Consider the following 72089-nt stretch of genomic DNA (forward strand, 5'->3'; position numbering starts at 1 on the left):
TGTGTTGTGATGCTCTCTGTCGTGATGGCATACTGTTCACATCTATATGACGTGTTATGACGCATTTTTATCAGTTCCGTCTTGGCTCTCGGAGAGTTCACACTCCTCGTCCATACTTGATGCGGATCTGACGCGTCACAACACAACACTGGCGCGTGCACACTAGTCTGATGCGCTGTGTCGTGTCGCTGCACCGCCCCCCGTACCTCACCCCTCCTGACGCGGACCGGGATCGCGTGGGGATCGCTTATGATGCGACACAACACAAGCCGTCACAACACACGGCATCAGAGAAATGTGAACGCAACCATATTACTTAAATGTATGAAACCGATACCGTTCCGTACCGATGCATCACAACACAACACGACAGACAAATGTGAATCCGGCTCTAGACAGAGCGCTTGCATTAAATAAGACAGTTTTGACAAACAAGCATTGTGTTTTAATATGTATAATGTCGCGTAACTATGTTACTATATTGTTTTTTACTTATGCGTATGTATTTACGAGCATAAACTTGTATATAATATACTTGAACTAGAAATTCGTATCATAATCAATCAGGCCGATTCTATCTTTAAAATCCTTTAAGATTCGAATATTATGTCTAGATACGATATGAATTAGATATGTCAGTAACTATCAAAAGTGACGTTTTTGTTTGAAGAATAATATTTATAAATTTGACATATCTTATAGTTCGAATCGGGCTGTACCATGTGACAGAATATTGAGCTTGGCCTCCCAACAACTAGAGTAGACCAAGAAAAGTCTGCACCGATTTTGATAGCCCACGCAGTGCAAGTGTTATTTATACGTCATAATTTCATAAATAAATAAAATATTATATGACATTTTTATACAAATTGACTAAGCCACACGGTAAGCTTAAGAAGGCTTGTGTTGTGGGTACTCAGACAACGATATATATAATATATAAATACCTAAATACATAGAAAACAACCATGACTCAGGAACAAATATCTGTATCATAATACAAATAAATGCCCTTACCAGGATTCGAACCCGGGACCATCGGCTTCATAGGCAGGGTCACTACCGGTCCAGTCCGGACCGGTCGTCATAATAATTTCCTAGAAGTTTGACATTTAAAATCGCTGCAGACTTTTTTTGGTCTAACTCTATCCGACCTTTAAGTCTAACACTCGTAAATGTTTAGCGAATGTAGTTAAGCGTGTGTTAGCCCTCGTGGGGTCCTATTGACGCGTTTTGTTAATTAAAAGGCCATTCACGTGACGACGGCGGGTCGCACTGCAACTGCAGTTAGCGCTCATTTGTCTCTACAGCTCTATTTGTGGGAGCTATTCCTTTGACTGGATGCAACCGTTTTACCTTTTGTACTGGCCGACCCGACGCGACCATTTTGACAATTGTATTTTACTAGACTTATATAGACTGGGATATGACCCGTGATTAACTAGAACCATATTTTAGTATTAGTCAAGTAGTTATATTGTTTTCAAGGTTCCGTACCTCAAAAGGAGAAAACGTTACCCTTATAGGATCACTCATACGTATGTCTGTCTGTCCGACCATCCCCCCCCCCCCTGTATCTCCGAAACTACTGGGTCTACATTTAGAAAAAAATATACAAAACAGTTCTTTTACCTATGGATGTCAGGAAAACCTATTAGAAATATGCAGTCAAGCGTGAGTCGGACTTAATTACTTAGTTTTGTATCCCAACCCTACTGGTTTTTAAAGACATTTCATTCACGTTCCACATAAAAAAATACATTGTTAAAAATTGGGTACGGAACCCTTGGAACGCGAGTCCGACTCGCACTTGACCGGTTTTTTTATCTCGTTTGGTTGATCTTACTTTACCGGATTAATCTAGCTTGCGAAAAATCTATAGTTCAACTTATATCGGCTTGACTAAGGCAATAAGCGTTGCAAGCGTAGTGAATGTTTTGCATTTGACACTAACTGACTGCATGTGCGACAGATGTTACTCTGATCGATATGTATTGTGTATTTAAATGTCTGGGGATCAAACATGTTTGATATGATGACTTATGTACTAAGAGTGTTTCATTATAGGTTAAAATACTATGAAGAAAGGAATTCTAAATTTCAAAATGTATTCGTACTTATTGTGTTGAGTGTGCATACTTAAATAATTTTGGACCCTTACTCCCTGTTCAAATAGTCCGTAAACCAACTGAAATATCTTTTTTAATACAGTTGCTCAAAAAGTGCTCCTTTACGTAGCTGTTTAGCGTGCGGAAAGTTGGTTATCTCGAACTAGTGCTTTTTACTTTTCCAATTTTTTTAAATTTATACTTGTTCCAATTCACGACTACTTATTGATGAGTGTTAATATTAGTTTCCTTTAAACGTCGTAATCAGCATAAAAACCTACCGTTAATGTAAGAATACGAAAAATATTACATATTTCATATTTAATTACTTACCTCTTCATCATTATAACACGTTTAATTTTTAATATTCAATATTGAAAATTCCGTTCTTAATAAGTTGACTGAATGGAACGGAATAGCTGTCAAACGCCCATAGATATAATATACTTAAAGACGACGTCTAACCGAGCTGTCACTGTTACCACTTTTGTTTAGTGTACGATTAACAATGTTTTTCTAATTTTTTCGCAACTGTATTAAAAAACGTCGTTCGATACACGTGCGGAAATGTCATTCTTCACTCGTCCCGAGTCTTGCCACTCGCCTGCGGCTCGTGGCAAGATATCTCGGTACTCGTGAAGTAATGACATACCTTCCGCACTAGCATCGAAATGTACTATTAACTTCGCATGTTTTTCCTAAAGCCATTAAAATATATTTTTTTAATATTAAGTCAATGATACGATCGGTTTAATCAAATGTAAATCCTGTGTTTATGATAGGTACTTAGGTAATATAATAATCAAGAGTATATGCTACAAAGAAAAATCTTATGCATGGTAATTGTTAATAGGTGTGTAGGTATACACAAACAGACAAACACTTATGTCCTTATGAATTACAAATTTATTTATTTAAACCTTATTGCCGAAGGTACGGAAATAATATTTGACGTTCCACAGTAAAAGGTACCTTATGGCGGCTGGCGCTTACGTCGCATAGCGCCGCAATAATATTTGAGCGGCATTAATAATAGCGTGAGCGCCAACCGCCATAAGATACCTTTACCCGTGGCCCCCGTGGGACACATGGTGGTAATATACATAGGTATAAAAAACTCCAATAGAGCCTATTAATTACACCGACACATCACAAACGCTTATCGGTACTAACAATAACCGAATTTGTCCGATTAATACGCCTATCATCGGTCGGATTATCCTATACCTATCACCTATTAAAATGTAACTATAATTACCAACTGTTATAATCAGGGGCTTAACTCGGCTCGGAAATGAACAATAGCAATCCCCGCGTTGTTTAATCTCGTATTTGTCTGTATATAATAAATTATAAGGACACTGATCGAATTTTTAGTCATCTTTTGCATTTCTTCGAAAACTACTTTTAGGGTTCCGTACTCAAAAGGTAAAAACGGGACCCTATTACTAAGACTCCACTGTCCGTCTGTCTGTTGGTCCATCTGTCCGTCTGTCTGTCACCAGGCTGTATCTCATGAAGCGTGATAGATACTTGAAATTTTCACAGATGATGTATTTCTGTTGCCGCTATATTGATGCGAGAGGGACGCTCGGCTCTGAAGTGAAATAAATTTGAGTTACATTTTAAAAATATGAATTCGTCTCCAGTTCCAATTTATACAATGAATGTAACGAGACTTAAAATTGTATCGCAAAATATAATTTCCCATTACCCGGTCCGAACGATGCAATTTGGTTCCGAATTGTCGATTATGAAATCATTGGCCGAATGGAAATATCAATTAGCGATCTGTTTGCCCCGCGGCGCAACTAGTTATGGACCAGATTGAGCGCTTCGTCATCAAGAATTGAAGGATTTATGAAAATTCAAATGACCTGCGATATTTCTCTTTGTGGAAGAATTGCAATATATTATTAATGTCAAAATAGATGTTGCTGCTCGGATTTCTGATATTTACTGCAGCAAAAGCATATTACGCGAAACACTGCGTACACTCTAAAAAAAATTTGGTTGGCCCTATCAATATCTTGTTGGCCGTAATCAAGCATCTTGATTCCATACGAGCCTAACAAGAACTTAAACACATCAAACAAGGTAATTCTGATTGCTATTACTATTGTTAGGTAACTGAACCAATTAAGATCTTGTTCAATATTTACACGAAAAATAATTATGCTAACTAATTGATCCTAGTAAGATCAACTAAGGGCTTGATAATGAAAACAAACAAGTTAGTTTAACTAAGATGTAAATCAATGTTAACATGAAGAATTACTGTATTAACTATTTGACCCAAATAAGTTCAACTAAGAACATGATTACACCAACTTATGGCGTATTAGCCTGAACTAAGATATTGGTCAATTTGAATCTTAATTGTTTAATCATTTCAACTAAGATGTAAATCAATGTTAACATGAAGAATTACTGTATTAACTATTTTACCTAAATAAGTTCAACTAAGAACATGATTACATCGACTTATGCATCTTATTAGCCTGAACTAAGATATTGTTCAATTTGAATCTTAATTGTTTAATCATTTCAACTATGAAGCTTATTTAGTACAATACCATTCTTGTTCAATTGTACTATGACTTACTTTGTCGCATTTACTAAAACATTTCTTTCACATCTCTAGTTTTTATACGCGCCGTGCTGAATAATGCTCGTTATTATTCTCAAGGAATTAGTCTTAAATACTAAAATATACATTATACATTTATTTCAGATCTTTTTGGCGATCGGCTTAGACCGGTTTAGCTTTACAAACACGGGAGGAGGCGTGCTTGTGAAATGTGAAGCCATATCGGCCTAGGCCGATCCTCAAAAAGATCTGAAATAAATCTGTAATCTGTATTACCTACTTAGTATTTAAGACTAATGCCTTGAGTATAATACGAGTACGAGGACCAGCATTTATTCAGCACGGCGCGTATAAAAACTAGCACAAAGAAAATTTATAAAATTTAAACGAATAAGTAGTGAATAAAATATAACAACAAAGAAAGGGATAAAACATAATTAAACTAAATCAAGCCCGTAGAGTTTTATAAAAAGGGGGTAAATGAATAAAACAAAAAAATATTATAATAAGATGTTATTTATTCATTTAATCATTTTGAAAGTAAACGTTTTGCATTTAAATTCACGCGCACGGATCCGTGTCTAAGCATACGAGGGGTTAACACTCGTTGGTCTAATCACGTTCACACTTGTTGGTCTATCCAAGCACACTACACTCACAGTGTCACTACGCGAGTTTGATTCGGATGTCACTGGTTGTTTTTTAGTCAAACAAATCACAAGATTCCACACATTTGACAGTTTAAAAACCCATCTTCACGATCCAATCTTGGTATATAGTGGCGTGCTGTCGAAATGACCTTGGGACTATGCAGCTCGATCCAGTGACTTATACTCGACTCAAGGTGACACTGAGCAATAGCTGACTTATGAGCGTCGTTGTTCTTGACCGCAGCGATGTGGTCTTTAATTCTGCAGGCAATAGTGCGTTTGGTATGCCCACTGTACGAACTACCACAACTGCAATCAACTTTGTACACACCAGGTTTTTCCAGAGGAATAAGTAATTGAATGAGCTTAACGCAACTGCGTGCTACAGAGACTGACTGCTCGGTCGCACGCGCCACGAGAGGGGCGCGGGCGGGGCGGAGAGCGGAGAGGGTGTACAGCTCTTGATTGATCGGATTAACCGATTATTTAATTTAATTATTAAGAAAATCGATTTAACAAATAATTCTTAGTAGAATGGAATATTAGTTTCGTAATCAATACAATAACTTGATCATAATGGGATTGAGTGTTTTATCTTCGTTGTTCTAAATAAATTATATGTTTAGTTGATTCAACTAGCAAATCTTATGTAAATCAACAAAGACAAAATAATCAAATAAACTATTAAAATGTTCATAACTATTAACATATTTATCTGTTTTAATTAAATTGTTAAGGATTGAATTAACCTACGTTACATAATTATGCCAACAAGTTAATAATAGATGCAAAGTATACAATTGTTAGGATTAATAACATACCTACTTTATTAGTTCAATCACAGATACACTTATTGTTTTAAGTAATCAGCTTTCTTTGATTTATATAAGATAGTTATTGTTGTAATTAACTTAACGTCAACTAAGAGAAAACTGCTCTTAGTTGGTCTTCATTTTTTAGAGTGTAGGGGGCACCACTACCATAATCCATCACAATCTGGGAGTCTACCGCAAAACAAGACAATCGAAATTTTGATTTTCCGACGAAACCCTTGTTAACAAACCGCCTTGATGCGTCAATGTCATATTTTATTGTCTGTGGAAACTTGTCAAAAAACAGTTTAAGGCACAGAATGTATAAGTTACTCTATGGTTTACTAGAGGAGCTGCTGCTGCGCTCTGGCGGCAGAATATAGCAGAAATATCCCATATACTTACAGTCAGTAATGTCGCGCTGCTATACTGCTGCAGTAATGCGGTGCAGTCTGAATCTGAATGTCACCTTTAGACAATCGCGGGTTTTATTCTCGTGTTGTGATTCGGCAAATTGCAGACGTCAAAGGAAACATGCCGAGCGGAGAACTCGTAAAGAAGCGGATGTTACGACTGATATTAATAAAACTCGTCGCATAAAACGTTTCTTGTGTTCTTTATTTATTTATTACGAAACCTTATAATTATAACTACAGTGAAACCTGGTTAATTGGCACCTGGATAAATGGAAAACCTCAATAATTGCAACCAAAAGTCCGATCCCGGTCCCTTGAGACCAAAAGGCCTCTATAATTGAAATTTTGGAACCTCTATAATTGCAATTTAGATTTTAGTGCTTTTCGTAATTTTGCCTCTATAATTGACCACATCGCAACTTAAGACCTCTATAATTGACACTGTGCTAAAAAAATCCGTTATTTTTGCTCTTGTTTTTACCTCTATTATTGAAACGAGTCTTGCTTTTTTACCTTATTACCTCTGTAATTGAAATAATGTAGTTGTATACAGCAGAAACAATATTTTAATAGCAATGATCATTTTATTTATATCTCCATCCAGAATTTAATTTATTTATTGGGTATCTATCACAGCCTGTAGTAGGTGAAATAGTTTTGATCAATAAAAAACAAAGTATGCTTTTTACATTCTAATAAAACTTTCTTCTACAATTCAAGGGAATTTTTTAAACCCAAATCATAAGAAAATAAAGTGGTAATTAATGTAGTGTAAAAGTGCAAGTATAGATGGAAGCATATATACATAGAATGTAAGCGTGTAAATCTACTTAAAATGGTTATTTGCACCTCCATAAAAGAAATTTGTCAGAACGCAACCTCTATTAATGAAAACCTCTATAATTGACACAAGGATTTTTTGAACCTCGTTAATTGACACGACCTGCTTAAATGAAAAACCTGGTTAATTGACAAAAATTGGCCGGTCCCTTGAGATTGCAATTATCCAGGTTCCACTGTACAACAAAGTTAGTCTTGGGATATTAACTAAGTTGAACTAAAATATATAATCATATCTGACGTAAAACTTGGCAAGAAACTTTAGCATGGTCCGACATTTATCCTAAATAATTAAATTGATATTTTTCTTGAATGTAGCTAACATTACAGAAAAGCACAGTTAGTAAGAACAATAAGTTTTTGGCAAAAATTTCATTTTTGGTACAAGCTTTTATCGCTGACTGTACTTTTCTTTCCACAGGCAACTAATACTCATCGAGACAATTCTAAAAATCCCAAACACAATTAGGTTTCGTTGTTTTATCACAGAGTTCCTATGGCCACCTCCGGTCTCCATCATCAGATTAGCTCCATGACACCATAATATTGCATTGTCACCCGACTTAGTTATGTATGCAAAATTTCAGCTCAATCGGAAACCGGGAAGTGGATCAAATTTAACTTGCAAGATTTGTTTTCAGACAGACAGATAGACAACGGTCAGGTGAAACTAAATAAAAGCTTGTAATAAAAATACACAACGCTACGAGTAAAGTTCAGCTAACCAAAACAAACCACATTTAATATATAACAATATATATATTATACACTCTTTCACATTAAGTAAATTGGTTTAAAATTAAGTGAAACTAAAATGCCATTAAAGTCCTCATTTATTACACCTTTAAATGTAGAATCAGCAATAGCGTAGCGTGTAACGCGATTTTATTACGGTTTAATTTTAAAACTCCGACATGAAGGCAAAAGTCAAACATAATGAAAATGTGTTTCGCATTGAAAAGCGGAGTATTTTGTGAAATTCTGTAAACTCTGTCTCATGTAAGTTAAATACAAATACGCGAACTCAAAGGCGCTTAGCTCGGATTTTTTTATTAAAAATTATTAACTAGGTACTATTTGTCAGAGCAGATTCATCTCGATTACGTCGACATCACTTAAAAATAAAAATATTCATCAGAATGATAACATTGTATTGACCTGGGACTTTTTATGTACATAATCATTTCAACGCAAATATCTTTTTTGTATGAGATTTACATTTCAATATGTCCATTGTTCAATTAGGTACCTATATATGTACCTACCTACTTTCATTTCATAAATTGTTACGTCGCGTTGATCCTTTTAGACATGTAAGCTAGTCCTGCATACATGGGCAGGCGTGGGCCGCGTGGGTCACTCCGCGATTTCGCCGCGTCGCTACAAGTACATTGCGGTCATAACAATTTTGGTGTCTAGCAGTAGTACCTAGTTGCCGCGCACCGCTATGGAACGGACGCCTGCTCACGCTAGGTGACAGTCCATTTCCAACGACAGCTGCATTAGAGTGACATTCCATTTCCAACTGCAGCTGCAATACTGTTCATTTTACTATGGAAACGCGTCGCTGTCATTGTCAATTTTCATAGAAAATGAACAGTATTGCAGCTGCAGTTGGAAATGGAATGTCACTTTTACTGGTCATTTTACTATGGAAATTGACAATGACAGCGACACGTTCAGTACTGGTACTTATAGTTCGTTTTTTTTAGCATTAGAAATAAGGTAACCAATCTTGATGTGTCTTTTAATTGAAAAACACATTTAAAAAAAAAGTTTCGCCAAATATGTAACAATTATGAATGTAATACGATCATTTATATTCTTCTGCTTTCATAAGTAATAGTTTTTGATTTCTAAAAAGCGATTTTCAATTAAAAGACATGTCAAGATCGCTTACCTTCTTGCAAGTTCTTTCTAATGCTAAAAAAAACGAACTATAGTGCAGCTGCGGTTAGAAATGGAATGTTACCATTACGCCGCCTTGCGGTCATATCTGTCGTGATAGACTTTTTGTTTGAGAGTGAACTTTCTGTAGCTAGTACTAATATTTATTCTGTGACATGGGTGCTAGAGTTCCCAAGTAACTCTTTGAGCTATAACCAGCGAGCTTCGTCGTAAACGAATTTTTAAAACATCAGGTACAGTACAGCAGGTGCAATTTGTGCGGAAATTTCATCGGGAAGGGAATTTTTGAGATGTTTACGTTATGACTGAGCTGTTTGCTCGTCTTGGCTTGCCGTGAGGTGCTCGCAAAATACTAAGAAACACACGGCTAGGAATTACAAACGGTCTTATGGTTACATTAATCCTACTAGCACAAAACGACACAATTTTCAATTGTTTGTGTTTGTGAGTTTTATTCGTAAACACCATGTAGAGGTATACCACCATATAGGTATAAGAAGGCTTACTTTATGGTCTTTAAGCAAAGGTTCTATGTAAACGGATTAACTAACGGCTCGATTCAGGAAATGAATTAGAGATTAACCAGATACGATATAGTAAAGATATGTGACGTTCCACGGCAAAAGGTACTTATGGCGGCTAGCGCCGCGATTCGGGAAATGAATTAGAGATTCACTAGATCCAATAATATTGGAGCGGCGTTAACAATAGCGTAAGCGCCAACCGCCATAAGGTATCTTTACTCGTGGGACGTCACATATCTTTACTATATCGTATCCAGTTAATCTCTAATTCATTTCCCGAATCGCGCCGTATATCTAATGAATTTAAAATACATTTCAGTATTTTGAACATAGACACACATCCTTTAACGTTATATTTCATGAGAATCATGAGTACGTATATCGTCGTAACCGGAGAAAATATTAATTCAATTTGGTTAAAAATTACTCCTCAAGGTAAAATAAGACGTGGCAGGCGGTCTACACGTGGAGACCCGGAGACAGGAGACGGCTGTTAATTAAGTGAGCGAAGGCCGACACATGCGTCTCTGTCGCCGGCAGGTGGTGAAACAAATTGTCACTAGGGCGACATTCACACTGTTAGGGGAGTCAGTCGAAGCCTTAGGAAACCAGTGTAAATGTAAACGCAACCTTCTCTCTGTAATGGCTCCTCTACACCAGCGGTCGGCAACCAGCGGCCCGCGGGCCGCATGCGGCCCGCCAACCTCTAGCTTGCGGCCCGCGAGCTTCCCTGGCTGTTTTGTATGTAGTACTGACGATCGATAATGTCTGATAAAGTCACAAATATTACCAAAGTGCGGCCCGTATCATCTTCGTTAACTACTATGTGGCCCTTGGCTGCTAAAAGGTTGCCGACCGCTGCTCTACACGATGGGCCAGCGCCGGCCACTCCAAGGGACCCATTTATGCGTTAGAGGGAGCAAGTGATATTGCTATCTCATTCTACCGCATGGCTGCGTCCCTTGGAGTGGCCGGCGCTCGCCCATCGTGTAGAGGAGCCATAAAATGATACTACATACAATGCTTATAAATAAGGAAAACTGGTAAAATTCACTGTCTCGGGCATGACACGGACTCGCGACTCCAGGATACTCCGGGAGTATCGCGAGTTCGGGAGTTCGTGGAGGGTCGAGGTAGTGTATTTTTCAACTTTTCTTTTATTTCTAAACAAGTTAACATAATATATATGTTAATGAGTCGATTGCTATAAAATATAACCTAAAATCATTCAATGTCAGGCAATAAAAGCCCAAAGTTTTTGGTCGGCGAGCCGCTCACAAGACGATTATGCAAAAGTCGACATTAAAAATGTCTTCTCCGTTTTTCGCTAAATGACTTATTTTATAATATAAATTACCTACTAACTACCTATTATTACTAACTATTATATATTTATCTTTGGGTTTTTATTGCCTGACATTGAATGATTTTAGATTATATTTTATAGCAATCGACTCAATTTGATTTATCCAGATTAGACTCGCCCTTGCTCGCTCGACGGATGAGAATGAACGGATCAGGACACGGAGCAAACGAATGTGGACGTTAACGGGTTCATTACCGTCTGAAATGTCTGAATTGGCTGGTGATGAATGAAGTTAAACGTGACTTTAAATATTTCCAGCGCCCGACAGATTTCTGCTGCGAGATTAGAGCACATTTCTCAAACGGGTAGTCGCCATCAGATATATCGGAGCGGCCAAGGTGCTCACAAATATCTGAGCACGCCTCTTCTGATGGCGACTGTACCTATTAGACTAATATTCTTTTTTTTTGTATTGTCATGGAAACAAACTTTTATCCTAAAATATTAGGTGATCCTGTATGTGAAATGGGCTTTATAAGTCTACCGATTGTAAATCAGGTGAATCCATGTAACTCATTACCTATACTTCAATGAAGGAAAGACCCTGTATTCTGTCTTGGGAGATCTCGAAGGAGGTTAGATTTGTAAAATATCAATGAGTATCGCTGACTAAGCTGACTTCCACACTTTTCACGCAAAGTTATGATATATTTTTGACGCAAAGATAAATATCATTGTTTATTAGGCTATGCGGATTTTGAAATAGACATCTATTAGATATCTTTTAGACATCACCAAGATACGATAACGATATGTTTAAGATCTAACCTGTCAAATTTGACATTTGCGCGATTCTGGAGATACTCTTGAACCATTTGCACAGGATATGACTTAGAGATCCAATTCACATCTAATAGATATCTTACTCTATCTAACGTAAAAGTGACATTAGTTGCCCGAATTGCGCTGCAAAAGAAAACTAGGTAGTTGATATCTAAACTATAACGTTTCTAGAATGGATCTAGTACGTGTCGTCTCTTGTGAATATCTTGAAGTTCGAATACGGCAGTTATTCCTACATGTGCAATATGTACATGTCAGATTTACTTTAATATTATCGTTGATAAAATAGGAAATAAGGATGTAAGGCAGTATTTAATTAAGACTAGTTAATTATTGCTCAAAGTAATGTATTTATTATAGCGACAACTACAAGGTTTAGAATATGAAAAATGATAGACATTATTTAAGTAATATATTTATATAAGCATATTGTAAGTAAAAGTATATTGTAGATTTACGGAACAATTAATCGGCTTTATTATCACATCATTCACAAAAATATTATTTTATGCGTAATAAATATTGGTGGCTTAATAGTTAATACTGGCTACCTTAACGTACACACTTGGCATAGTTTAAAATAGTAATAAAGATCGAGCAATAAGCAACATGATGTATTACACCGTAATCAGTTGGAATATACGTTACATAGTAACTATTAAAAACTCATCAAAGGGTTATATTCACATTAAAGATTGTAACGTACATACCATCCGACTATAACACAAAGAAAACATACAGAAATTTATAACAAGTCATAAAATCACAATTAAATAAAATTGACACTTAACTTCGTTCGTCGTCGTAGCTCTCCAACTGAGAAGTGACCCACAACTTTACTGTCAGACACCCGCTTATATTCGATTAGACTTCACCCCTTCTACCACTTCTTGGTGGGAATAACAAGTAAGATGTTTCCTGCACATCCGGTTATTATAATAATTCAATTCAACAAATGTATTTGCTGCATTTAGTTTAATTTATTATAGAATAATTAACGCAAACTAATACAAATTTAATATCATGGCTTATTATTATAAAATACTTTATTTACCTTACTTATGTTCTGACAGTTATGGTCAAGAAATATACATGGAGGGTAGTTGTGTTATTGAACAGCAGTTCTAACTTATTATTTCGATATAAGTACGTATTAGCTTAGCAAAAGTGAACCATCTCGTAAAAATGTAAGTGAGATCTTTGTTTTTATACTACGTATCTCACACGGCCATACTGACAGGTGCTTCGTTCTCGAAGTACCTTATTTCTATATTTATTATTATTTATTTATTATATTAAACTTAGTATATGCAATTACTATTTTTTATTAGTCAGATACTATATCACATATCACATTAATCAAGTGAGAGCTCGAAGGCTCGGCAGCAATTATCCTACTTACAATCACCATACTACTGTTTCACTTATCACATCAAGTGAGCCTCAGTAGCATGTATCACCCTAGGTTGGCTGCTGGTCCACTTATAACATCAAGTGGGGCACACAGGCTCTGCAGCAGGTCCCTATATTGCTACTTTTTCACTTACATCAAGCGAGAGCTCGCAGGCTCGGCAGCAATTATCCTACTTACAATCACCATGCTACGGGCACTTATCACATCAAGTCAGCCTCGGTAGCATGTATCGCCCTGAATTGGCTACTGGTCCACCTATAACATCAAGTGGGGCACACAGGCTCTGCAGCAGGTCCCTATATTGCTACTTTTTCACTTACATCAAGCGAGAGCTCGCAGGCTCGGCAGCAATTATCCTACTTACAATCACCATGCTACGGGCACTTATCACATCAAGTCAGCCTCGGTAGCATGTATCGCCCTGAGTTGGCTACTGGTCCACCTATAACATCAAGTGGGGCACACAGGCTCTGCAGCAGGTCCCTATATTGCTACTTTTTCACTTACATCAAGCGAGAGCTCGCAGGCTCGGCAGCAATTATTAATCGGTTATTATTTTGTCAAATAAGCTTTTTAACTACACTGGAATGATGTACACTGGAAGTTCTCAATCGATCGATAATCAACTCATGTCTCATTCACATAAGTAAACTTTATAAACTTTTCTTTTTTTCTTTTTTTTTTATATATAAATTACCTTAAGTATATAAAACTTCTTAATCCTAATAATTTTATAAATTAACCTGAATCGTTTAACAGAAATAAACATTTTTCTTTTTTTTTTTTTCATTCCATTAGAACTTCCTACGTTGGGCACTCCCATGAATTATATAAACCTAATGTAACAGAATTTTAAACTCCGTTCGGCCATCCCACAAAACAACTATTTTAAAAGTCAGTGATCAGTATTATCTATAATGTGTTCAATATGTATAGATCTATCTTTTATTTAGCTGAAGCTTCGGTGGCAAAATAAAAATGTGGTTACAAATAATAGGCAACGTATTTCTTTTTATGAAATGGTATTTTGGAGCTTCCATCGTAACTGTCCTTAAACCGCAGGAGATAACGCGATATTCTTCTAGTTGAATCTTAACTTATCGTACAAAGGCGGATTCATCTTACAAAAGTTGTTCTCTAGGATGGGTCTAGGATGTTTTGGGCTTCTGGGTAGGACACAATTAATTCGAAGACATATTATTTATATCAGTCATGCTTCATTATGGCAATAGGTTAGGTATAAATAAAAATAAAAATTGATGTTTGCTAAATACTATAGAATCAGGATTATACGATTCGTTTTATTCCTGAACAGCTCACTCATAGCAACAAGTGGCACCAAAAGGTTAATTCACCTATCTACCTTCCACTTGGCTTTATCAGTATTCCGGTGGTCTTATGTTTTCTTGTATGTACCAAAATTAAAACAAACATTAAAATGAACCAGAAGATCATAGGTACAAAATTGCCATTGTTATAGGCATTTTATTACCGCAGCATATTTAATTACCGCCAGACCAGGTAAATGGTGGTACATATACCCAAGGGCTTATGCGAGTTTACTACGAGAACTGGTAAAGTATATAACAGTTTAAAATATCGTATATACATGGTGTTCACAAGGAATGCGAAAGACCTTAACCACGCATTTCTGAGGTCAAAAGAGAGAAAATAATGTAATATGTGTATATGTCAATTTCGCCCAAAAAAAAATAAATTTTTTTTTTAATGTACTTGTACATAAAAAGTATATGTTATTGCTAAACATGTCACTTAAAATACATTTTTTACAAATTTTTTTTTTTCGTAAATCATAGTTGTTGCAAAGTGTTACTTGTTACTTTTTGACATCTATCGATAAGGATATTTAGACTACGTCCCATAGTAGTAACATCGTCATCAAAAAGAAAACTAGTTTTTTTTTTAATTTATTTATTTTTGTATTTGTATTAAATGAACTCTGAAACTAGGCGAATTTCAAAAAGGTTTAAAGGACTTTGTCTCAGGAATACGCTGCTAAAACTATTCGGCCCCCTCATGTTACACCGTGTATATATTTTTTATATTCCTTACAGGTAGGGTTGCCAACCGTACTATATTATATCGTATTGTACTATATTTTGACTCTTTGTACTATATACTTTTGGAAAAATATATAGTACGCTAAAATACTATATTTCCGATTAAAAGTATATTACACTCATGTTTAGTATTTTATCTAAAAGTACTATTTTTTTTTTGAAATGTACTATATTTTTGATGCCTTATTCTGGAAAATACTATATTCCACTAAAAAAAAGTTGGCAACCCAGTTACAGGTCACCTAGATGAATTGTCCTAAAGGAATACGTTTACTTTGTACACATTTATTGTACTCTATGTTGTATATTTACCCCTTTTTTTTGTAAAGTATTTTTATTACCAAGAGAATATGTGCTTTTTATTTACTGACTAATTTGCATGTGCAAAAATCTTTCAACTTCACGGTTTCAAAACATAATTTACTAACACGGGACTTGAATTACCTCTGATTACCACAAGAACAATACTGACCAGTCTACTATTTTGTATGACGTAATTGTCTAAGGTTGTCACTGAGATATCCTTTTTTTTTTAGTCATTTAATATCCATCAATCAGTAAATTTATCAAATTAGAAGCATACTTTCAAAAACGCTTTTATGCCAAACGCGTATTACTATCTGTACACAGAACTCGCAATAAGCACTGTAGGTGCAAAATTGTAAATAGCCGTTATTACTATTTATGAAAGTATCACGACTACCACCGATTGTTTTAATATCGATAAGCTTACGAGGGGCTTGTAACTGAAAACCAAAAGCGTGTTGACTTTATCCTTTACAGTTTTAAAACGACCTGACAGTTTAATATTGTTTACTGTTTTATACTTATTGAAATAGTTCCTTGATAAGATCCTGATCGGTGAGATAGAATCTTTAAGATATGTGCCTTCGATATCAGACTATTGAACCTAAGTAACTGGTGTTATATAAATATTTATTCGTATCAATCGTAACAAAAATAAGAAATAATGTGACTAATAAAATTCAAAGGACGTATAAGGGTATTTCCACTTAACTGTATACCGTTAACGGCCGGTTAGGAAAAGTCACAAATCTGACGACAAATATCATAACCGCGACAATTAAATTAAGTATCAAATTCGTAACTAAACCGACAGCTGAACGTGACTTGATAAACGTACCTAACTTAAGACACGCGGTAAGTTACAATTAAAATGCCCATTGTTATTAACCGCCTAAAATTTCCAACGTAGTCTTTAATGCAGACCTCAAAATCTTATAATGAGATTCGAGTTGTAGCTAACTGATCACGATTAAAATATTTATCCAGGCCATAAATAACGTTATTCCAACGTTTGGAAACTTATTCAAACCAAACTGCTTTTCTAAAATCCAATTTCACAAATAGCTTCTTTTTTTTTATTATTATTCGATTCAGTCATTAACTAAGTCGTCATTTAGAATAGTATAGATTAGAAAATATTTATTTATGCGTCATTATGGTTACATAACAGGTTATGAAAAGGACAGACGTTTACGTTTATCTAACTCTGTAACTATTCGATGTGATTCGATATCTAAACATACCTATACAGTCCTATTTTTAAGTGTAACCAAATTTTAACATACCAGAAACAACATCATTCATCAGTCATCCTTCCAGACAGGCGCCACTCCGCAGCGTCTCACAGGTGCGGCAGTTTCTGTTTCGCGAAGTACTTTTGAGCTGCTTGCTGCGGTTCTCCATAAAAAGCATCATGCTTAGTATACCAAATATCTTGTTTCACCTGGGGTTTTCACTGAAAGTGAAACACCAGTGTCCTTGTGTCCAGGATAGCGCGGCTTACAGTGTCTGTTTGGAGTTGGATGGCGTCCCGCTGTTGACTAGCATAAGCAGTCCTTATACTCGTACTGCTCCTGAAACATTAGTTTTGTAGGCATAGAATGTGTGTAATATCATCCCACTTCTGATGTCAGATTTACTTTAATATTATCGTTGATAAAATAGGAAATAAGGATGTAAGGCAGTATTTAATTAAGACTAGTTAATTATTGCTCAAAGTAATGTATTTATTATAGCGACAACTACAAGGTTTAGAATATGAAAAATGATAGACATTATTTAAGTAATATATTTATATAAGCAGATTGTAAGTAAAAGTATATTGTAGATTTACGGAACAATTAATCGGCTTTATTATCACATCATTCACAAAAATATTATTTTATGCGTAATAAATATTGGTGGCTTAATAGTTAATACTGGCTACCTTAACGTACACACTTGGCATAGTTTAAAATAGTAATAAAGATCGAGCAATAAGCAACATGATGTATTACACCGTAATCAGTTGGAATATACGTTACATAGTAACTATTAAAAACTCATCAAAGGGTTATATTCACATTAAAGATTGTAACGTACATACCATCCGACTATAACACAAAGAAAACATACAGAAATTTATAACAAGTCATAAAATCACAATTAAATAAAATTGACACTTAACTTCGTTCGTCGTCGTAGCTCTCCAACTGAGAAGTGACCCACAACTGTCAAACACCCGCTTATATTCGATTAGACTTCACCCCTTCTACCACTTCTTGGTGGGAATAACAAGTAAGATGTTTCCTGCACATCCGGTTATTATAATACTTCAATTCAACAAATGTATTTGCTGCATTTAGTTTAATTTATTATAGAATAATTAACGCAAACTAATACAAATTTAATATCATGGCTTATTATTATAAAATACTTTATTTACCTTACTTATGTTCTGACAGTTATGGTCAAGAAATATACATGGAGGGTAGTTGTGTTATTGAACAGCAGTTCTAACTTATTATTTCGATATAAGTACGTATTAGCTTAGCAAAAGTGAACCATCTCGTAAAAATGTAAGTGTGATCTTTGTTTTTATACTACGTATCTCACATACACGATCCGCATATTCAGGCATATTTAAGGTACCGCAAAATACTCATCAAATTATGAAGAATATTTCAACGTCCTTATCACATAGCTATAAGGCCCACAATCGCTTGTCAGTGCTACTTGGTATCACCTCGTTAAAAGGATCAAGTTTCGGCAAGTTGCCAGCGGGATTGATTAGACTTTCCTAATTACTTGCGCAAAACCATTTTTGTTTTGCGGTTTGAGAGGGCGCCACTGCCCTCACTGGAGTACAAGTTAGTACGGAAATTGGTTTAGTTATACTTGTTTGCCACCGAGGCCAAACTCGCGTTTGCAACCCTTCCGAAAAGTTTTTAATTTCATGTTGGTAACTACCAATTAGTTTAAAATATCAACTTTGCTAGATGCGGTGTGCTGGGACTATAATTATAACGTGCATATTCTGTCGCGTTGTTTTCCATATCACTTGAGAGTTAAGCTTAAGGTACGAGTACAGGTTGGCAAAAAAGAGGAGAAATTAAAAAGTGGCAACACGTAGTGTCGTTCCGTTTTCTTATATAAATGGGTTTGAAAAGGACGACACTACAGTGCTGCCACTTTTTAATTTCTACTCTTTTTTACCAAAATTTATGGGGGCCGCATGTACGCCCACATCAATTTTGGTGTCTAGCTAAAGTAGCTGCCGCGCACCGCTACGAAACCGGCACCGCTACGCCTAGCGGTCATATCTGTCGTAATAGTAAGAAGCGTTTTGTTAGAGAGTGAACCTTCTATACCTAGTATTATTATTTATTATGTGCTTAAGGAGCCGTGACTTGCTGTGGTGTGTAGTCGCTGCTCGCTAAGCATCGGTTTTTCGATTAAGTACTCATTTCGGTCATGTCATGTCAATATCACGTTATCCCTTTAGAATTTGATGAATAGTCGATAGGCTTTTGTTTTGATTACAAAGATGTGCCTCTTTGTAATCAAAACAAAAGCCTATCGACTGGGGGCGTCTAAAACATTTTTTTTTGCCAAATATTAATGAGTTACACGATGCGAGAGAGACATTACGATGATTTTTTTTTTTCACCATAGATGACACACATTTGCCGAATTACTACATATAAGTTACATAACATTTATAAATTGAAGCCATTTTCATTAATCAATCATACATTTCTTATAGTACATACAAAAATAAAAGATTACATGTGTCGCAACACATTTTGTAAAGATGACCTACTTTCCCCCCTTCATGTTCTGAAGCTACGAACAGGGTGGATAACATTTCACTGTTAAGCTCGAGAAGTGTGAAAAGTGATCATATTCTCAACACGAACTGTCTTAAGAGCCAACAGGAGTGGTCATTTCTCCATACAAACGTACTCCTCGTTTTCCTCCGTGGTTTTTGAAGCTAGAGCAATGATTTTTTCAACACAGATTAATATTGTCAATATCTGTGTCGGACCGTTTTGCTTTTTTTGATATTTTTGCTTTTTAAGGCGCTAGAGCCCTTCAAAAATTGCCATAATGGCCTAATTGACTATGCCGCAATGAGAGGCGTGGCATTCAAAACTGATATCAATTAGCCAAAAAAGAAAAAGGTTCAGACACAGATAATTTCATAATCATTTAGATTTCCAAATTTGGTTACGATTGGTTAAGTTTTGGAGGAGGAAACAGAGGAGTACGAAACCTCGATTTTTGAGATTTTTACGCAGGATTTTTCGCCTTGTCCTTATCGCACTACTTTTAGGTGCCGCTTCCGTTAGCGAGACGGGTATATTTACCTAAAATATTTAAAACTCAGCTCCTGTTTCGTCTTAAGTGTTCCACTCATGTCCAACTGTTACAAACCAGTATGGCCTGGCCCCTGTTTCACAACGGTGACAATTGTCACCTGACTAACGGCCCGATTCCGGAAATTAATTAGAGATTCACTAGACATGAAACAGTAAAGATATGTGACGTTCTACGGCAAAAGGTACCTTACGGCGGCCGCAATAATATTGGAGCGTTTGCCGTGGAACGTCACATAAGTTTACTATTTCATATAGAGTGAATCTCTAATTCATTTCCCGAATCGCGCCGAGTGACAATTCGGCGTAGGTACTGCTTCAACAAGTAAAGTAAATATTTACCTTAGGTATTTGTTGAATCTGGCCACCTGGTTCATACTTTTTATATATAACTGCTGTATTTTCAAATGTATATTTGACAGACTTCATTAAAATTGTCCTAGTTTTATTAGAAGTATTGTACCAGAATCGACTTGGAAATGGACAGAAAAATGTTAATGTGTTTATATATAATTTCACCGTGGTAAAATAGGCCCCTGATTTCCGATAACGCATAGATGTTACGAAGACAGTGAGTTTCGTGAATTTACGTTTTAAGTAGTTAATTTTTAATTCTAGTTTTTCTTTAGGTGATTCACACTGACCGCGATTTGCCACAGTGGCTGAAGCCCGGTCAGTGGGGAGACACTCCTGACTTCGGGCAAACTCGGCTCCGTTCGGATCAGCATGACTCCGACCAATTATTAGGGTTGGCACCACTTGTCGTCCTTTTGCGTACACGACCACAGTTAAGATAATCACTTGAATTTTGGCAACCCTAAATAGCCGAAATAGTGCCAAACATTAGAAAGGGATAGAATGATTCGTCCCTGAATCGCTGTCTAACTTCGGTTTTGTAGGAAGTGTCCTTTCTCTGGCCCGGTGAGCAACAACAATCACCGTAGGCAGGCGTGGCTCACTCCGCGATTTCGTCGCTTTGCTACAGGTAGCTAAAAGTACATCCGTTCGACCCGAATTTTGGGGTTTGCCATAAGCCGCGCGTGGCGCTGTCGCCACCTAGCGGCCATATCTGTGCTGGTCGTGACAGACGCATTTTGATAGAGAGTGAGTCTTCTGTACCTAGTACTATTATTTATTCTGTGCCGTAGGACAGGACGCGGGACGCTATTGCGACCACCGCTGCCCAATAAATTACCCTGGCGGCCTAGCCAAGGTGACGACGATCGTTTGCACTTCGCCGTCGAATCGCATTGTGTCTCTCCATCACTCTTCCATATTTGTGCGACAGTGGCCGTTGCGTTTCGTTCGCTACGTAGCATTAGCGATTGGCATGTTGTCTACGCCCAGGCCGCGTAGCCAACATGTCAATCGCTTACGCTCCGTAGCGATCGAAACGCAACTGTCACTGTCACACTAATATGGAAGAGTGATAGAGAGACAATGCTTTTCGTTGTCGAAGCGATAGCGATTGTAACCTTGGCTAGGCCAGCTGTATCGACGCCGAGTGTCGATCGGACATCCTTGTTTCTATTGAAAACGCTTTTATGTGGACGAATTATGAATTCAAATACGAGCTATAAAATATTGGGCACCGAGTTTAACGGTCCATAATATCCTTTGAGAGTTTATGAAATGTAAAAAGAAGTTGCTCGTAAAGTTAATGCGTTGCGCCAAGGGATTAGAAGTTTTTAGATGAAGCCTTCATCGTTCGAGTTCTAGTATGTATAAGTATATTTATGTATAGTGTAAGTGAGAGTATAAGTATGTTTATATATGTCGGAGAATGGCTGAAATGTGCCATCTGTCGCCTTCAAGAGCAGACAAATAGAGCAAACTAGGGTGTTAAATACACCTGGCCCCCTAGCCAAGGTTACAATCGCTATCGCTTCGACAACGAAAAGCATTATGTATCTCTATCACTCTTCCCCATTAGTGTGACAGTGACAGTTGCGTTTCGATCGCTACGGAGCGTTAGCGATTGGCATCTTGGCTACGCGGCCTGAGTGGCGTTCGACGCAGTTCCGCCAAGGCGTCATAGAGTGCGCTGTTAAAACAATTGAAGTCGAGAACAATTGAAGTTATGTTGTCAATGAATCTTCAGAAGGGGAACGAGGAGAACGGATGGGAGAAGACGACGTCTGTGTCGGTTGCTGGGTCTAATCCACTGGTTTGCTTAAGATAAGAAACGTATTGCGAGCTGTGATTTGTAATGAGTCTTGTGCAGTAAAGATTGTGAGTCGAGCATCGTATTTCATTGAAGGCCCTCGTCATCCACGATTGAAGGTTCTGATGTGCTGCCGATAGTATGATACGCCCACAATTCCCGACATATATTTAAGTATCTTTGTATATAGTCACATTGTATGTATGTTATTTAAGTGTCTTTGTATAAGATACATGAAGCGCTGGTGGCCTAGCGGTGAAAGCGTGCGACTTGCAATCTGGAGGTCGCGGGTTCGAACCCCGGCTCGTACCAATGAGTTTTTCGGAACTTATGTACGAAATATCATTTGATATTTACCAGTCGCTTTTCGGTGAAGGAAAACATCGTGAGGAAACCGGACTAATCCCAATAAGGCCTAGTTTACCCTCTGGGTTGGAAGGTCAGATGGCAGTCGCTTTCGTAAAAACTAGTGCCTACGTCAAATCATTGGATTAGTTGTCAAGCGGACCCCAGGTTCTCATGAGCCGTGGCGAAATGCCGGGATAACGCGAGGAAGAAGAAGTATATAGTCACTATATTCTTTGTATGTAAACTTGTAAACTGTGGGTACAAGGCACAGCTCCTCGCACCAACTTGTTACGGAAGCCCTACCCTGCGATCCAGTCTCGCACTTAACCCGTTTTGCGCCCAGACAGACTCGTCTCCGGCAATTTGCCGCGATAATTCCCGCCGCCGCCAGACAGCCTGATATAAGGGCCTACCCTCAACATCGAACAATCGAAAATCGTTATCTGCATCCCTATCGCTCTTGCATATTCGGGTGAAAGAGAGGTAGATTATGATATTCGATTTTTTATGGCGGTAGGATTTTCACACTACATTTTCACTCAACTGTCAATTGTTACTAGTATAACTTGACCTTTAAACTAGTAACAACTAAGCTTGATCACAGCTCTAAGTTATATTGGTTAATGATGCAATGTACTCGGTACCTATATGAGTGCTGTACCGCTCTCCAATCACCCCAATCAGTTTTTCAATCATTTTAAAGGCTCTCGACGCCCCTCTACAGTAATACGCTTTGACGAATTTTACGTCTGTTTTTACACTTGAAACGATTTTTATCGCGCGCCGAACGCGTTGGAGGTGTTTAGGAATTCGCTTTTGTGTTTACTTAATAAAGATTTGCAATTTTTAGGATAACAAAATACCTAAATATAAAAAAAAACATATTGAAAAATAAAAACATATTCATATTATTATACTTAACAAAACTACACATTTGATTTGAAAGCACCTCTTAACTATTTAATTCAAGAATTTATGGAAGACTGGGAAGACATAATTATTATTTTAGCTCCTATAAAATTTTAAACAATAATACCGATCTTCATAACTTCGGAAGCACTCACTTACAGTAGAATAGAAAATAATATCCTAATGGTTTCGGGAAAATCCTTGATATTCGAGCAGACGCAGCCGTCAAAACACACGAAATATTATGACGACGCTTCCCTTGAGACCCCACCTCTCCGTATTACGTTCTCAACTTCTCGAGATACGCCAAACTAAATTCAATCTAATCACAGACTACGAAGGTACAATTTTCGTAGAGACGAATTATAAAAATGATCATTCCATATCTAGAATTAGGTCGCGGCTACACATACACAGGTGTTTGCATCTTTTGACATATTGATAAACGGCCGATGTCGGATTTGTTGCTCGACCTGTTATTTATATCGATATTTTGCGCCGATACAGCCTAATAAATAAAAAGATATGAAAGTGGCAGAAACGCGAGTTTTTCTGGTAAAAACTACAGTTATCGCGGGAGTAGCGTCCATAAATCACTTTTATGCCGCATAATCGATATTATTATAAAAATGTTTTTTTGGCTAATCCGGATAAAAAGTTTAGCTTATCGTTTTCTTGGACACTTTTTGATCTTAGACAATATTAGGTATGAGCGCGAGTGTTAACATGAGAATTAACTTACATTTTATGATAGGTGCATGTTAAATTTGGGATTGGTGTCTAAAGGAAACGCCCGTTCGGTTGACAGATTTATTCCAACTGGCCATCGCATGATTATGCATCTACCTACATATAAGTAACCATACATAACACCTCCACCTTTAATTTATACAAATGAACACTATACCTATGTATGCTTATAGCTACACTTAGGGCGCATTACAGAATCGCAGTTTACTAAAACTTAGTCTTGCCTTGCACGACCCTATAACAAGTATAACGGTACCTATTGATAAGGTAAACATTTTAATAATGAAATGTAAACTATTTTATTACATAAGCGATAGCTACCGTTACCTTATACATACATTAGTTGCTAAAGTAAGAAATATTATAAATTCAATCTCAGTGACTTACTAACTAAGTATAACAAGTACCCAAGAGGAATTTATATAATAATACCCAATTATGTAACGTAACACCTGTTAATCTTAAACACTAATAAATCCTTATCTATTATTACTGATAACAAAGAGATCTTCAAACCCGAATCTGAACGGGGGCTTGCGGGTTCTAGGTACCCTGGGCGCATTGACAGGACTGTCAGCAACCAATTGGGCCCCAGAACTAGCTGATGGATCAGGGGACTTATTGGGCGTTCCACCGGTACATGGAGCCGCCGTGTGCGCAGTTGGGGACGCAGCCGATACCACCGCTACCGGCTCGGCGCTACGCTCACGCTTGTGCTCACCGCCACTGCTAGGCGGGCTCATCTCGTCAATCGGCTCCCCAACGTCCGACCGGGCAACCGACTCGTCACTACCAGGAAACACCAGCGAGTTGCGCTTAGCTACACTACCTCCCCCGTTATTTAGCGTTACCCTCCTGCTCTTCAATTGGTCAATATGCCTATGAATCCCGGTTCCATTGTCAGTGTCTACAATATAATCAGTATCTCCGCGCCTATCTCGCACCGTGCCTGGCATCCATTTATCGTCACCGCGATATTGTCGTACCCAGACGGGATCGCCGGCGCGGAGCTCGCGTTCGACGCCGCCTGCCGCGCGCCGCTGTCGCTCCTGTGCCGCTCGGACATGATCCCCACGATCCGGTCTTAAGCAATCTAACCTAGTTCGTAGCGAACGTCCCTGTAAAAGTTTCGCAGGACTCTCCCCTGTCGTGGTGTGTTCGTTATTTCGATATTGCAAAAGAAACCTACACAGTGCGGTCTCCGTATCTAAATTTTCTTTAAAAGATTTTATAATTACCGCTTTGCATATTTTTACTGCGCTCTCGGCCGCTCCGTTGGAAGCCGGGTGGTACGGCGCCGAGAGTACTTGATCTACGCCATTAGATGAAAGGAAATTTTTAAATTCTGTACTCGAATACGGAGGCCCATTGTCACTAACAACTTGCTTCGGAATGCCGAACCTAGACCACAATTCCCTAAGCACACGTATTACCGCAGCCGCCGAAGTGCCATTCATCCTTATAGCCTCGATCCACTTTGAGTAGGCATCTACGACGATTAGATATGTTTTTCCCCGGACCGGACCGAGGAAATCGAGGTGTATCCTAGTCCACGGCCTGTCCGGCCACACCCACAAGCGCGGCGCGTGCGCCGGCGGCGCGCTGGACGCGGCGGCGCACACGCCGCACTCGCGGCATTGCGCCTCGATGGCCTCGTCAAGCCCGGGCCACCATACGTAGCCCCGCGCCAAGCTTTTTGTCTTCACAATGCCCATGTGAGCCTCATGAAGTTCCTTTAATACTTTGTCCCTACATGATATTGGAATGACCACTCGGTGACCCCATAAGATACAACCTAATTCCGTATATAATTCGTTTTTCCTATTAAAGTAAGGATTTAACTCTCTAATTTCGCATTCGGCCGGCCAACCGTCTTTAATGTAACCTAAAACTCTGCTTAAAATCGGATCCGAGGCCGTTGAAGTTTTCAATTTGTTTTAATCTAACAATAAAGCATCCGCGGCAAAATGCAAATAGGTCTGTTCAGGTATCTGGCCCGCCTCCTCCACCGCTTCATCTTTGTAGGATTTAATTAACCTAGAAAGAGCGTCCGCCGTATTTTTCTCGGTCGAAATGTACTCGATATCGAAATCGTAAGCTGAAAGCACTATCGCCCAACGCTGTAGTCGGCTCGCGGCGGTAACCGGCACTCCGCTGTTTGGGCCAAAAATACTCACCAGCGGCTTGTGGTCCGTACGCAGTGTAAACCTACGACCATAAAGGTATTGGTGAAACTTACTCACGGCGAACACGATTGCTAGTGCCTCCTTATGAATCTGACTGTAGTGCAACTCGTGTGCAGTTAGCGACCGCGAGGCATAGGCCACGACGCGCTCGGTGCCGTCGGGCGCGCGCCGGGCTAGCACGGCTCCAAGGCCGTGCGAACTCGCGTCACAGGTAACAACCGATTGCTGTGAAATATCAAAATGCACTAGCACGTCCGTGCTGACCAGTAACCTCTTAACCTGTCTAAAAGCTGCCTCCTGCTCCTTACCCTAACGCCAATGTACCCCTTTTTTTACTAGCTGGTACAGTGGATGCAAATATGAACTTAAGTTGCGAACGAACTTACCATAAAAATTTACCATTCCTAAAAACGAACGCAATTCGGCTACGTTTTTGGGAGCACTCATTTCTACTATGGATATGGGTTTTATTTTATCTGGGTCTACACTCACGCCCTGCTTATCGACCTTGAATCCCAGAAAAGTAACTTTGTCCGCTAGGAATACGCATTTACTTTTTTTTAATTTTAACCCACAATTTTCCAATCTACTAAATACCTCATTTATTGTTTTTATATGCGCGTCTAAGTCCGACCCTGTAATTAATATATCATCTAAGGAATTAAGTACGTTCGGGATTCCCTGCAGAACAGATTGCATCATTTTTTGGAAAATCCCTGGGCTGGACGAGAGCCCGTACACTAATCGATTATATTTAAATAATCCGCGGTGCGTATTTATCACCGTATAACACTTTGACGCTTCGTCTAATTCATACTGATTATAGGCATGCGATAAATCTAACTTCGTAAAATATGTGTTGTTGCTTAAATTTGTAAACAAGTCCTCAATTTTTGGAACCGGGTACCTATCGACCAATAACGCTTTATTCAAGGTAATCTTATAATCAGCGCATACCCTTATACCGCCGTCCGCTTTCCTGGCAATGACAAGAGGAGTGGCCCAGTCGGAGTGGTCGACGGGCTCGATGACGCCAGCCGCCAGCATGGCGTCCAGCTCGGCGTCGAGGCGCGCGCGCAGCGCGTACGGCAGGGGCCGCGCGCGGCAGAATATCGGCTGAGCCCCCTCGCGCACACACAGCGACGCCTTGCCTCCGGTGTACCGGCCCAACGCCTCCTCGAATAACGGCTTATGCCTGGAAAGTACATCCGAAATTAAAGTCTCCTTATCCATCGACCTAACGACAGACCCGTCGTTTATATTAAAATTGTACACTTTAAAAGGTGGTATATTTATACCTAGCTCGGCGAGCCATTGACGGCCTAACAAACTAGTACAACCATTATTAATTACATACAAATCCAAGTTTTTCCTTTTATTCTCGTAAACTACATCTACTTCAAGATAACCGAGAGGCCGGATACCCGAACCATCATAAAACTTAAGTAAAAGTTGACACGGGTGCAAAGTACAGTTAGCAAAATATTTATAATAAGTTGTACTACTTATACACGATATTGCTGATCCCGTGTCCACCTCCATAGTCAAAACCTGATTGTTTACAAGGATAGGAATACACACCGGCTTGTACTGGTTCAACGACATCAAATTCATAACCGCTTCGCCGTCCCTGCCACGCTCGCCCTCCATGAAACCTTCCTGGTCCGCCTCCGCGTCCTGACCTTGCACCCAGTGCAAGCCGGACCTGGCACCACCACCTCTGCCGCTCCAGCCTCCGCGCCATGACCGCCCGCGGTTGGCCGGTCCGCGGCCTCCATTGCCACGCCGATTAGCCCCAAAAGGGCTTCCGTAACTGCTCCCACGCATGACTTGTGGGCACATCCTACGCAAATGCCCCTTAATTTTACACACGTCACACACGTATTGACTAAACTTGCACTCCGTTTGTCGATGATGAGGGTCGCCGCACGACTCGCATACACCACGACCCGCACTGACCGGTTGAATCTTATGCACTGTTTTTACATTATTTTGCTCGCTATTATTATCCTTATCTCCGATTGCATGTGAATCCCGCTCGGCCGCTTCCAGCGTAGTAGCAATCGTAACCGCCTTACTATAAGTCAGTTTTTCCTCTGCAAATAATCGTTGTCTAACAAAATCACTACTTACGCCACAAACAAATTGGTCTCTCATATTATCGTCTAGATTAGCACCAAAATCACAATACTTCGATGCTTTCTTCAATTCTGCCATAAAATTTGCCACTGTTTGTCCGTTACTTTACCGACATTGACGAAATTTGAATCTTTCGGCGACTACCGACGGTTTCGGTTGTAAATAATTAGCCATTACTTTAATAACTTCGTCGTACTTGCAATCACACGGTTTCTTCGGGCTGCACAGGTTGACCATCAGCTCATACGCGGTGTCCCCTATGCAGCTTATCAGCGTCGGCAGCTTCATGGCATCTTCCACCTTGTTCACCAAAAAGTACATATCCAACCGATCACAATAAGTTTGCCAATTTCCACCATCCATATCGAAGCACGCGACTTTTCCTACGGTTTTAGCCATCTTCCCCGCAAAAATAACTATCCCATCCTCGTCGCCAATGTTAAATTTGGGATTGGTGTCTAAAGGAAACGCCCGTTCGGTTGACAGATTTATTCCAACTGGCCATCGCATGATTATGCATCTACCTACATATAAGTAACCATACATAACAGTGCACAAAAAGTTCACCGTTATATATAGTTAAGTATATAGACACCTACTATTCAGGTATCTACCCGCCACTGGGGCCAACCTAAATAATTGTAAGTGAGGTGAGGTTGCCAACTGTTAAGACGAAACAGGAGCTGAGTTTTAAATATTTTAGGTAAATATACCCATCTCGCTAACGGAAGCGGCTCTTAAAACTAGTGCGATAAGGACAAAGCGAAAAATGCCGCGTAAAAATCTCAATAATCGAGGTTTCGTACGAGGGTCGACTGTTTCCTTTTCCAAAACTTAACCAATTCTAACCAAACTTGGAAATTTAAATGATTATGAAATTATCTGTGTCAGACCGTTTTGCTTTTTTGGCTAATTGATATCAGTTTTGAACACTACGCCTCTCATTACGCCATAGTCAATTAGGCCATTTTAGGCCATTTTTGAAGGGCTCTAGCGGCTTAAAAAACAAAAATATCAAAAAAAACAAAACGGTCCGACACAGATATTGACAATATTAATCTGTGTTGAAAAAAACATTGCTCTAGCATCAAAACCCACGGAGGAAACAGTCGAGTACGTTTGTATGGAGAAATGAGCACTCCTGTTGGCTCTTAAGACTGAGACAAAAACATTGTCTTTCAAAGTAATTTCACTGGAAAGTATTTTATTGTTTTGGATTACTTCCAAGAGAAAATTGGGATATTAACGAAACCATAAAAAGGCTTCGCCCCAGTTTCATAACTGTCAGACCCCATCTAAATTGGTTTTTTAAGAGTTATGTCGTAAGTATACTAGTCTCGACGCAGAAAAAATATGCGATATAATCTTGGCAGTTATAATTTTTTAGAGGTTTTATACCGGGTGTGGCCTGTAACATGAGCAAATAATTAAAACAAAGATTGTAAAGTAAACTCCTCAAACGGTGACACTTTTGTTCAACAACTTTAAAAAATTATGAAGTATTTAGACTCCCTATTTTTCATACAAAATAAATATTATATTCAATGGACGCCACTGTATTAAAAAACAAAACACAAGTTACTTTTAAAAGTTGCTGAAAATAATGTTGGTCAGTATGAGGAGTACAGCCTACAGTTTAATTTTTTGCTCGTATTACAGGCCACATCCGGTATAAGATGATTCAAAGTCGTTTAAATTTAATTAATTAAATAAAATTTGTTACTGTTTTTTTTACATAAGATAAGCATAATAAGAGTTTACCTCAAAATTTACTCGAAATTGCGCCCAATTTACGTTACACCAACTTCTGTCCGCAATTTTGTCCGCGTGGACGATGATGTTTGATTGTTAAAAACTTTCCTTCGGCCTCATAACTATCTCCATACCTTTCATCTTAATTGGTTTAGCGGTTTAAGCGTGAAGAGGTAACAGACAGATACATAGGCAGAGTTAATTTCGCGTTCATACTTAGGGCCACTTGCACCATTCCATTAACCCGGGGTTAACAGGTTAAGCCTGGAGTTACCATGGTTACCAGTATAGTTATTTTATTATTTATTTATTTATTTATTTATTAGAGATAAATCACAATTACATAATACATATTTTGATCCAAGAGCATCGTTAAACCAGAATGACACTGACACTGGGTTAACGGTTTAACCGCTTAACCCCAGGTTAGTGGGATGGTGCACGTGGTCCTTAATAGTATTATTATTAAGGATACGAAAAACGAAGTTTATATACCTGAGTACCTACTTTTCAAATAAAAATAAACTCCATTTTATGTTCCTGCTGATCATTTCAACTTCAAACAGTTTTAGTACTCTTGAGACTATCTCTCGAGAAGGAAATGTGCCGCGAATAGGGCAGGGTCGGGTAAGGTAGGGTTACCTCTCCGAGTGCCCTGAGAGGCTGCGTTTTTCCATCAAGTGCCGCTAATCGAGTTTAGGGGAAGCGTTTACTGCATTTATATACCTTCCTCAACATGCTGAGGTTTTTTTATTAAACGTATTACGATGTTTTTGAACTGTCGTTTCCCGGGGGATTTCAGTTATTGCTTTTTTGTTAAAATGGAATGTGATTTTGTTTAGGTTTTACAATTTATTGTTTATTCCTTAAAAATGTTTTCTTTCCAATAAAAAAGTAGAAAACTGTACGTAACTTGATTTAAGTATGTTGACGGTGGCAGTATTACCACAATATAAATTACTGTAATGGTAACATTCCATTACTGACCGCAGCTGCACTACTAGTACTGAACGCGTCGGTGTTATTGTCAATTTCCATAGTAAAATGAACAGTAATGCAGCTGTCGTTGGAATTGGACTGTCACCTTAAACGTGGATACTTTGCTCATTAAGTAAGTCATTTGACTCAAAGAATCAACACAATTAACGATGCGTGACGATGCCTACAATAAAAAAAACCGGGCAAGTGCGAGTCGGACTCGCGCACGAAGGGTTCCGTACCATAATGCAAAAAAAAAAACAAAAAAAAGCAAAAAAAACGGTCACCCATCCAAGTACTGACCCCTCCCGACGTTGCTTAACTTTGGTCAAAAATCACGTTTGTTGTATGGGAGCCCCATTTAAATCTTTATTTTATTCTGTTTTTAGTATTTGTTGTTATAGCGGCAACAGAAATACATAATCTGTGAAAATTTCAACTGTCTAGCTATCACGGTTCGTGAGATACAGCCTGGTGACAGACGGACGGACCGACGGACGGACGGACGGACGGACGGACGGACGGACGGACGGACGGACAGCGAAGTCTTAGTAATAGGGTCCCGTTTTACCCTTTGGGTACGGAACCCTAAAAAACAATAGATTCATATTTAATGTCATTTCATTCGAATTGATATACCCCGCAAAGCTTTTAACCCAAGGGAATAAAGCACAAGATTGTTTGACAAATTACATTTAAAAGTAAGGATTGAAGCATAACTTTTAATTACGATGGAAGGCGAGGGCCCAATTGTTTCATCAAAAAGTTATAATAAATCGTCTTTTTTGGCGAAAAGGTCACTGAATAATGAATTTGCGTAATGGTGTTATCATTCACCCGTCAGCGAGTTTTTCAAATCCAATAGCATTTTTTTATAGTAGCTATAAGCGAGCGAAATTCACGCTATTCTGCCGATATTTTCAAGATAGACTTTGACCACTTTACTTCCTTCCGAGATCCGATATCGGATCGGACAATGTGAAAACGCTCTAATGCAGTAATTAATCCTTTTTTTTAGTATACAGGGTGGAAAGATAAGTCGGGCCCTGGAGGGAAACTACCTTTAAATCCTTAAGCTGGCTCATTTTACTTAAAGCAGACATTCCTTTATTTTTAAAAAGAAACAAAACTGCATTAGGCTGCTTTTAATGTCATATCCTGTGGAGATCACAGGGGAGAAAAATGTACAGTTCGCGCGAACACGCTAGTTTTCTCTCCTGTGGGCAATAGTTAACAGCTTGTGGGCATGTAAGTAATGATTTTATCATAGTTCTGTAAATAAAAGGAGGACCTTTTTACGTGGATAAGGGTTCAATAAGAAAATTAATCTTTATAGCCCTTAACTTTGTGTCTGTCCACAGGAAAGAACGTAACACAGTGATTTGTTTGACCCAGCTACTTAATACAAATATTATATGCCCCGATGCCCCAGACCGCTAAAAACTTAAACCCTACCGGTGGCCTTGCCACATTCAGCAATACCGGGTGTGGCCTGTAATATGAGCAAAAAATTAAACTGTAGGCTGTACTCCTCATACTGACCAACATTTGTTCAGCGACTTTTAAAAATAACTTGTGCTTTGATTTTTAATACACTTTAAAGTTAATTCTAAGACGCAATGTAAGTATTGCGAATTTTGTTATGTTTAAAGCGTGACAATGACAAGCAACAATCACAATGATATGGCGTGGCGGTGGCGTCCATAGAAGATAATATTTATTTGGTATGAAAAATAGAGACTCTAAATACTTCATAATATTTAAAAGTTGCTGAACAAAAGTGTCACCGTTTGAGGAGTACAATCTATGTTTTAATTATTTGCTCGTGTTACAGGCCACACCCGGTATGCCGTCCGCTGAAGTCCTAACTCCTACCTACCCCTACTGTGTGGCCTTGCCACATCAGTCAAAACAAATAAAGAAACCCGGAGAAAAACATTAAATTAAATTGACCCAGATTTCAATTTACCCCTCATCACGACCGAAAACACACTATCACCATCACGTTACCCTTCCCGTCCCTTCGTTATCTTCTAACCCCCTTATTCATAAACGCGCTAAAAACCTCAATTAGCTAATAATCGTTTGTCTTTATCTGTCATTTTGACTTATGTATTTGTAAAAAAGGGATAAAACATAATTTAACTAAATCAGGCCCGTTAAGTTGTATGAATAAGGGGGTAAGCAAATAGCCTTAAACGTCCATCATTTGTATCAGAACCCGTTTAAAGGGTTTATACAAATCCCGCTGATGCATCGGAAACAGGGTACTGAACCGTATTAACGGACTAGTGATGTGCTGTTCGGGGAAAATTCCCGAGGAATTTCATATTCCCGTGGCAAAAACATTCCCGCGTGGAACATATTTTGCAATGATGATTTAATCTTATGGAATGCACCAATCGGAGGTTGTTGGTTAAACCACGTGACCACATCAGATGTGATATGGTCACGTTAGATAAGATAGGCATAATGCATATGCCCAAACCAAATGTTGACAAGTTCCTAGAAATCACGGAAAAAACGTAATCATTATGTTACTAATTCTTATAATCTAAGTAATTATGACTGTTGACTGGCGTGTAAGTAAAAAAAACAAAAACATAAAAATTAATAATCATAATAAGTAGTAAAAAGTAAAGTAGTAGTGTAAATCCCATCAAAAACATAAATGTAAAAAAGGAGAGCCAAGTTCAATACAAAAATTATGCTTGGCTGTGGGGTTCGCCGCAAAAAGAATGGAGATTTAAATGAGTGCCAAGTTCTATGCAAAATCCAAATATGTATTTATAGGAACAAAATAACATTATAAACAAGTATTAAACTCTATTTCTTTGCTTTATTGGATACCTATAACAATTGCTGTTATTTAAAAAAATGCGAGATCTTAAAGCAGGTTAGATTTGACTTGGCCAGTTTTCATTACATCAGTCATTTTATAAAGTTATTCAACATATATATTTTGTAATTCTGATAAAAACTGGCCAAGCCAAATCTAACCTACTTTAAGATCTCACATTTTTTTTAAATAACAGCAATTGTTATAGGTATCCAATAAAGCAAAGAAATAGAGTTTAATACTTGTTTATAATGTTATTTTGTTCCTATAAATACATATTTGGATTTTGCATAGAACTTGGCACTCATTTAAATCTCCATTCTTTTTGCGGCGAACCCCACAGCCAAGCATAATTTTTGTATTGAACTTGGCTCTCCTTTTTTACATTTATGTTTTTGATGGGATATCAATACTTTTTGTAAAGAAAACTAGGCAGGTATTGAGATATAATGTTTTTTCTTGTGTTTCCGCTGCATGTTTTTTACTTCTGTTCTTTGTATCAATTATGTGGTGCCGCGCGCCGCCAACGACACACCGTTGGCCGGTTGTTTAGCGCGTATTACAGGTTTTTTGTATGGGGACCCCCCCTATTTTTTAACTTTTTTTATTTTTAGATTTTTTCCTACGCTTACACACAATTACCGAGCTGGATTCCAAATTTCATCCTTCTAGGTCATCTGGAAGTAGGTTAGGTTTAGGTACTATATGTCAGTCACAATAAAAAAGAAATTTGTATGGGAACCCCCCCTATTTATTAACTTTTTTTTGTTTTTAGATTTTTTCCTACGCTTACACACAATAACCGAGCTGGATTCCAAATTTCATCCTTCTAGGTCATCTGGAAGTAGGTTAGGTTTAGGTACTTATATGTCAGTCACAATAAAAAATGTTTTTTTTGTATGGGGACCCCCCCTATTTTATAACTCTTTTTAATTTTTAGATTTTTTCCTACGCTTTCACACAATAACTGAGCTGGATTCCAAATTTCATCCTTCTAGGTCATCTGGAAGTAGGTTAGGTTTAGGTACTTATATGTCAGTCACAATAAAAAATGGTTTTTTTGTATGGGGACCCCCCCTATTTTATAACTTTTTTTAATTTTTAGATTTTTTCCTACGCTTTCACACAATAACTGAGCTGGATTCCAAATTTCATCCTTCTAGGTCATCTGGAAGTAGGTTAGGTTTAGGTACTATAGGTATGTCAGTCAGTCTTAAAATTTACGACTTTTTGACCTTCATATCTTTATAACCGTTTGAGCTAGCTTCATGAAATTTGGGCTTCTAGATGTCCTTATGGATATAATTAAACACACGTAGTTTTATGTGTTTACGTTAAAGATGTTTTGAGTTATAGAAGGGTCAAAAGTGGCACCAAGTGGTTCGTGTAATATTACACTTGGCGCTGGCTAGCCAGTTCCTTTGCTTGAACTTGGCTTGACACGCTGCCGCGTGTCTAGATTTATTAATTTCCGCTACCCAAAGATTGTCTGAAAGAGATCGCTTTTTAGCGATAAGACCGCCTGTTGTTTACCTCTGCTTGTATTTCTGTTATCTTTTGTATTGTCTTCTTTTATTGAGGTGTGCAATAAAGAGTATTTGTATTGTATTTGTATTGTATTGTAAGTAGGAAAGCGTTTTTTTGTACATATTGTTACTTAAATGTATTAATAACTTATTTAAACAATATTCCAAAGAACAAAACATGCCCATGGCTACTTTTTATGATACAGGATGTAAACGAGCAGACGAATGCTCTGATGGTAAACAATTACCATTGCCGTTGCCAGCCACGACATTGCGCGACCGGCGGCGGCGGCGGCGGCAACCATAGGTTCGAGCAGCGATCGGACCTTTTGTTCCCACCTATGGTTGCCGCCGCCGGTCGCGTAATGTCGTAGCTGGCCCGTTACGTCACCGTTACGGGCCATTATGATAGGAGTAGGTACGCTCCATTGGTCATCATCATCATCCTGGCGTCAATCCCGGCACAATTGGTACCGGTACTTATTAGGTACCGGGAATAAAAGTAAACTCCATGCACATCACTACGCCGGACCCTGGGGATATTACGGACATTTTTCAGACAATCCACTTTACGTTTAAATCGGTTAGGGCCATTGAAGGATTTGGGTCCGCGTTTTAAATTTATTAACTCCGGCTTCCTTGTCATTTGTTAGCGTACGATGCTCCTGCGATCAAAAGGAATGGAGGTTTAATTAAATTGCGTGGAATTCCTTATGTTAAAAGTCACTGATTTATGTTCAAATCATAAATTATCACAAATAAAAAATTATATCTGTAGAACTTACACTAGAATTTTATGACTCCTCTACACGATGGGCCAGCGCCGGCCACTCCAAGGGACGCAGCCACGCGGTAGAATGAGATAGTAATATCACTTGCTCCCTCTAACGCATAAATGCGTCCCGTGGAGTGGCCGGGGCTGGGCCATCGTGTAGAGGAGCCATTATATGGTTCAATACAATACTCTTTATTGCACACCTCACATACACGTAGTTTACAATAAATGTACAATAACATAAACAAAGACAATAGAGGTAACAACAGGCGGTCTTATCGCTTAAGAGCGATCTCTTCCAGACCTTTGGGTATAGGAGACATAAGAATTAGAATATACGGTAGGTTCAATATGTTACTTAAAAACCGGAATATACAGTCAGCGTCAGATATATTGTAGCAGTGGCGAAATAGTTTGTCACACCGTACTAAATACATGGTGTAATATATGTATATTATAGCTGCAAAAGTGGTCAAATAATTCGTAACACCATGTATTTAGTATGGTGTACATTTGATCCTGACTGTACCAATAAGGTACTCAATTTCCTTTCAGGAAGCAACTGCTTATTTAACATTACCTAATCTAGGCTACAATGATTTATCAGCCACTCGGGCCATTTATTTAATTAAGACCCCATCTGTCGTACAAGATTAGCGTGGTGGCGTAACGTCGGCAGGCAAGGCGACATTAATTAGGGGAATGGCTTTCTTGCTGACTTTACTACAGATTTTTCACAGTATAGAGGCAATGGCAGATTATTCTACTTCTATATAACCAAGGCGTGAGGCGCGAACATACACCTGCATTTAAAGCACTGCAGTAAATTATACGGATATCCACAGGGCACACGACCTGTGTTATTCATCAGGTTCTAACGGGCCGTCCTCAATTTGCCCTTCATAATGAGAAAAACACCCTGCAACCGGACGGACGACGGACGGACGACAGTGAACGCATATATTCCGTTCACTGACGGACGAAAATTGAGGTGTTTTTGAGCGATATACGCTCTTTTGAGTGTAGGCAATGTTCACGGGGAAAACATTTGCTTAACCACTGAAGGTTTACATAAAATTGATCATTGGAATGATTGGGAATCTAATTTTGCGTTTTATTGTGATTTATACTCCTTCTCTTGTAAGGTTTGTGAAATGTAAGCAATTTTCTTTACGTTTGTATTGTTTTTTTGAGTTTTTGTTAGGTTGAAATTATCGATCTTAGTGCAGTGAGGATGGGCTTCTATCAATATATGTAGGTACCTTATAATCCTAATATACTTACATATATTCGTGTTTTACTTTACACACTTTTACTTTTACTTTTTTTAATTACACCACAACGGTGGCAAACAAGCGTGCATACCGGTCAAAATTCTGGACACTCGTTTTAAAAAATCCCATCACAATTTCAACGGTTCCCTCGGGACAAACCTCGTACTTTTAATATCCTGCTATATAACGATTGAGGGGGGTAAATACGTGATTCAACGAGTTCTGCCGGACAGCCATATTGGCTCAATAATTGAGCACATTTGTCAAACCCGGCCGATCGCTAATCTTTGCGGGGTGCGGGTGGTAGAATATTATGTCACTTTGATACATTAATCAATGCATTGCTAAATCAGCGTTACTGCTTACCCATTTTTAATTCTAAATTGTAATTTTATTATCTTTAAAGTAGATTCCCGGCTGAATAGACCCATTTTACGGTATGTTTTATTATTGGTAAGATACTTCTTAGATAGTGGTATCTAAAGCGGTAACCTACCATCGTCACCATATTCTTTTGCCTACTTAGATCGCCTTAGAACCCTGTTAAATGAAGTTCGGTGCCATAAAATATGATTCTAAGTTTAAAAAAAACCGGGCAATTGCGAGTCGGACTCGCGCACGAAGGGTTCCGTACCATAAAGCAAAAAAAAACGGGAAAAAATGCAAAAAGAAAACGGTCACCCATCCAAGTACTGACCACGCCCGACGTTGCTTAACTTTACAAAACACTGATTTAAGGTGGTTCGATTTTCATACAAAATTCAATCAAAGCTCATTAAGTAACTACACACTATTAGTACATAAATATTTCCACATTTATCTTCCTTCGAATATTCGCTTGCGCGAAATTAACAGGAAAACAATGTTTCATACAGAAATCATGCAAAAATCATAGTTAAATTTTCATCAATTTTACGTATGTGTGTGTCACAAATGTCGTGTACAGATACATTTGCGACGTTGCCATACCATTTGCGACGTTGCCATACCATTTCCGACGTTGCCGGGCTGACCACGGCGTGAATTTGGAGTGCCGTCATGTTTAGTGCAATTTTGTTGACACTGACGTTTGACAGGTACTTAATTGACCTAAGCGAGAATAAGTACCTGAAGTTCGTCAGCTTAGCTAAGAACTATCATGGCGTGTTATGCAAACAGTCGCTTTTTTGCTTACAAACGGAAGATTCCCGGTTCGATCCCCAGTCATTGTATGCTGGAACATAACTTTTTGTATTTTTGTTACATCTAAATTAGGATTGTTCATTTTTTTTCAAATGTTCTATTTCGAAAACCATTTCGAGATATAAGGTTTTTAAACAGTTTCCGACATTTGCTGCGATATAATAATTGAGGATTGAAGATATTTCAACAAATATCCTTATGACCTTAGTTTGACCTTCTCCTGTGGCCTATCCCACAAAACTTACAATTACAATTTTACAAGTGTCGAGTTACAAGTTTGTAATAATACAAATGTGCGTACCACAAGTAACAAATTTGTAGTGGAAAATTCTTACAAATATGTAAATTGTATCACAAGTCTGCAATTTGTTGTATCACAAAACTTTACATACGCTACATATCTTTTCCGGAAAATTTACAAATTTGTAGCTGACAATTCTTTTGTGCTACATTAAATTGTAGTAATAATTATTCATATATGTAGAATTGTACCTACAATTTAACAATTCTCTAAACGTGTGTCGCACCCTCTTGCTACAATTGCTACTAAACGAATACTAGTAATTGCAGTAGTATCTTTATCATATTTAGCGATTCCAACCCTACCTACTACCTACTACGAAATATTTAGTTCAAGTAGCAGTGATAGTGATCCTAGGTGTCATGAATTTCATATATATCTTTATATATAATCCCAATTTTACTTAGCTTTAATTTAATTTACGAAATACTCATATATACTGGACAAAAAAAATGCATATACTCAAATTGAGCTTATCTTTGTACGCCTTTTCCAATTTTGCCACATAGTGTCCCTTAAGTATTTCCAATCTTTCTCCATTATTCCTAAATCATTTAAATTTTGCGCTTTTCCCTTCCATTTGTTTTACATAGTGTGCGTCAATTTATCACTAAATTTACTAAAGTTTTTGTCTTCATTTATGAGGTTTATAATATAATGGTCAGTTTAGCTTGCAAATCCATTGTAATGTCAGTTGGTATGTAAATGCTCGTAGATAGATCAAGATCACTATATAAATATAATTGATGTAATTCTTGCGTATTGCGTATAAAGTGAAACTACCTTCAACATTAAAGAAGCAAAATAAATTGTTAAGTAAGTACATATTTGTAGTTGTAACATTACAATTTTTCGCTTGTATATTTACAAATCAACAATTCTACAATTATGTAGCTATCGTGACATACCTTTATTCTTTGTGATACGCTTTAGCAAAAATGACATATTTGTATACTGCAGACTTGTAATGAATACATATTTGTAATTATTGTGGTACATTTTTTTGTTTACAATTTAACAATTTTGTCGAATTGTACACTTGTAAAGTTTTGTGGGATAGGGCACAGTGCCCTATCCCACCCGTTAGGGTAATACCTCTCTCTATCACTCTGTCATATTAATGCGACAGACACGGTTGCGCTTCATTCGCTACGGAGCGTACACCATTGGCATCTTGGCTAGGCACCCTGGTCATCTGGAAAGCGAAACACATACGGAACGCGTTTCTATTACCCAATACAGTGGCCAGCTGCAGATTCGGTTTTAAAGTTAACTATACCTAAACCTGGGTGCCTAGCCACGATGCAGGCTATACTCTGTATCTTTAGGTATTTAAATTAAAGTAAACAAAATCTACCCTCAAATGACTCCTAAAGCCAGTTGAGGGTAGATGAAAACATTACATGATCAAATAGTGTAGGTTAAACTCAGGTTGTTCAGTGACTGATCCAGATGGTTTTGTGTTTGGTTTGGTTAACCAATAAATGTTAAACTACCCGAAATTTTCGAAAATGTTTGTTTACTTTTATTTAAATACCTAAATATACAGACTATAGTAGAGTTCTCTTTCACCTTCAGCAGAACCGGGAGATCCAAACCTACCTACTTTTCATCTAATAATCTCAAGAATCAGTGCATGATTCAAACTTTACCGGTCGCCGTGGTAAGACCTAGGATTTACCATATCGGTGTTGGTAAAAGCCCGAAGTAAACTAGTAAGATTTTTACATTTCGGGCTTTTACCGATCGGCATCGGTAAAACCTAGGTTTTACCGGTAAATCCTAGGTTTTGCCGTACTTCGGGCTTTTACAGTAACATATATATAATAAGGCCTGATTCGAATTCAATCTGCCAAATTGAAAACCCTATTAATGGTACTGAAGCTAGCTGAATCAAGATTTGTTTTTCCATAATTTATTGAAAATTTGTTTAAAAATTGTTATTTATAAGTAAATTCATCATTTTCCATTTCTTCCCGCCCCTGTCGTTAGTTTTGTTGTATGCCCTCCATCATACATCCGACAGTGTTTTTTGACAGTTTCTTAGTTTGAGTCCTATCAAGAACAATGTTTATTTTGAAATATTATATTGCATATAGTTTTTGTTGTTTTAACGAACTAATTCCTTGGACACTCCACTCCATACCGTTCAATAGGTCAATACTGTGGGACTTTGTTGAATCAAGTTTTTTGGTCCGATTTCGAGGGTACTGGCTTAAGCATGCTGATTGCCTCATAAACATCGTGGATCATCTCCAAATATTATCAAAGTAATATTGGAAATCCGCATTATTAAACTAAAGCTGCGAACCGTTTCTTTTAGTGATGTTGGTGTCGATTTCTCTGTCGAAAAGTAACCAATGCCCGGTAACTGACACCACATCGACGAAATTCCTGATACGCCAGATATTTGAAGATATGTCTAGATCCTCATTGTTTCATGGATATTGCAATGAAATTACCTTTCAGTATTGGTATAATATTAGGTAACAGGTTATGTTGGAAATTAGTTATGTGCAAGTTTCTTCCATACTTATCAAGTTTTTGACAGCAATTTGGCGCCTAATTAAAAAGACGGCGGCGTTTATTTGATTTTTTTGATCATCTTAGAATTGATAAAAAAAAATTTTTTGGTATAATAATTTTGTGATTCTGATAATTATAATGTCGTAGTGTATATATAAAGTAAGCTAGAAAATATCCAAGAAAAATCACTCTGAATTTGTCAAATTTGTTTCGAATCAGGCCTTAATTGTTCGTTTAAAGGTAAGATAACACAAAGGAGAAACAAAAAGAAATTACCTACTCGCACCAGTCTTGAACCCCAATCCTCTTGCACGTATTTCCACGAACATACCGTTACGCTATTGCAACATACTTACGTTGTGTGAAATTGTCTACTACAAGGATCACGGAAACACTGTTTGCATGCCCAGCAAACATTTTAAGTATTTTTTCCTAGGCTCGAAGAAGATTTTACCAATTTAAGTGAAAATGACGTCCTAAGTCACCAATTATTTTACGTATTGTACACTTTTACTTCCAAGTCAAAATATAGGTATAATAAAACGTAAATTTCACTTCATAAATACACCATGAAGTCAGGGACTTAGGGGTTGAAAATAAGGCAAAATATTAGGTAAAATTTACCTTAAACCCTGACCAATAGGTCAAATCTACTAATAAGGTATTTTAGGTGTATTTGCGACGTAATTATTACTTATACGGGGACTATGAAGTCACGGACTTAATGGTTGAAAATAAGTCGTATTACTAGGTAAAATTAACTTCGTACCCTGACCAATAGGTCAAATATACTAATAAGGCCTTTTAGGTGTATATGCGACGTAATTATTTCTTATACGGAGACCATGAAGTCAGGGACTTAATGGTTGAAAATCTGTCGAAATATTAGGTAATATTAACTTCGAACCCTGACCAATAGGTCAAATGTACTAATAAGGCATTTTAGGTGTATATGCGACGTAATTATTTCTTATACGGGGACCATGAAGTCAGGGACTTAATGGTTGAAAATAAGTCGAAATATTAGGTAAAATTAACTGAAAAGTCTGACCAATAGGTCAAATGTACTAATAAGACATTTTAGGTGTATTTGGGACGTAATTATTTCTTATACAGAGACCTTTAGGTCGTCGATTTTATGTCGATTTAGCTACTAATTTTAGGTAAATGTTACTTAAAATAGATACCAAATTGCGACCATATAGTTAAAATCACTTGTAAAGTACTATCAATACCATAAGGTTGTGCCGCCATTTTCTTTCATTATAACGAGATGCTAAATATGAAATTGCATAATTTAAGTTGTTATATCTTGAATGGTGCCATCGCACGGTACTTCATTGTGCAAATATTCAAAATAAAACAATCAAACATCAAACATCAAACATCAACATTTATTCAGCAAATAGGCCACAAGGGCACTTTTACACGTCAACATTGAATTTACATAAAAGCAAAAATAATAACATCAACAATTTTATAAAATAAAACTAACAATTCAATCTAACGTATTACAATTACTAAGAGATGTATATGGTCTCTTAATGTCGAATTACATACAAAATACAGATAAAAAAAACACACAAAAAAAATCTATAATATTTAGAGGTGTAAATGTCTCTAGGTGTCAGAACTATAAGATTATATAGTTTATCAAGTTATCCTTACGCTACGTCTTACGTAGGCGAACAACGCGCGAACGCAATATTTTTGATCAAGTCAATACACTCACACACACAAATATTCAATTTCAACACTCAATTACAAGCAAATATATGCATTTTGATTTTATAAAATGTTGAAAACTTAAATATTTCAAAAGCCCATCGATAGTTTTGTATGTAAACCTAACATACTGCACGAAAAAATTTTCTGTGCACTAGATTTCATCGTTCTTCATCAGCGTAATCGGCCTAAATTATTCTACATGACTTAGTGGCCGCCATTATCATTGCACAACTTAAAGTTGTTTTCTTGTTAGACATTTTGTTTCTGAGTGAAAAGAATATATAAGCGTAATGTTTGTGCCTCTTTTTCTCTTCATCGCGTCTCATCTAAATATTGCCTCGCAGAGTAATTATATGGATAAAAATATGTCGCCATCACGTCTAAAGGTGGTAAAGAATACCAAATTAGTACATTTTCACTACGCGGCACGTCGTGGCGACGTCGAATCCACGTCGGAAACATGACCTAGTGTTGACCTAATGGTTGTAATCAATAATTTACCGTCAATAAATACGTCGCCGGCACGTGCGTTTTTTCCCCATTTATGTCGACTCGACGTGCCCACGACGTCGATTCGACGTGCCTCATTTTGGTCTCCTAAATTGTGCGACCTAAAATAGGTGCCTTTTTCGGAATATCGACCAAAAATGTTTGCTGGGTGTGTGAGTAATAGTAGGAAAAAGCGTGACAGCAACACTCCGTCGAATTAAAAAGGTGGTTTTTGCACAATGAAGTATTCAATGTTTATTTTAATAGTTCAATATTTATTTAAAGAGTGCGCGAAACATACTTTTAAGTATACAAATACCATGACCATTTCACAAAAAAATAAAACCTGAAATTTTGCAAAAGTGGTGCCATCTAGCGAGAGTTAAGTTTTGAGTAACCTAGGCGAACCACCTTAAACTTTCACGATTATTAAACATTATCAAACTGCACAACGGGACTTAATCGCGTATAGTTCGAAAAACTCGCGCGGCTAGAAGATGTTGATGTCAACTTGAGCCAGTCTTTCCGAGACCACGGGGACAACGCCGTCCTCGAAACGTCGGAGGTAAATCTTAAAACTTAAATACGCGATTAAGTCCCGTTGTGCAGTTTGATAATGTTGCTTAACTTTGGTCAAAAATCACGTTTACGTCCCACTTAAATCTTTATTTTATTCTGTTTTTAGTATTTGTTGTTATAGAGGCAACACAAATACATCATCTGTGAAAATTTCAACTGTCTAGCTATCACGGTTCGTGAGATACAGCCTGGTGACAGACAGACGGACGGACGGACGGACGGACAGCAAAGTCTTAGTAATAGGGTCCCGTTTTACCCTTTGGGCACGGAACCCTAAAAAGTACCAAACGTATCTAACTAATAACTACGATGAAAGAGATGAGAAAAACAGACTACTTCATCGTTTAGGCGACTGACAAAAACATCCCGCTAATAGGGTTTCAGGGCCCTGAAAACAACCTGAAAAAGCACTGAAAAAGCCCCGTATGAAAGCCCAACATTTGCAGAGCACTCTGCTAATTCTGAACTGGGGCCACAGTGGATAGACTAGACAGTAGCTTTGCTGGTAAAACCGCGCATAATAACTGTACAAGATGCATTGGGATAACTTCGATAACGGGGTAATTTTGAAAATCGTTAATCTACACCTTATTCAGGGTGCGTCTGACCATGGGGCTTTAAATCCAGGGCTCGACTCCATTCGCTAAACTGAGCTACTTTTATTATGGCACCAACCCCGAAATCCGAAAAATATTTTTACTTTTTCATACATTTTGGCTGATCAGATGTCGACGTTTTCTATGGAAAAGCTAAAAAAATTCTTCGATTTTAGGGTCGGTCCCATAGTAAAAGTAGCTCAGTTTAGCGAGTAAAATCAAGCCCTGGATTTACACAGGTTGTAAAACAAAGTTCCCCGCCGCGTCTCTTTGTATGTATGTATGTTCGCGATAAACTCAAAAACTACGGAACGGATTTTCATGCGGTATTCACCTGTCAATAGAGTGATTCTTGATGAAGGTTTAGCTGTATAATTTGTTAACCCTGCGGGGAAATTTCAACTAATCGAAATATCTTCCAAGTTTTACATTATTAACTAGAGTCCCATCACAGTCACAAACAACACGTCATCTTTTTTGCTATCTGGACAAATATTATGACACTAGTTAATATGGAAGATATTTCGATTAGTTGAAATTTTCCCGCAGTCGAAATTGCCCCCTGCACTACACATTTAGAAATCTTGGAATCTGCACCTTCCGGATTTTCCAACGTCACTCTCACGGTTGTTGTGAGTGACTGGGCCACTACTTTCAACATTGACAATTTACCAAATCTAAGTACAGTCAGCAGCAGAAGTTGCTAAGCGGACGAGGTGTTCAAAATTACCTTGACACGCTCTTGGTCTCCTAACAATAAAGTTGCGTCGAGATAATTTTGAACACCTTGCCCGCGTCGCAACTTCTGTTGCTGACTGTACCTACTGATCGTACATAAACTGTGATACATCCTTTTAAATTGACCTCCAACAAGGGCGGTACAGTCGGGTGCAATTTATTTGCTATGCCCGATAGAAGGTTGGAATTTCAACCCACTTTAGAACTCCGCACAAATACGTTTGGAGTTTGGCTTCAATACACTTAGTACTACGTTCAAATAGAAAATTAAAATGCTATCCTTGCTTTTTAGCCGACAAAATACATACCTACATACGAGTAGGTTACTTGTACAGGGAATATTGCCTATTTTACCTTCTTGAATGTAGTCGTACCTAACAGAGACCCTACCGCGAACACCGAAGTTTGCAAATTGCGGGCATCATTCTATGTCACCCTAATTACGCCTTAATTGGTGTAAAAGTGAAAGATGCCCGAAATATGCAAACTTCGGTGTTCGCGGTAGGCCCTCTGTACTCTAGAAGCTAGGTCACAAAAGAAAGTAGGTACCTAGGTATGTTATAAACTTGATATTTGAATAAATATTATCATATTTATTTTGAGTCTCTGGCGATGTATATTCCATTAAAGCCCAAGTTCAGTATTTTAATAGACTTTGAATATTTAAGTATATTAAAAAAGTTTATATGAATATCATATTAAATAAACTCCTGCTCATCGGGCAAAGTTTTAGTACCTAATTATTTTGAAATGTTAAGTAAAAACTGTAGTGATGCTTACGATAGCTCGTTAAAACTTAGTTGTTTGGATTAGCTCATTAATTAGGTTATAGAGTCCATTTTAAGCTAACTAGCACCGACTTGAACAGAATAAAGCATGGAAGTGTCATTATTAAACTTCATATTTTCATAGAAATTTTATGACGACATTACCTCACATTGTCAGTACAAATGCCGTGCAGAGTTAGCATGGGCTGAGTCTATAAGCACATTTATGATCCGGATGGGTCTCTATTGTTTCTAGTGATGTACCGACTATTGATTTGGCCGACTAGCCGACTAGCCGACTAATCGGCGCTCGAATGGCCGATTAGTCGGCCGACTAGTCGGCTAGTCGGCCAGATCATTAGTTTCGTATAAGTTCAGGTGAAAAACAATAGTTTTGCTCTTTTGGTTGCGCTATTCATATATTAGCTTGGCTAAAAGGTGTTCTCTACAGGTTCAAAGACCTATCACAAGAATCCTCGTTTAATTCCTGTCTTTCTTTTATTTTGCGATCCTGAGCAGACCGTCAGTAGGTACAACTTGTAGGAGGTATTTCAAAAGCCCTATTTCTCGTACGTAGTCGCCAGTTAAGAACCTATACCCTGTGGTCAGCGTCTTTACGAGCAACGTGCCCTGTTTATAAGTCTCTAAATTTTGCAATAACATTAATAGAATAACATTAATAAAAACAAAAACTGAATTATAATAAAATCCTTTAAGTATAGAACTTTGCCATGAAATTACACGAGGATTAGTTGAGATCGCCCTGTAGAAGAAAACACCAGCCCACTACCATACGATAACGATTAAACGGTCAATTATATAAATAGGTCAGGTTTATTTGACGTTCATAAGCGCATTGTAATATGCCTACTTGAATAAACTATTTTTTATCTTTATCTTTACAAAAGTTTCCACACCCTGAATAGGTATTTTGGTAAAATAGACATAAAACATATGGTAAATATTGACTGATGGTTTCTTTTTTTCTGTTTTTCTTTCACTAATAAAGTGCCGACTAATCGGCCATTTTTGCCGACTAGTCGCCGACTAATCGCCGACTACAAATGTGGCCGGATAGTCGGCTTTCCCGACTAGTCGGCGACTAGTCGGTACATCCCTAATTGTTTCCCATCAATTCTTTAATGTGTTGTTTGTCCGCATTTTCGTTATTCATAATTTGTTTTCTTCGTTCTTCGGATTGCCATAAAACAAACCCTATTTTTTTTCAAACCTAACCTAATCTATCTATAGGATAACCTTACGAAAATCCTGCAAAGTTAACGGTTTCAGAATTAGGACTAATGATAATATGACAAACAATACATTATTATGGTTTAAACCTTTATGACATATGTATAAACCCCGATCCGGATAATGTAGCTAATACTGTATGATAATCGTACATGTAGGTACTTATTGTAGGTGGTGTAGATGTTGGCGGCCGATCGTAAGATCAGGCATATCGAGAAATTCCTAGGCATATTGTGAAACGTGAAAATCTTTGACTCATTCTCTGATGAGTCGAGTATTTCTGGGCAGTTTGCCCTTCGGGTATATGAAGCAACCTAAGCAACCTATCCTACCTAAGATATTGGTTTAATGTGACTATCGTCAAAACATTACACAGGAACATTACGATTTGCCTGATCTTACGATCGGCCGCCGACATACACATCACCATATCATGCAATATTCGATCGACAGGGCAACAATCACTTTACATCAATTACGTCTAAGTAACTATGCCTGTACCGGGTACTATCTGCTTGTTAGTGGACGCTGTTACACCATACACATTAAATGTAAACGTAATATATCTATAATTATTTAGACATTTTAGATCAATAAACACAACATAATCCTAGCCCGGTTTGATGGAGGCAAAAATGCACCAGTTCTAATGTGAAATCAAAATTGTGTCTAGTAGTATGGAAAGTGGTATTCAAATCAAAATTGACTTTGCCGATCTATGAACACGCAAGAACCTCCAAGAAGGTACCTAGTGAAAGCGCGCACTGACTGCAAATTACTTGTCGAATCATGTATCGGTACGTGTTATGTATGTACAGTATAGCACACATGAAACGCCATCGACTATATGTATCGGTAATAAAGTGTTACACCATACTACATAGTGTGACAACAATCGTGTGTGCGCGATTAAAATTGAAACAGCTGATCGACCTATAATAGTGATGAGCGTATATATGCCAACAAACGCGTTAGTAAATAGCCGGACTTTACGGAATGTCTCAATGTCTAAGTGCCATTATATTATAAATGACCATATCGTTGACTCTGTATTTATGTTGGGTGATTTTAACGCGCATCCACAAGACCTATTTTATAATGAACTTATCCATTTTTGCAACGAACAGTGCTGGGCTGGGCGTGCATTGACGTGGATATATTGGGGTCGGACTCCGATACCTACACCTTTGTAAGCGAGGCTTGTGGGTCATGTAGGTGGTTAGATCATTGTCTTGTCACGCAGTCCGCTGCGTCAGCTGCTCATAATGTTTATATTAAATATAATTGTTTATGGTCTGATCATTTTCACCTTATTACTCATACTCATATTTTATTTATAATATAAATTACAGGTCAGGCTTACATGACTAAACTACATTAAAGGTAGATTTATAAATATACAAGATTCATACATTTGAGAAAAAAAGAAAAGATTACGCTCTATTATCGAGTGTAATTTAAAAATACTACAACCTAAACAATTAAATAGTAATATAATTAATAATAACTATAACTATATCACCGTTTGACACGAGTATAATGCAAATAAGTCACTTTGCGTCTCTGCGTGTATATTCTATGTACTCTAACTACATAAAACTGTACTGCCAAAAATTCACTTCGGTGTGACTATCGTCCATGCCGCACGTCATCCAAGGGCCCTCTGTACTTAACACGACATATGACACTCTAGGTCTACATCCATACGTACACTAAGTAGTTCACAACGACATTAGACCGCATCAGTGCCGTCATGGAGACCGATCTATGACCTATTATTGGCTCTGATCAGATTATGGCATGCTCTCTATCATGGCTATGAGTTTAAAGGGGCCCACTGATTACCAGTCCGCCGGACGATATCGGCCTGTTTGTTAAACTAACTAAAAAATCTGTGGGCCCCTTTAGGAGAGTCATGGATTTAATAGTTTAATGGACTTAGTCGTCTGTAAGTTTAAATGTAACTCTCTGTACAATTTTTATAGATAGACTCAGGACACAGGGTCTTTTTCGTGATCAGGGTCGACACTTCTACTAAATCAAGTTAAAAGTGGGTTTAAGGTCCAAGTAAAGGACGTGAAGTACAAGCACAGAATAAATAATAGTACTAGGTACAGAAGACTCACTCTCTAACAAAACGCGTCTGTTACGATTAGGATAGATACGGCCGCTAGGTGGCGACAGCGCCACGCGCGGCTTAGGTATGGCTAGCCACCAAAATTGGTGTGGAACGGATGTACTTTTAGCTACCTGTAGCAAAGCAACGAAATCGCGGAGTGAGCCACGCCTGGTACAAGTACCTAATACTTTATGAGTGAGTGACTAAACAATGTAAATTCAGCGACATTTGTGGTGTGACAGGTGATTTCCACTGATTTAAAATTTGTAGACCGAAAGTTGTATAATTTGATTTGTAAATTAGCAAATACATAAACCTCCTACTTACTTACGAGGATTACATTAAAGCGATGACGGCGGCGCTCTTTACATAAAACCTTGCTCAAAGTCTGAAATAACAAACGGCTCTCTGGCAACCTGATTAATTATTTAACTTGCCTGAACCTCGGACACTCTTTGATATTTCGCGTTTTCTAACCGATGAAGAGTTAAAAAAAATGGTTGCCCGCTTGAAGCGCACCTAATGGGTACTGAACATGTTTTTAGGTCAGATAGACCTCAGACACGTAATACTTGGCATTAGGACAGGACAGGTATGTGTATTAAATACTTTGCTTGCAATAAATTATTGTTATTTTCGCGTAATATGTTTGATTTGACTTTTTACATTTTACTAATCGAGAACAATAAGTAATTAGTATTAAGAGATCGGAAAACAATATCAATAACTATTTAAATAGGATCATAATTCATAATACGACCTACTTAAGTGCGTTGGGATAAGTTCGTCAGCGGGATAATTTGGAAATGGGAAATATTTATAAAACCAGTACTTCATAACTTTAGCAACAGTTACGGCAATAATGTTCCAATGAATCTTGCTTATTGTTGCTACATAATTGATTATGTAGCTGGACATTTTCAAAATTACCCCGCATTCGAAGTTACATATTTCAATGCACCTTACTGAACTCAGAGGCGACACCACTCTACATATCTTCTGCCGGTATCATATTGAATCGCTTTGAATGAAAACATTTATTTGAATGAAAACATTTATTTTCAGGCAACTATTGGCCCATAGATAAATACCTTAAAACTAGCATACATATTAATACAAAATATATCTTAAAACTAAAAACACAATTATGGCTGCGATGCAGTTCGCAACCCCGCAGTGTCAGGGAGCCGGCCGCGGAACCGACGGAACTTGACACCCTTCGGCCAAAACTCCTCCTTGGTGAAGGTCGCTAGATGTTCAGTCGGAACGCTCAGCACAAAAGAATTAAAATTCACACTGTGTCGAGATTCCAACTTCACGGCCCTCAGGATGAATCCGGACTTGACTCGTACATACTTCACGATCTCCTCGACCTTCGTAAGGTAGTGTAATCGGGACACATACAGCAGCGTCGTCGGTGTTGCGGGACGCAGCAAATGGTTAGGTCCAGTCGGTGCGGTACCGCACTGATTCGGACGAGCTGACTTCTTTCTCCTCTCCACCTTCTTGAAGCCATCTCTGTCGCATCCCGACTCTTTAAGAGTCAGCTGTGACCGATCCTTGTGAACAGGTTCACGAAGGCTCTGTACCCCTTTCTTCGGCCGCTGCTTAGACTTGGACACAGCAGGCGGCTTAGCGGCGGTGGCAGCATAGGAACGTTTTGGGGTCAACGTACTCTCGCGTGACGTGCGCGTCTCCGGTGACGTAGACGGGCGGGCGGCGGGGCGCGGGTCGGCGGTCGCCTGCTCAGCAATCGCCGACGCATCCAAATTCGCGGACTCGAAACCGCCGATGGACGCATTCCGCGCAACGTGACACACGGCTATGCTAGAGTTATCTGACCTACATTCCGAACTAGCACTACGTATTAACGCTAATTCGGAACGTAGTTCACTGATGGTATTATTCGATACCTCCAACTTAGCCTGCATTTCAGCCAGACTGTCCTTCAGGAAAATTATATCCTTTAGCAGCCTGGAAACGTCAACATGGTCCAACGAGACGACAGGTAGCCGATGTAGGTTCTTCGCCACGAAAGATGGCATGTTTGATGAATCGGTCCCCTTGAACACCGAGATGATGTCCCGTAGACTCTTCACGCCTCCATCTCTTCGTCGTGATGGCATTTCGTCGGCTTTGCCGAGCGTCTGGTAGAGCAGCGCCTTGCCACTACATATGTCCTCCTCCTGGAAGCTGGACTTGCAGATCTGCACGATGCTGGTCTCATCCAAAGTCACGGTGGCATTTTGAATAAATGCCAACAACTCGTTGACTACGACTTGTGGTGAAGTCATAGCAGGTAAGTAGGCAGCGGCTATTGCCGCGCGGTTCGCGAATTTTAAAATTCGTGCAGTGCACTACGGCACGACCGCTTCCGGCCGCGCATTGCAACGCGACGCTTTGTTTACTCCCAAAGAAAAGTTCAAAAACCCTCTGTAATATCAAAAAAGTAAATCACAAACTCCTGTATGCACCCATGAAAATAACAATAAAATATCAGTACACTCTAACCCAACGCATTGGCGTTTATTTTTGAAACACGCGCACAGATTTAAAGTTTATTTGCTGCAGGAGCAACTTTGTTTGCGGTTTACCGAAATCCTAAAGCCTTGGAAGTGAATTAAACTGGCATACTATTTACTAGAGGGGTGGATCTCTGTCAAACAAAGGCTCCAGGGACCGGGGCCTATTGTAATGGAATTATATGTCTAATACGATGCGTTTCGGATCTGGACGTACGTTCGAAGTCTGCTGTGATCGTGTTTCTAGTTAATTGAATGCAAGCGCTGCCGCTGGTGGCCTAGCGGTAAGAGCGTGCGACTTTCAATCCGGAGGTTGTGGGTTCCAACCCCGGCTCGTACTAATGAGTTTTTCGGACTTATGTACGAAATATCATTTGATATTTACCAGTCGCTTTTCGGTGAAGGAAAACACCGTAAGAAAACCGGATTAATCCCAATAAGGCCTAGTTTACTCTCTGGGTTGTAACTTGTAAGGTCAGATGGCAGTCGCTTTCGTAAAAACTAGTGCCTACGCCAATTCTCGGGATTAGTTGTCAAGCGGACCCCATCAGGCTCTCATGAGCCGTGGCAAAATGCCGGGACAACGCGAGGAGGAAGAGATAATGTGCTAACATCCACCCACCCTAAAGCCCGATTTAGACGATGCGAGAACTCGCATGCGAGTTTGATACCATTGCGGGTTTTGATTGGTCGGTTGAATTGGACGTAATCCACAGTCCGCAATGTAACTAAAATCGCATGCGATTTCGCGCGCCGTCTAAATCAGCCCTTAACCTACCGTCTAACGTAACCGTAAAACAATCAATAACAGCGCGAGTGCCACTCTCAACTCCAATAAAAGTCTGCACCAACAAAACTAACAATCAATTAATGGGAAGCACCCGAGATTACTTCCTATTCGGCTCCTTGCAGCACATTCCCACTCGAATTCAAACCATAACCCCTTGTGATATAGTTCATATTTGATTGAGATGATGTGCGATTTAGATCTCGATATCATGGCTAGATTGCTTAGCAGTGCGGTTTGAAAGTCAATAAACAGTTGTCATTAAATCGCCGATCGATGGACGTAGCCGTAGAACGGCATGTAGACTTTCTTTCCCATCTAGAGTGGGACCAAGCTAACTCTGCATTCTATTTGCAATGAAAAACTGTCACAATATCATGACCTTTTTTAGAAAATATGACGTTTTTTCTTCGACATTTCGTATTTTTGGCAGCAAAATTTGTAATTAAATTACAGCTTGTTTTGTTATTTTTTCAGAGGAATTTAAATTTATGTTTGATCTATCTTTTAATGGGGTTGAAAAAGAAGAAGGAAAAGTTCGTACTAACTCTTTTCGAGTCAGTTATAAATGTAAAACAGTTTACGGAAGAGAAAGAAATATACAGAGTCTTGTTTTGGTCAGAAACGTTCGTTAAAAAAAATATCGGCACTATTCTGGCTTAGAAAGGTATGGTATCTACCGTTCAGGTCAAAGGGCTAGGCGTTTTTCAAAATGTGATGATTGTCTTGATTTTGAATATGGGCCCGATTCGGATTTTGAAATAGACATTTATTAGATATCTTTTAGACATCACCAAGATACGATAACGATATATATGTTTAAGATCTAACCTATCAAATTTGACATTTGCGCGATTTTGGAGATACTCTTGAACGATTTCCACAGGATATGACTTAGAGATCCAATTCACATCTAATAGATATCTTACTCTATCTAACGTAAAAGTGGCATTGGTTGCCCGAATTGCGCTGCAAAAGAGAACTAGTTGATATCTAAACTATAACGTATCTAGAATGGATCTAGTACGTGTCGTCTCTTGTGAATATCTTGACGTTCGAATACGGCAGTACGTTATAGAATATTTTTTATCAGTCGGTTTATGCATAGGCATTGTATTGTATTGTAGTACGGGCGATTTTCCGCAACTCGACGTCTTGCGCCTATTTTGCGTGATAGGGGGTGGGCTAGTCTTGCCAGCCCAGCTCCTCGAGGAATCCTATCAAACCTTTGATGTTGAGTAGGACCTCGGGGAGGTCTCTCGGGGATCCGAGATGTTTTGCCCTGTATGGGGCCAATCCGCTGCACTCCAGCACCACGTGAGAGGCTGTTTCTTCTTTCTCCATGCACCCACGGCATAGGGGACTGTCTGTGACACCTGTTATAAAAAGATGTTTGTTAAAAAGTCCATGACCTGTTATGACACTGGTTACCATACTCAGTCGAACCTTTCCTAGTTGAAGGAGCGTCCTTGTGAGCTTACCGTTCATGCTAGGCATGGCTTGCTTGGCCTGTCTGCATCCAGCTTGCATAGGCATATTCATTTAACTTATTTTTAAGCTGAGATAGGTACTAATATCATTTTATGTAACGGTACACAGTAAACTTAACAAGGGATAGTTTACGAGTATGTCACCTGTTAGATATACTAAAATTCTTTACACCCTCATCGTAAAATAACCTATAAATGCTACAAGCGGTAAACCTATTTTTATTGCTATAAGTAAATGTTATACTTACTTCCTTTTTTAGTACTACTGCAGCAGGTAGCTAATTAATGCTCCGTAATCCTACCTAATAATAGTAATAATAATGCGTAAGGTGCTCCTTGACACCACCAGGGATCCTAGGGCTGGCTCATTCCTTGGCCAAAGAATTGGAGTTGCCATCCAGCGGGGCAATGTGACCAGCATTATGGGCACCCTTCCGCAGGGATCGGATCTGGGGGACTATTTGTGTTAGTTTTAATTTAGTTTTTATTTAATTGTAAGTTATTTTATAAGGTTAGATTTAGATGTGGTGAAATGTATTTGTTTGTGTAACTATTTTGTGTAGTAATAATATAAACACGCGCATAATTACCTGTGGACTAAGTTAGTAGTTAGTAAGTAGTGAGAGCGGGACTAGGAAACGATTGAAATAGCGTTAAGGATGACTCACGTTAGACCGGGCCGTGTCCGGGCCGGAGCTTCAGGAGCTTACTTTTCTATGACATGACAGGCGATCACGTGATGCTTTCCATAGAAAACCATGCGCCGGAAGCTCCGGCCCGGACACGGCCCGGTTTAACGTGAGTCATCCTTTACTCCTTTATTCTTAAGTGTTATTCGGAAGTACTGGTTTATTTAGGAGATTTGTATTAAAGTGTTAAAGATTCTAACATAAAAAAAGAAAACCGACTTCAATAGATTTACAAACGAAGCAAAAGCGATTTTAAATGGCTTAAACTCTAGCTCTATAGCTGTGGAACAGCAGTCAGGCACGTAGGTACATGGTACACCCACAGCCAGGCGTGGCTCACTCCGCGATTTCGTCGCTTTGCTACAGGTAGTTACAAGTACATCCGTTCCACACCAATTTGGTGGCTAGCCATAAGCCGCAAGTGGCGCTGTCGCCACCTAGCGGTCATATCTGTCCTGATCGTAACATACACGTTTTGTTAGAGAGTGAGTCTTCTGTACCTAGTTCTATTATTTATTCTGTGCCACAGCTCGCGGCTATTCTCGTCAGCGGGTATGCAAATTGTACTCAGACACAAAAATCAACCATTCTCAGTCTTGTCCCCAACTTCCTTGTTAAATAAATGAAGCTTTGTTTAAATAAGGTGACGGACAACTTTTATTTTACCTACTTCATTTTACTTTTTCTTTGAAATGGATTCTCTGAGCGAGATTTTGTCGTGAACGCACGAAATTGTTTTAATATAAAGTTGTGATAAGTAGCAGAGGCGTCGGGAAAAAACTGGAATTTCATTTTGTAGCTATTTTAATATGACACTCGACGGTTATACCAAAGCAGTTTAAGAAGAAAGTCGCACCGTAAGGGTACCTTTCTTGTACGGAGCCCTAAAAAGCTATACTCATCCCTATGATGGGACTATTACTAGCATAAGAAAAATGCAGTGATTATCTCTGCCTATCCACTAATAAGCGACTCTTGCCAAACTGTAGTACTGTGATATAACAGTCTAGATATAGGTACCTATATGCATCGCGGTTGTCGTGGAATGCAATGAATCCACTGCGAAGCACCTAATAGCTGACCGCTGCACTGAACATCGAAGTTCAACATTCCTGGCACTGTGGCTAGTGCTGGTTAACACTCGAATCCTTTGAGTCCAACGAAAACTCGACTCAGTTTTTCAGACTCTAACATTTGAGTCCAAATTTGAGTTCTTTTCAATTTGTTAGCGACTATTTCGAGCTTTTTGTCAAGACTTGAGTCCTTATTTCGAACACTATTAATTTTTGCTTCAATACGCATTGTCTTCACATAAAATTCATGAGTCACGTAGACACACAAATCATACAATAACGCCTAGTTTCTTTATACGTTTAATTTAGATAAAAGCTATAAAATGTTGACGGAGTCTTTATTCGTAGGCTCGAATACTTTTGAGTTGAGTTTAAAAAAGATTTATCAAACTCGATTCGGGAGTTACTTAAAAGACTCGGAAGTTAAATTCTTCAAATATAGACTCATAAGACTCGAGTTCCTACCAACACTATCTGTAGCAACAATGGGAACTATTAACATACAACACAGTCGGCTTACTAATAAACTATTCGGTAGGATCACGGTCTGAGCAAAGCAACGGGAGAGAAATTGCTTAGGTGCTTTTCGTAAATCCATGTTATTTATTTTTTCTTGATAAATGAATTAGAGATTCACTAGAAATGAAATAGTAACGATACCGTTCCACGGCCAAAGGTACCTTATGGCGGTTGGCGCTTACGCTATTATTAATGCCGCCACATCAGTGGAACGTGACATATCTTTACTATTTCATATCTAAAGAATCTCTAATTCATTTCCCGAATCGCGCCGACAATCACAATCAGCATCAATATAAGGGACATAAACAACTTCAGTCATCGGTATAGATAGTATTTACTTAAACCATAATGTGCCTATATAAAACGGCTTTTACCTACATCAAACGTGAAATCAATACCTATTGTAAACATTATTAATAAACATATTTATAACCAAATAATCCATACTTCCATACTATATTATTTATAATATTAAAAAGGCGAAATTGTGTCTGTCTGTCTGTCTGCCTGTTACCTCTTCACGCTTAAGCCACTGAACCGATTTAGTTGAAATTTCGTATAGAGATATAGTAGTTCGAGTCCCTGGGACTGGGAAGGACATAGTATAGTTTTTATGCCGGAAATCATCACCGAAGAGAGTGCAAAGGGGGGTGGAATTGAAAGAGTTAGTGAATTGCCTAATAATTGAAGTAAGCAATGCGCGAATTGAATGATTGCTATTAGCATTATCCAGGCGCTATACCTACTTTAGCTGCTGTCACTAATTCCACGCAGACGAAGTCGCGGGCAAAAGCTAGTATTATTATAATGGATACCTTATCAATCAGTTTCAATTACTAAAGTTCTAAATTTCGCAATTTATCACGTATACGCCCACAATCCTAAAAATAGACATAGTAAATGCCGGTCACCCAATATTCAAGCGATAAGATGAAATCTGCCACCCAAGGAGTGACGGGCGAAATTTCACAAAAGGTATCCGATGTCGCGCTTAGCTAATATTGAGGGAGTATTGGGTGTTTACTTCAATATTGGAAAAGTTGAAAAACACTTCAATATTATTGTGACACAAATTAAGTATCAGAAAATTGTCTTTGCAATTCATCTTTATTGTTTTCATAAGTCATAACCAATTTAAGACGAATTTAATTAACAATTCTAGAGTTGTTGCTGTGAAAAGTAAAAATGAAATTGCCAATAAATAAGTATTATTATTAAATGTGCTTGAAATACATAAACCGTAAAACGGGGTGAGTAGGTTTCGCGGGGAGAGTTTGGTTATGAATGGGGAGAGAAGGTTTGAGAGGGGAGTGAGAAGGGATTTTAAGGCTACTGCTACAAAAATTATGTATTCCAATTTAAAATGGGGCTATAGTAAACGCATAATAAAAAAAAACAATCCAACAATCTTTCAAAATCACCTTTGAATGAAAAACCCTCTCACCCCAAATATGAGGCACTACGGGGTGAGGTGGGGTTTCCTCTTTATCGTCAAAGTTATGAAATGGAACTACCCAAAATAAACTACAAACTAAAATACAAACGTCCGAACCACTTATTATATACACCATTCAGTTTTCACATGTAAAAATAAAATTTTATCGAGGTTTGAAAGGCAAATTTCACCCAACTCACCCCATTTTACGGAACTCACTATAACGCCTGGACACTGACAGTTGCTGTTCAGGGGGCTTATTCAAGATGACAATCGTACATCTACAAGCGTCAAGCGAAAAAAAATGTGTCGAAATTACATTATAGATGTTACGAAAAGTTTCAATTAGCGTTTTCTATCAACGATTTGGCTAGGCCCCCTGATAATTTTAAGCACCTAGACGCTGAGATGTATAACAGAACTAATTGATTGGCGACATTCATAACGGCGATATAAAATAATAAGTACGACACTCAATTTTAAATAATTTATGGAAAATTTTAAATGAGGTAAACGTTAGCAAAATTAACACTTATTGCTATCGTTAAAGGTATCGCCTACCTGCAATAAAACGGTATAATGCAGTAAAAACAATAAAGACATTTAAGTACAGGTAATGTAGTTTGAGAACGCCATTCCGCAGATTGTCTTGTTCGACGGCAGGAAATTGTTTCTCGTCGGTCAGACTAAGGGGGAAAGGGGGGGCTGTTAGATATAAGAGACGCTAAATTGTGATTATACTTAGTTACAAAGTTTTGCAATATTATTTTTTGTCTCCGAAATGTCTTGCAGGCGTATTGGGAAACGTAAAATATGAATAAAATAGTGTCGTGATTGCACACGTGTATATTTTCTAAAACGTGCGTCCAAAGGGCCTACCACGGACATCGAAAGTCTGATATAGTTATCTGCTTCTCTTTCACTCAAATCTGCAAGACCAATAGCGAAGCCAATAACGAGTTCTCGAGTTCGGAAATACGCGGTAGGCCCTCGGATCTAGCACGTTTGCATTCTGATGCGCTGATGCTAGCGCGTTTATTACCTACAATTAGGGTTTGCACGACGGATCCGAAATGTATGGGAAGATCCGCGGATCCAGATCCGGATAATTTCATACATTTCGGATCCGGATTGCAAACCCTCGTATCGTATACGATGAGTAAGATCAGAAACTAAAGAGGATGTGTTAGTCATTGTTGCTTCTCAAGAATGTATAACTTCCCACACAGAAGTCTAATTCTACGTGGGCGGAGCGCGTGAACATACGTTATATATGTAATACAAATAAAAACACATTATATACACTATAACGTTAAATAAAGCTTTCAAGCAAAAAAATCTTGAAGGGTTCGTCCGTCCTTTAATATAAAAACTGACTTAAGTTTTAAGAAATTTATGAGAAAATAAAGAAATTTTTACTAAGTTTTCGTTTAGAAATGGAAATTTTAATCACCCATTGCCGTCTTTTCCGGCGGGTGGAGGCGAAATATTACCTACTTTCTTAATGAAATGATACGCGAATTTAGAGAGAATAGAGAATTTAGAGATATCTCTATCAAATCTGTGACTTCAAACACGTTACCGTACGTAACTCGTCTTGTCTCGCCATCGAAAAACGTTTGGCAGTTTAGTTCCCCAAACGACACCACTCCAGCCTATCCATTTACAAGCTATTATACCACCACCTAACAATACTTGACCTCCGCATTCGTAACAACCATACATAGTATAAGGTCAGACTTAGCCTGGTCAATACCTGTCGAAGTTAGCGTGGTGAACAACGGCCCAGTAACGCGCGACCCGCTGAGCAATTGAAGGGATGTTTACAAAAACAACATAACTGCTTAGAGCGGTTGACACTTTTTTAAGAACATTGTTCATCGTTTCAGGTGTCAACCAGTGTAGTCAGTTATGTTGTTTTTGTAAACATCACTTCAATTTGTTTTCTACATCCCCGAATACACCATTTACCATCACCATGAATTGCCCTTCAGGAAATACGGTCCGGAATTCCTTATTTTACTTTTTTGCCGAAATCTAACTGAAAATAGGAGGTTGCTAGTGGTATACTGGTATATCAAATTGTATGTTGGTTTCGACTTTTTTGCTAATTGTATTTTATAAAGGAGGATTATTTGTTTGTTTTATAATACTTGAAGGTAACACAGCGTCCCGCACCCGTCAGTCAGCACCCGATTGGGTGTAATTATTTTTAGATGTAAACTATTAAGTACCTCAATAAACGATATTGATTTCAAACAAAACGAATACCCCGCAAAAAATATGGTTTCCGACTCTTCACGTTTACATAACTTCCACTTAAGTTTTAAGTAGAAAATAAATATGTATTCTAGCCCAACGATTCTATACGTAATAACTTTTCTTCCCGCGATAATAAACGGTTTGGGCGACAAAAAACTGCCTTTATTAAAGCGCACACCACACAACGCCACCTTCCTGCCTAAAACACACCACAGCTTTAATAAAACACCATAGAAACAGCCTTCGAACTGCAAATGTCGAAGAAATTGCACTTCTGAAAACAAAAGAGCCTCAAATTCAGAGAAAGAATAATTCTATTCTAAACCTTGACTTTAAGAAAATTCGGTTGAAATTGCAATGCGCTTGTCATTTTACTCGGTACGATTTTAAGCGTGGTGTACGTCTAGCCAGTCTGTGGTGTACTTGAGTTTGTAGATATGACAAAAGTGTAGTGGCAGTTAATAAAATGTCCACATGGGGAGTTTCGCGATGCTGTGGCAATGTTAATGAAAGCTGCAACCGCTTGAGCTGATGGTGTTTACGTATTTCAAAGTCACGTATTAAGATAAGATAAGATAACATTTTATTTTCAAAAGAAAGCTAAGTGATTGTTGTTGAGGAAAGATTTTATTTTATTTTTATTTTATTTATTTGGAAAGCAAACAGAAATACGTGAGCAGGAGATAAGTTTACAGACACACTAAGGATTTACTTATTTCCTCAACAGCTCTCACTAAAACATGTATAACAGAAATATACTACACTTAACTACTCTTAAGGTACTAAATACAATTATTAATTTACTAACACTACATAGATGCTAAGCTTATCAAACAGAATGATGATTGCTAAGAGAGAGACACAATAAAAACAGTAACGGCAAACAAGACTATTGTACAATAGGTATACTATAAGTATGTAGTATGCCTGTGTTCACTTATGCATTTTAAACTATTTAAAGTAAGAAGGTAGATCTTATTATCTATCCATTGCCAATTTCAGTGTTTTTGTCTTGAATTGCAATTTACTGTTATTAAAGATATCGACTGAAACCCAAAATTTATTGTGTATTCGTACTTTTACTTATTTACGACCATGACGATTTCAAGTATAAGGTACCATATTGTCGGTTGTCGATAAGGTTGATTTTAAATGCATCTTTATGGAAGTAGCACATTATTGACAAGCGACTATAACCCCTTACCCCCCCTACCCTTTACCCTACCCTACCCTTTGGTTGAGAATGGCACAAATGTTTACTTAAATCTCATCATCATCGTTAGGCCCGCCTTGTGCATCTTATGATTTAAGCAGCATCTATGACTTGCTTATTAACTAGCGACACCACACCGTCGTGGCTATATAACCCGATCCTTGAACGGCACAGTCGCCCACATTTGTGACAAATAAAAGTGCATTGAGGATCCGCATCGAGGCGACCCTCATCGCGCATGTGTTTTATTGCCCGTTTTCGGGCCAAGTCTTGAAACCAGGACCTATCATGGGTTTCGCGACCTCTTAGAAGGCTGTTCCTCCATTCCACGCGGTTTAGAGCTAGGTCTTCCCATGAGTCGCAGTTGATGTTAAACGCAACCATGTCGCGCTTTGCGCAGTCCTTAAAGCGGAGTAATGGGCGTCCGACGTTGCGCTTGCCTACTGCAATTTGGCTCAGCATAGTCTGTCTGGGCAAACGAGCACTGTCCATGCGTTGCACATGCCCTAGCCACTGCAAGCGTCTCTGTTTGAGTAGCGCGGTGATGCTAGGAAGCTGAGCAATCTCCAACACCCTTTCGTTAGTACCTTCCACATGTGCTGTCTTCGGAGTATACTAAACATAACATGGAAAGATAGGGTCACTTAAATCTACGCTACTGTAAATACTTATAACTTATGAGTGAATTGCAAATAATTTGGTATCGTCTTGGGTCGTCCCATTCGTTTTTCGTCAAGTACTTAAATTAGTCCTATTCTACTTTCGTCACTCATTCTACATTGAAAGCCACCGACGATTGTAACGAATGTAGAATGAGTGACGAAAGCAGAATAGGGCTAATTTAAGAACTTGACGAAAAACGAATGGGACGACCCAAGACTATACTAATTTGTATGTAATTAAGCGCAGTTAAGAAGCTGTGATTAGTCTTAACTTAATTGATTCATTTGTGTTACGAAAATCAACTATGTAAATTGTATTTATTGTACTTAATTCGTACACATATAAGTCTATAGCATAGGCTAACACACTTTCATGCATCTAACTTAAATAAGTAGAAATGGCTTAACTGTGGTACGAGTAACACAATGGAATCAATTAACTTTAGACTAATTACAGGTGCTTAACTATGTACAATTTCTTTGCAATTCACTCTTATAGTGTGTCATTTTATATTTGATTAGATCTACTTCTACATTTCAACATTTCGTGAACCTTACTACGGAAGATCAGCGCTGGTTTCATTAATAGCATTATGCTAGGCTAGGGGGTCCATTCCGTGATGCGCACTTAATGTTCTCTTTTTCTGCTTCTGTTATCTGTACTAGTTTGTGATTGTCCCAAATAAATATTTTATATTTATCATTCATTTAAACGTACTAGACAGAGTATGAGTAGACTGTTTAAATGGCTCGCCTGTGTAAAATGTGCCATTTCATAACTTCCCCGAAACACTATCATAACTCCAAACACAATAATTCACAAACAAGTATTATTTTCCATTCCAGAGCCTCAAAACAACATTAATTCGCAAATCGAACTTTTCGACACGGCGTTATTACCGCCTAAGAGGCTAATTCAGAAACTCCGAATGTGATAGCAATTTAGGAGCAATAGGCAGGGACATATTCTGAAATTTGGCACCCCGCCCCGGGCCAATAAGTTTTGCCGCCCCAGAAGTCAAGGAAGAAAAACAAAATGCAATCCGTCGCCGCCCTCAGCGGATTGGCGCCCCGGCCCATGGCCCGGATGGCCTTAGCGTAAATACGCTTCCACTGAGAGAAAAGTACAACAAAAACACACTTATGTAGAATTACAAAAATAAACTTAATCCGGGGACAAGGAGAGTTAACTAATACTGTTTGTTGAAATTATATTTGGGATTACTGAGCTGTTTGTAGAAATAAATAAACTTTACAGAAATAGTGAAACGTCCATAATTAAAACTAAAACTTCATTTTTTCCCCCAGTACAGAATTGTTTTTTAATTCCTGGTAATGATTTTTCTCTCAGTGTCTAAATATAGACCGTACGTCACCATAATGGTCTAAGATGGCTAGGGCCAGGGTTGCCTTATGAAAACATTGAATATCCTGACAAAAGTCTGGAAATCACCCTAAAAATCCTGACATTTCCTGGACGATAATTTGTTCTAAAATCAGCCCATTAAATCCCTTATACCAAAAATCTTTCGTAGTCCTAATGGACTACGAATGCTAATGCCCCTTAACTTGGCACAATACGCTGTAGCTAGTAGAATAACCTTCCCTTTCCTCTCCTCAACTTCAAACTTTTACCTGACTTATAGTGGTTAGTTTAGGTTTCTAAAAACACCCGCCAAGTTCCCCCACAGTCCCAAAAATCCTGACTCGTCAGAGGAAATTTAGGCGTATGGCAAACTTAGCCAGGGCATGCAGAGAGTGATTTGAAAGGAGATAGCGGGATGACCTAGACGCTTTTTGTAGCCACTAACTGACTCCAATACATAAAGCTACAATTTATACTACGGTTCCATTTTTGCCATGTTGGCTACGGAACTCTAAAAAAACTTTAATATTAATATCAGTTTCCGAATGTCCCCTCATATCCCGCGAGAGGCAAATTATTTACATTAACACGGGAGAAACTTTCATTATGGTTGTACGTGATCGCAATATTCATTCAGTCTGCATTTAGATTTGGGCCATTGTTGCAAAAAACGGCGGCGGAATAAATAAAATGGCCCACGACGTAAAATACGATATCTGAAGATCAGACTGAGGCAGGCGTGGCTCACTCCGCGATTTCGTCGCGTCGCTACAAATATATGCGGCCACACCAATTTTGGTGTCTAGCCTTAGTAGTTGTCACGCACCGCTATGGAACGGACGGCTGTCCGCGCTTGCGCCACCTTGCGGTTACCTTCTGTAGGTACATATATCTATTATTTATTCTGTGACTGAGTCTGATAAAGTTACTCAATAAAGAGATGCCAGATGACTATATTATTATGCTAAGCTAATTATTTAGACCACCTGTATATTGTCTTTTGTATACAGGATTAGAAACATTCTAATTTAGCAAAAGTAACCTAAAATTAAAACTACCTACAAAACTAAAACTAATACCTAAAAAAAAATACATATATATAACATGATGTGGGTAATCTAGCCGAATATGTATATGTATATTAGGCTAGATCACCCAGGTCCGAACCCTGTGGAAGGGTTCCCATAAGGCTGGCTGCGTTCCCCCTTTGGATGGCTATGCCGATCCGTTGGGCGAGGAACGAGCCAGCCCTACGGTCCCCGGTGACCTCGAATATTTTTTTTGAGAGCTGCCGAACTAGTTTATGGGCCCCTGGGCACCACGGTCCCAGAGTTTCGGCTGCAAATGCCGCAAATATATGCCGATCCGTGAGAGCTATATATTTGCGGCATTTTGCTGCCTCAGCAGCTGCGGCCGCCGCGCCTGCTCTTAATGATGTTGAACCGAGGTGGGACGGTGCCAGGGTGTCCACACATGACATGACATGATGGATGATGTCCTTATTTGGGTGTCCCAAATAAGGGCCCGTCCCACACTCCAGGGCACGAGGGTCATTCCGTCGGGCCTCTTGCCATCGTCGCGCGCGAGGCCAGGTGGTTCAAGGATGGCTGGGACGTTGGCGCTGACGAAGGCCCGACGGAGGATGTCGTTAAGGCAGGCATGGCGTGATAGGCGGCCGGCACTTTTAGAACACGATAAACCGTGGTGTCCAAGGCTGTCCACAAAAGTTCCGCAGGGGCAGCGATGGGGTGAGACAATGTTGGATCCTAAGCGAAGACCGACAGCCAGCCTAAGGGTATTATTGTCGAGTAATGTACCAAAGTTGGAGGAGGGGAGAGCATGTAACCAGGAGCCGGATTCTCTTTCCGAAACAGCCAGGATGCGTGCTTTTTCCTAGCTGGTGGAGCAAGAGTTTAGTTATTTAGCAAAATAATTCTTTAATTTTGAAGTCATAGTGTAAGATTGAGAGGAGAACGGCATATTAAAGTAATCAGTAAATCATTATTTGCATATTTTAAATAACTAAGAATTTGAAAATTTTAAATAAATAACACTTGCCTCACCTGTGTTGTAAAATAGTATTGAGTATTGAGTATTGTAAAATACTCGTAATCAACGTAACATTTCATTCCAAAATTTAAAAATCATTCGTTTACGTATAAAACCCACCGTTATCACGCAATTTCAATAATTTCCCCAATTATAGGCATATTGCTGAACATTTTTACACAATTCCCTTCGGAATCCAGTCGTAAATTAACGTCAGGAACGTATTGTAACTCCACCAATTTTCATCAACAATTCAACAACAATCAAACTAACTTTTATACCCTCGTATTACAAAATTATTCACGCTAGAAATGTGAGCCTTTTTGCCATTATTTTAGAGTTGTGTTCACATCAATAATTAGGCAGTGTGATAGGCTGTTACAAGTCGCCACCACCCTTTGATATTATGGACACGTCCGGACGTTTTCGACACTTTATTGTGTCACAGTGTCAGTTTTCCGGCATAAATATTTGCGTGGATGGCAGCCGCTTTCATATGCAAATTCTTTTGGGCCATTAATTCGCGAGGGGCCGTAATATAATGCAATAATAAAAGCGATTTAATGCAGTTTTCCACCCTTTCGAGCGCTCTCGAGTGCTTACATACGCAATATTTCTGATTATGCCGCCATATTTCATATCCTATCTCGGATTTATCCGAAGAGTTTTGGGGTATGCGGTACAGTCGAATTCCAATGTATTTGTGAATATATCTTAAAAACAAAAAAAATAGCTACCTTACTTCGATCAACAATTGGTAAAGTTAAGGTAATTTTGGAAAACAGTTTAGACTGACTTATATGCGATTGATAAAGTTACACGAAGAGTTTATTCCGAAAGCAGTTTGATTTATCGGGAGTAATAGTTTATATTTTATATTCAGCAACTTTGAATTGAAGGTCAAAGCTAATTGAGATAATCTATTAATTAAATTTCAAGTACTTAATGTTAACACACGCGGTTTGCTAACCACCAATCGCATTGCAAAATTGATTTGCTACATACCTACTTCCAAATGCTGAATAATTATTAATTAATGATTAATAATTTATTTCGACGTAAACAATATATCAATATGGAGGAGACAGTAGGAGTACATAAAAAATTGTTTCATGTACAGTCGAAACTTTTACTTTATGACGCATTTCGTACCTTATCCTGTGCTTATCATAGTATGAGGTCTCTAGCTACTTTTATATTGATTGTCACTATGGCAAGGTACCAAATGGGTCATAATTTAATACTCGTACCTACTTACTTACCTACAGAGGGCCTACCGCGAAGCACGTTCGGCGTGTTGCCTCTCTGTCGCACTTGTAAATTCGTACATAAGTGTGAAAGGGAGACAACACGTCGAACGTGGTTCCCGGTAGGCCCTTAGAATACAAAAGAACCCGTCGTGCGTGAGATGTATCGCACTTGCCCAGTAACTTTGTATTTTATCTCCAACATAAGCTTTACGATGGAACGATCTCATCTGCTTCACATTATCCGAACGCTGAATTCCGCCAGATTAGGAATTCGCAATATTCGATAGAGTGGGTAAGCGTATTATTTGTCGTTGGCATTTTATATTTCGAATCAACAAAAACCCGTAGACATAATGGGACTAAATAAAATGCCGAGTCGTAGTAGGTACAGGTGTTGAACAATGAAAATGGGTCGCTCAAATATCGTTTTATGGAAATTATGATACAAAGTCACCGCCGTTCATTTTTGTCTAAAAACAGAAAGACATTTTATGAATACAGCTAAATTCTCAGGTCGTATAATAGATAAATATGTAGGTACTTTATGGTACTTCTGTTATGGCGATATTAGCAGAAGATTTTTTTTGTTCTTATTCTGTCCCATCAGCCAGGCAACAATAATAGAGATGACTCATAATGGAAAGGGATTATAACTCCAAAAATGTATGTTTGTTTATTTTACATACCATAAAACCAGGATTTAAGAGTGACCCAGGTGACCGTAACCATAACAACGAGTGACAAGAAAAAGTTGATTCACCCATAAAGTGCCTAAAACGTCTGAAAGGTTTATACCTATTTAAACCTTTCAAATGTAGAAACCCTCAAAACATAACTCCCACGCGGAGATATCGAAACCTGTTTCAGCTGAACAGTATCCCAAAAATAGAAAACCTACTTGAGTAACATGTTTCTATGTGTCTTATCGATTACCTCCAATAAATTTCGCATACTCATATATGGTAAATGGTCCGATTTATACTTTGTTGTCGTTTTTTCTCTTGTCAGATTTTGATCAAATTTGGTGGTTAGATAGAGTTCCCTATTCTATACAATATGAGTTCAATTTCACCGTATTCCGTAAACAACTTAAACTGTTAAGTTAAGTTAAGTTAAGAATACCTCCCTACCTATATTTTTTCTGGAACAAATTGTGATCTCATATTTATTTAATTGTGATCTCATATTAATTTGCAGATTGAACTTTTTTTGAATGATTTTAATATTGATATTTTATGTCTTACTGAACATTGGTTACATAATAATGAATTAATGCCCCAATTTAATAATCACCAGGCGGGAAGTTCGTTCACCAGACTTAGTTCCATACATGGTGGGTCATTAATTATATTAAATAGTCAGTTAAAATTTAAGGAACGTAAGGACATTGTATCCATGTCTGTTGAACGGACTATAGAACTAAGTGCAGTTGAATTAGAGCAATTTATTGTTGTCTGTGTGTATAGGCCGCCATTAAGTAATTTTGAATTATTTGAAAACATAATGGAATCTGCCCTAAGTAAAATATCATCTTCTAGTAAGAAATTGCTTATATGCGGCGACTTTAATGTAAATATTATGGAAAATTCAACAATGTCTTGTAGATTATTGAATCTTTTTAAATCTTGTAATCTCAACCACATGTTTATGGAGCCCACTAGAGTGACTGCTACTAGTGCAACCTGTATAGATAATATTTTCACAGATATTTTTCCTATTGCTAAAAAAGTTATCAGCAATTTAGAATCTGACCACTTAGGTCAATTAAGGGTATTTGAGGCATTTAGGAAAAATACCATGAGAAAACAAATAACTTTTGTACCAGTAACCTCGGACCGCGTGGAAAGAATGAAGCTAAGTTTAGTTCAGGCGCTACCCTTTTTGTCTTCCGATATGAGTCCTAATAGTATGTATAATTCATTCTTTCACACTTTTATGAATCATTATAATGCGATATTCACCTCAAAATCGGTCGTAGTTAGTGGTGCATCAGTTTTTAGTGAGTGGGCTACTGCGGACTTACATCAAAGAAGACGTGAACTGTATGCCTTATATGAGGAACGGCGGTTTAATCAGAGTGATGAATTTAAAGAACATGTGAAGGCGTATTCGAAGAAGTTTAAAGTAGATTGTCATATAGCTAAGCGAAATTATCTAAGTCAGAAAATAAAAAGTAGTTCAGACATTATTAAAGCAACCTGGAAAGTAATAAATGTGGAGACTGGTCGTTCGAAACACACAATTAAAGAACTTAAACTAAACATTGATAACAAAATTATAGATTCTAATTTAGAAGTAGCTACAGAATTTGAAAATTTTTTCACCGAGGTACCAGTATCTACAACTAAGGATTTAAATTCATCACCCTCATCTGCTGTTACATTATTAAAAGATAACGCTCCAGAGTGTTGTGGAGACCTTCATTTTGAACATGTTTGTACCTCAGATGTAATAAAGGCGTTTAAATCAATTAATGTCAAAAAAACTAGTGACCTCTGGGGAGTCTCTGTCCATGCTGTCAAATCCTTAGTAGAAATTGTAGCGCCTGACTTGGTAGTTATATTTAACAACAGTGTTGATTGCGGCGAGTTTCCTGATCTAATGAAACATAGTAAAGTAATTCCTTTATTTAAATCTGGTAGCAGCTCTGACCCCACTAACTTTAGACCGATATCTGTGCTACCAACATTTAGCAAGAGTTTTGAAAAATTAGTTCTTTCTCAATTAGTACGACATTTTAGCGTTAATAATTTGATGCATAATAAGCAGTTTGGTTTTACACGGGGTCGCTCAACAACCGATGCTGGTGTTGAGCTAATTAAGCATATTTTCGATGCCTGGGAGGAGTCACGAGATGCTTTAGGTGTCTTCTGTGATTTATCTAAGGCCTTCGACTGTGTTTGTCATGAAACATTAATCAGGAAACTTCATTATTACGGCGTTAGAGGATCGGCACTGAATTTACTTAAGTCCTACTTAAATGGTAGAATACAAAGGGTCGATGTGAATGGACAGCGATCACCTGGGTCATTGGTCTCTATGGGTGTACCACAGGGGTCAATATTGGGGCCTTTCCTGTTCCTTATCTACATAAATGACTTGCCATTCCTTGTTAAGACCCACCATGATATAGTATTGTTTGCAGACGACACCTCACTTATTTTCAAAGTCATACGACAGCAACAAGCTTACAATGATGTAAACAATGCTATTTCAAAAGTAGTAAATTGGTTCAATGTTAATAATTTAATGTTAAATGAGAAAAAAACTAAATGTATTAAGTTTGTCACTAGTAGTAACGTAAGGCATGTGCAAGCAAGTGTCATTGTGAAGGATGAGGAATTGGAATTAGTTGATAGTACAGTTTTTCTTGGTATAACTTTAGATTCTAAACTCCAGTGGGGTCCCCATATTGCTACTCTTTCGAATAGACTGAGCTCTGCAGCTTTTGCAGTGAGCAAAATCCGTCAGTTAACTGATGTGAAAACAGCTCGATTAGTATATTTTAGTTACTTCCATAGCATTATGGCATATGGTATTTTACTGTGGGGCGGTGCTTCAGAGATAAATACCATTTTTGTTCTGCAGAAGAGGGCTATTCGAGCAATATACAAAATGAACCATAGAGACTCACTTAGAGATAAATTTAAGGAAATTGACATAATGACAGTGCACTGTCAATACATTTATGAGAATATTCTGTATGTACATAAAAATATTGTAAATTTTAGGAAAAATTGTGAAATCCATAATATTAATACTAGAAATAAACATAAGTTCGCAGTGCCCTTCACTCGGCTCCATAAAATTAAAAAATCATTCATGGGTAATTGTGTAAGATTTTATAATAAACTTCCAAACCATATTACTGAATTATCTATTAATAAATTTAAGAATTATGTAAAGCGTAAACTTATTTCCAAAGCTTATTATACCACACAGGACTACATGAATGATAATACAACGTGGGATTAATTGTTATTCGAAATGATTATTTATTTATTTGGTATATTTGATTATTGATGAGGAAATGGATATTGCGATGTAATACTATCTACTTGTTTGTTACTTATGCTTTTTTTTTGACATTTAGATTTTATTCTAGAAATTCTAGACTAGTATTTTTTTATGCAATTATTTTTTTAATGTTTGACGATCCTTTTGTGAAATTCTTAGTGTTAAATTTGACATGTATAATAATCCAATTTTATTATGGAATAATATTAACATCAATAAATTGCTCTGATAATTAGATTAAGATTAATTACGATTCATAAGAGCTTGTTGCTAGGCCTACATGAATAAAGTATATTTTGATTGATTGATTGATTGATATTCAGCCCAAAATGTGGACCTCTTCAAACTAGTCAAATTTTATCCAAATGTAACTAAAAAAATTGGCCCAAATATCAAGTTACCTACTTATAAATAACAGAATAAAATAAATAAACGAACTTTCAATTTATAAAACAAGTATAAACGCATGAACATTTAGGCACACGTACATAATATTCATAATCCGAAGCTTTGCGTTCACTACCAGTTCAAGACAATTGTATCCCAAAGCCATCACATGCATGCAGCATACGGCATATATGTATAACTTAATACGTGACGCGAGTCATGTAAACTTGTATGCTACGTCTAGTTGGTAATCTATGACCTGTCTACACCAAATCGAAGAGCAAGTAAAACAA

General features: G+C 38.1%; 3 protein-coding genes across 3 annotated transcripts; all 3 read right to left on the bottom strand.

Moving 5' to 3' along the window:
* Positions 1-24806: 24806 nt before the first annotated feature.
* Positions 24807-27560, bottom strand: LOC134668652 (uncharacterized protein K02A2.6-like). The gene is made up of 3 exons (XM_063526093.1): positions 27471-27560; positions 26567-26738; positions 24807-26122 (listed from the first exon to the last, which is right to left on the bottom strand). Exons 1-3 carry the CDS (start codon positions 27558-27560, stop codon positions 24807-24809), a joined length of 1578 nt encoding a protein of 525 aa, XP_063382163.1.
* On the bottom strand, positions 26995-29164 carry LOC134668511 (uncharacterized). Its single transcript, XM_063525955.1, has 2 exons — positions 28095-29164; positions 26995-27708 (listed from the first exon to the last, which is right to left on the bottom strand). The coding sequence occupies exons 1-2, from the start codon at positions 28728-28730 to the stop codon at positions 27703-27705; spliced, it is 642 nt and encodes a 213-aa protein (XP_063382025.1). The 5' UTR covers positions 28731-29164; the 3' UTR covers positions 26995-27702.
* On the bottom strand, positions 28758-52366 carry LOC134668653 (uncharacterized). Its single transcript, XM_063526095.1, has 2 exons — positions 51425-52366; positions 28758-28952 (listed from the first exon to the last, which is right to left on the bottom strand). The coding sequence occupies exons 1-2, from the start codon at positions 52364-52366 to the stop codon at positions 28758-28760; spliced, it is 1137 nt and encodes a 378-aa protein (XP_063382165.1).
* Between the last annotated feature and the right edge of the window lie 19723 nt (positions 52367-72089).

This window comes from Cydia fagiglandana, chromosome 11 (assembly GCF_963556715.1).
Source record: "Cydia fagiglandana chromosome 11, ilCydFagi1.1, whole genome shotgun sequence".
Taxonomy (NCBI): domain Eukaryota; kingdom Metazoa; phylum Arthropoda; class Insecta; order Lepidoptera; family Tortricidae; genus Cydia; species Cydia fagiglandana.

Coding starts and splice junctions, on each gene's coding strand:
- LOC134668652 (XM_063526093.1), bottom strand. CDS start 27,560: ATGCTGGCGGCTGGCGTCATCGAGCCCGTCGACCACTCCGACTGGGCC. Junction 26,739..27,470: donor AAGCGGACGGCGGTATAAGG/GTATGCGCTGAT, acceptor GATATTTCACAG/CAATCGGTTGTTACCTGTGA. Junction 26,123..26,566: donor AGCAATCGTGTTCGCCGTGA/GTAAGTTTCACC, acceptor ATACGGAATTAG/GTTGTATCTTATGGGGTCAC.
- LOC134668511 (XM_063525955.1), bottom strand. CDS start 28,730: ATGGCAGAATTGAAGAAAGCATCGAAGTATTGTGATTTTGGTGCTAAT.
- LOC134668653 (XM_063526095.1), bottom strand. CDS start 52,366: ATGACTTCACCACAAGTCGTAGTCAACGAGTTGTTGGCATTTATTCAA. Junction 28,953..51,424: donor TCGAGGAGATCGTGAAGTAT/GTACGAGTCAAG, acceptor TTGGTGAACAAG/GTGGAAGATGCCATGAAGCT.